This window comes from Poromitra crassiceps (genome assembly GCF_964638095.1).
Source record: "Poromitra crassiceps genome assembly, chromosome: 25".
NCBI lineage: Eukaryota > Metazoa > Chordata > Actinopteri > Beryciformes > Melamphaidae > Poromitra > Poromitra crassiceps.
The window spans coordinates 18360925-18433013 of record NC_139649.1 but is presented as its reverse complement, the minus strand read 5'-3'; the positions used below and the strand labels follow the sequence as shown (position 1 = coordinate 18433013).

At 45.7% G+C, this 72089-nt stretch overlaps 1 protein-coding gene across 1 annotated transcript; it reads right to left on the bottom strand.

Annotated features, from left to right (window-relative positions):
* Positions 1 to 19383: 19383 nt before the first annotated feature.
* On the bottom strand, positions 19384 to 70152 carry cntn3b (contactin 3b; the record flags this gene model as incomplete). Its single annotated transcript, XM_083660730.1, has 22 exons — positions 19384 to 19475; positions 20103 to 20268; positions 20380 to 20492; positions 21177 to 21363; positions 22959 to 23068; positions 23494 to 23728; positions 24671 to 24741; positions 25310 to 25459; positions 26749 to 26907; positions 27888 to 28005; positions 30123 to 30298; positions 32249 to 32376; positions 34857 to 35007; positions 35781 to 35910; positions 37522 to 37658; positions 38502 to 38686; positions 39870 to 39972; positions 42094 to 42297; positions 46077 to 46175; positions 51545 to 51720; positions 64612 to 64747; positions 70098 to 70152. 22 exons carry the CDS (start codon positions 70150 to 70152, stop codon positions 19384 to 19386), a joined length of 3081 nt encoding a protein of 1026 aa, XP_083516856.1.
* Positions 70153 to 72089: the final 1937 nt, after the last annotated feature.

Genomic DNA, 72089 nt, shown 5'->3' with positions numbered 1-72089 from the left:
GTGAAAATCATACAGAGAGCAGCCAGATGGAACTGGAACACAAGATTTGGTTTACTACTCTATAATTGCCATAGTCACACTTTAGCAACATTTAGAGTCATTCAGTGTCATGGAACAGTTGAGTTTCAAAAATGTTGTGATCTTAATTTCTGGGTGAATCTGTGTGCGGGAGAATTTATTTTGTATGTATGTATGTATGTATGTATGTATGTATACTATGTATGTGTGTATGTATGCATGCATGCATGTATGCATTTATGTATGCATGTATGTATGTATGTATGTTGTATGTATGTATGTATGTATGTATGTATGTATGTATGTATGTATGTATGCATTTATGTATGTATGTATGTATGTATGTATGTATGTATGTATGTATGTATGCATTTATTTATGTATTTATGTATTTATGTATTCATTTATTTATTTGTTTATTTATTTTTGAACAGCAAAATGCATCAGTCTGGTGCCTTCTGACATGGACATACAGTACATGGAGCAGCATAGAAAACACTTGAACAGAAAGCACATGCTGATGCATTGTGTGCTGTCTGATGTCTTTCTCCTCACTCCTCCCCCTCTGCTTGTTTTTCTCTCCTCTCGTCTCTGTTTGTCTCTGTCCTCTCCTCCTCTCTCTTGATAAACAGAGACACAGCTATCAATGGTTATATACAACTTTAGTGCTATATACACTGCATGTATTCATCATTCCTTATCTCTGTCTTTACTCTGTAAGAAAACTAAATCCAATCCAAACGGTAGCATTTGATCAAAAGGTTGTGCCTGTATGTATTTCACCAATTTATAATCTTATGACAACCTAATAGCAAGCTGCTTTTGTTTGTTTGGTAGATATGGAGACACTGGAGGTAGATATTGACCTGACCTGAATGACATGAATCTGCTGAATGACTTGGTGAGGCAGAGTTGGTATGAAGGCTCCGTGTCCTCTGTCCTCTGTGTCTGTTCAGTACAGCAGGGACCATTGCTCCACACCACCACTGGTCTTCCCTGAAATACAACTTGTAGAGGAAATTGAGAAGGGGCACAGTAGCCACAGATATAAGCTACTCCACCAAAGGAATCTTCTTCATTTTTTATTTACAAGGTCCAGGGGGGAAGAAAGACGCCAGTTAGTCCAGGAGCAGGTCTGAGCAGGCGTGGAGGAAGCCCGCTCCAGTAGGATAGTAGGGATGTAGCAGCAGGGGGTGTGGACTCGATGAGAGCAGGCAGTGGACCAGAGGTCTGTGGAAGGGTGAGCCACACCGGATAAGCTTCCTGATTCAGTCAGTCTGTGACGTCCTCTCCAGCCAATCCAACCTCATCCGCTGGGGCCTGGCAGATACTCCAGCATGCGCACTGTGCCAGAGAAGAGGGTCACTGGAGCACATCTTAAGCTGTTGCCCAAAAGCCCTGCGAAAGGGGCGCTCCCACTGCCACCACCACCAGGTGCTGAGGGTCATTGCAGAGGTCATCAGCACAGGGATCTCCTTCAGTAGGCAACCTGCAAGCCACTCCATGGAGTTGACTGTTCCATGGGAAGACCAGATGGAGGAGGCTTTTGAGAGGAAGAGGGCCAAGTATGAGATGCTGGCAGGCAAATGCCGAAGCAGGGGATGGAGGACCCGATGCAAACCCATCGAGGTCGGGTGAAGACTACGCTTTGCAGGCTAGTCGCTCTTCAGGGCACTCAGATGCTGTGGACCACACAAGCTACTTAGACACAAGCTGGGGCAAGATCATCCCAACTGCATCGCCTAGGCATGATCACCCTCGGCTGGGTCGCCTGGGCCTGATCACCCCCGGCTGGGTCACCTGAGCCTGATCACCCCTGGCTGGGTCGCCTAGGCATGATCATCCCTGGCTGGGTCGCCTGTGTGTCGAGGGTGTCTGATGTTATAAGACACGAAACACCCGATGACACAAGATTACATCACTGAATGCTTTAATTTCCCAATCCCAACAATAGCAAAGGGGTTGGTTTTGCTTCGCTCAACCAAAACCAGCCAAAATTGCCTTAGCTTATATATTTCCTGATCAATAAATAGTAGGAAAAAAAATAAGAATAAATCAAATGTTAAGCCAAAGGAAGCGCTTTCTGACCAAAGTCACCGATGAGCAGTGAGCTAGACTGTGCTTTCATGCAGCCATGAGTTCCTCATTAGATGGTAGTTCCTCTGCAGTGTGCTGTGAGTAAACTGGGGGTCTTGTTCATGGGGATGTGTTCATATGTAAGTCATTCATGTTATCCCCAAGAGTCACACATCCCTGCTGCCTCTTCTGCACCATGGAGCCAGTTAAAGAATAGCACCCGTCCTTGAAGTAATATTGTATGGCTGGTGTCTCCAGCCCATGGTCACCACCATGCCAGTTTACTCTGGTGTCTCCAGCCCATGGTCACCACGCCAGTTCACTCTGGTGTCTCCAGCCCATGGCCACCACCATGCCAGTTCTGAAAGGTGTGCCGAGAGACATGATACAACGTCCTGCATGAAGCCTACTCTCCTGCAATGTCTATTATACATACTGCACCAATCAATTATTAATCCTGATTAAAGCTACGCTATGCAAATTCGCACATTGGCAGCTCCAACTAGCACAGAGAAGTGTCTGTTTGAACAGTCTGACGTCAATATCCAGACATCGAGTCAGGTGGCCTCAGCAAACTGCACATTATGTGAGAGAAGAATTTCATCCATAGGGGAAATTTACAGGGTCTCAATTAGGGGAGACTGTGATTTAAGCTGATACGGCAGTTTTTTGTGTGCATACAAATCTTGCCTAGTGCAGCTTGGTGGATGGACTGAATAGTAAGCCTCATACTGAGTGTACTGTGTAGATCATTAGATGTTGCACAGTATCATATTTCAGCCTGGTCTTTATTTATTTATACATGTGTACATTATCGGAGTAGAGGACAATCTATGCAGGATCGGCCCTTGCTGATGTGGTCAGGGGAAGGGGAGTAACCTAATGTAATTCATACTGCTGATTTGGTGCCTGGATGTTCTAAACAGGGAAGCTTGAGTCTAGTCAGGTGGAAAGATATCATTATTTTAGGGAGAGCACATTCCAAGAAATGCATTCACTCGATGCTAGTAGCCTACTGCATTGGTCCTATACCTGCACGGTGCGACACATCAGGTGCTCTTGGATCCAATAGTTCGCATCCAACGGCTGTGATGTAAGAGTAAACACTGAAGACCTGGGGCCGGTTGCACAAATGACCTTAAAAGATCTTCCTTAGAAACCGAGTTAACACGTTGACTGCCACTGACGTATATATACGTAAAAAAAAATCCAGCGGTTCACTGCCATTGACGTATTAACACCTTAAGTGCCATAGCCGAAATAATTCGTCTTACATAATCCAACGCTTAAGTGCCAGAGCCGAGTTTACTCGTCTTACATAAACATTTTTTTTTTTTTGACGCTGGGACATCAATCAACAACTTTTACATCTTCGAGATCACTATTGGAGCAAGATAATGTGTATAATCTATTTTACCGACCCACTAAGTGTTGACAGTGCTCCCCCAGACGACCGAAATCAAAGAAAAAACTGCCGCGGGACCAAGCCGTTCAAGGAAATGCCGTGGCGATTTTACAGTAATCCATTCAAGACTTGTCTTGCCTGAGAGCGGCCGCGCACCGGCAGCAGCACACAGAGAGCGGAGAGCGATTTGCAAAATAGATCATAGGTGAAACACACTTTGAAACACCTCAGAAAGGCCATAATCAACATCTGCCCATCGCCCACGCATTCCCCGGCCCATCTTGACTCGCACAAGGAGCGTCCGCACGCAGGCAAGCAGGCAGGCAGGCACACAGGCAGGCAGCAGCAAAAGCGCTTCTGACACGCCCGCTGTACAGCCAGGAGGAAGGAGGAGAAGACACACGGAGGGAGGAGTTTGAATGAGAGGGGTGTTTCCTGTTGTTATGGAGGAAATTACTGTTCAAAACTATTGTTTAGAATGTCTGACGGTCTTACTGATGCCAAAAATGAATGGTTAAAGTGACTGTTTCACAAAAAGCCATTTATCTCTGAATAAATTTCCAGACGCTGAAACCATGCTGTACTCAACGGCTAATATCTACATAACTACTAACTCTGCAAACTAATGATGGTCTCGACCTAGTTTCAAGATGAAGACCAGACACGCTGCCTCACGCCACACGTAATCTAGAAACATAGCGACCTCAGCTGTAATCCTAGCGCGACAACAAGTGCAGTAATCACAGAGTGACGCCGTTAACATCGTCAGTGCAGTAGTGACGCACTTGCCTAGGTGACGGCGTTAATGTCGTCAGTACCGAGGCTATGACGTGGCAGTATTTATAGCCACGCCGAGCGCACCACAGCCCTTGTTCCCTGCCCTCTAGCCGCTGCACTAAGCTGATCCAACTCCTTCTCTGGAAGCCGCGTTTCACTGATCTGTTCGCCACCTTGCCGATCGTTGCGGCTGCCGACAAACGCTTTGCTAATCTCACGCGTTACTTTCATTGCTGCCGTGCTGAGTTTGAATGCCAAATCTAGCCAGGTACGAAGTTCAGTAGGATTCTTATGCTCGTTCATTGCACTTACTGTCTCCGGAGGAAGGATCTCTCATCGCAGCTGAGCTCCCGCTTGGCTAGTAGCTCCTCCATTGATAAAACCGGGCAGGCATCCTCAAAGCGTTTAGCCAATATCTCCGCATCCTGACTGGGGGCAGCCACGAAGAGCTGTTAAGTCGTGCAAAACTTTCCATCTCCAAGCACAAGTTTTCAAGGAAGAACTGCAGTTGGCTCCCCTGCTGAAGAGCAGGACTCCCAGCGTGGACGTTGCGCCGGACGAGGACCGGTCTGTTCTTGCCGCGCCGATCGTCCAGTGGGAGGCACGTCCGCCTCCGGGTTTTGGAGGCTCCGTCTCCCACAGGGAACGGCCTCAGGCCATGGCTGCTGGCTATGCTACTGCTAGCAAGCTATTGCTAATCACTACGGCAGCCGGAGTGTGCCCCTGAGTGATGTCACTTCACCGATAAGGACGCTGGGAAATGTAGTCCCATCGCTGAGTTTCTTCATTAAAGCCAAGCCAGGGCTGTCGGCTACTGCTGCTAGCAGCTAACGTTAGCTAGCATCAACGTCAGGCGTGCGGGGGCCCTCCTGAGTGACGTCACCTCACCGACAAGGACGCTGGGAAATGGAGTTGCCTGCGTTGTCCTAAAGTTGAGTATTCAATCAAGCATATATCATCATTTCACGTAGCCTGGTGGATAAGCTACTATGTTGGCATGCCGATCTGTTGCTAACAGATTGATTTCGGCAATATCACCGATGTTTACTGGCAGGTATTCATCACCACGACGCTGGCATGATGTAGCCTAACTCTCATTCCGCTATATTATCTCGTGGCTCTAGCTGAGCCCCGGTGCACTCTGGTGGCGTTCTATTGTAACTACATCAATGCAAATCACTCAGTGGGTGGTGCACAGCTCAATTTCAGCGATTAAGTTGGAAATGCTTGATCTTAACCATCACGTTCAGGAATATGCTTTATCAATATACTTATTGGAAGTGCTTGATTTTCATAAATTGTTTTTCAAATGAAACTTTGAAAATAACTTCTGCCTATAAAAGGATAGATAGATGGATAAAGTGCCTCGTTACGTATTCGGGAAATTAGTAAGCATTAAATAATTCTGATCAAACCATTTAATCAAAGTAATATGAAGCAGCTGGTAAAATATAAAGTAAGGACTTGCATCATTGCTGCGGGCATAAGGGACAAGCTTTATTTTCACATTGAATTTACAGTAACAATTAAGATGTGTCGATATAGTCTTGAGTCCGTAAAATTTGGTTGGTACTTTTATATTACTATTAAAAAAAAAAAAAAAATGCATGAACCTTTGGTGAGAAATATTTGAGGATTATCGAGTTCACTAATCTCTCAGCTTCAGGGGGCTGATTTTATTTGACATAATTAAATATTCCATTGCCGTCCCAACCAGTGACAACATACTAATTTCTTATTCACTTTATTTTAAACAGACAGGGACGCTAAAGGCTCAACTGTTATCTCTCAAACTAATACTTGATCTGTCTATCCTCTAAGATCCATACCGCGTGAGATCCTGACGTGGGGCAGGACTAACTCTGTTCCTGACTTGAGTTCGAAGGGAAGGCGACCTCCCGCCGCCGTCTCCGCTGCAAATGATGAGGACTCCCTCGTCAGCTGCTCTCTTCACTCCTGCACTGGCACGTCTACCCCTGCAGCTGAGACGTCTCAGCATCTATTCTCAAAGCAATGGGACATTGGTCTTCTGCACCATTCAAATGTCATATTCGGTCAATGACATCTCGGCTCAACAGGCCATGAGCACTAAACCTAAGGAGACAGCCATTATGCTAATTGCTGCATTGGACAGTGGTTGGCTGTGTTCATCGCACTGACGCATTCCGAAACCTCCATCCGGCAGCCGACCCGTCTCCAATGCCGCTTCCCCCGTTCTCGGCCCTCACCCTCTCATGAGTCCGGACCCACGTCCTAGGCCCCCGGCACTCCCTCACGATCCCGCCTCACCCAGCTACTCCACGCCGCTCAGTCCTACATCAGGGGGGGGGCTGGCCAGCTCCACAGCCAGAGCCTACGACGGCGCCTTCATCTCACCCCACCATCTCATGACAAGAACCTGGTTCACTCTTCACCTCAAGCGGACCCTCCAGATGTGCGACCTCCCAGCGGAGCACTATTCCGGCCACTCCTTCAGGATCGGCGCGGCCACATCAGCCACACACAGCAAGGGGTGTCCTCCGCCTCAAAAGTTCTGGTCCTCGCAACACAACACGGCTGAGGGGGCTAGAAATTAAATTCATTGTCTCCGACTACAAGCTGAATGCTTAGTCTCGCTGTCGACGAAACCGGAAATCAAACCCAGTGCCACTGTCTAGGCCGAAATCAAGTCATGTCTCTGATTAAGCTGAATGCGGAGTCAGGCCGGTGACGAAGCCGGAACCAAATCCATCGTCTTCAAACGGACGTTCCAAAAACGCAACCTCCTTAAGCAGCATGGCAAAGGCAAACCTGCGCAGTAGCACCCTTTCATCGCATTTCATTGGTGCTGGTCGCCCCAAAATTATAGTGCCAGCAGTAAAGCCGCCGCAAGTCGCTCGTTGCGCAGGGGCGAGTCTAAAGTCACAGTCCAGCAGTAGCAATGCCCCGGAGTAAGTCGGCGGAGCGCGGAACAAGTGTTCCCTTCCAGCGCTCTCCCCGAAGTTATAACGCAAGGGGGCGCTAAAGTCATATACATAAAGTCACATTCCAGACTCGGGTCCACATAAAATACGTACACAAACACAGACAGCACAATAAGAAAGAATTAAAATAAAATAAAACCTCACAACAAATAGATCTAAAACACATACAAGCAGCTATTGCAGTGCTTCCAGAAGTGCATCATAAATTTGCTCACTTCGCGCAGGCACCCGCTAGTGCCATAATAACTCCATTCTCCGACTGGCTAGTCGACGCATAAAACTGTAAATAAACCGTCCCAGAACAGCACGGAAAGCGAGCACATTACTGCGGGGGTTTTGCTAAGTCACCGCGCCGGATTGGTCGATCACCCAGCGCCTGCGTAGCGCTGCGGCCACGCCCGGGGGGCGTCGTAAGTCGCCGTGGCGGTGCCGCTGGTCCTCGTCAGCCCACGCGGCCTACGTCCGACCAGAGCAGGCCGCCATATTGTCTGCCCAAAGATCTCTCCTCCCCTAGGCGTCACATGGTAAGCACATGGCATCCATTCCCGCATTCCTCGCAATAGCCGTTACTTCGCATTTCATTGGTGGTGGACTCCCCGAATCGGCGTCGATCGAATTGATTAAGCGTTTCAGGTGCCGAGCAGCCCGCAAGTGTTCCGGGCGTCGAGCAGCCCGTAGTCTCCCCACTAATTCAGACCCCAGTGGACTACTCGAAGTGTTCTAGGTGCTGAGCAGCCTGCAAGTGTTCCCGGTGCCGAGCAGCCTGTAGTCAGGGGGGGGGGCTCAATCCGAATCAGTGTCGATCTAATTGATTAAGCGCTCCAGGTGTCGAGCAGCCTGCAAGTGCTCGGCGTTGAACAGCCCGCAACAAATCACTAATTCTGACCACGGTAGACTACTCGAAGTGTTCTAGGTGCCGAGCAGCCTGCAAGTGTTCTAGGTGCCGAGCAGCCTGTAGTCACACCACTAATTCAGACCCCAGCAGACTACTCAAGTGTTCTAGGTGCCGAGCAGCCTGCAAGTGTTCCGGGTGCCGAGCAGCCCGTAGTCTCCCCACTAATCCAGACCCCTGGACTACTCAAAGTGTTCTGGGGTGCCGAGCAGCCTGCAAGTGTTCCAGGTGCCGAGCAGCCTGTAGTCAGGGGGGGGGCTCAATCCAAATCTCAGCAGCCTGTAGTCACACCACTAATTCAGACCCCAGCAGACTACTCAAGTGTTCTAGGTGCCGAGCAGCCTGCAAGTGTTCCGGGTGCCGAGCAGCCCGTAGTCTCCCCACTAATCCAGACCCCTGGACTACTCAAAGTGTTCTGGGGTGCCGAGCAGCCTGCAAGTGTTCCAGGTGCCGAGCAGCCTGTAGTCGGGGGGGGGCTCAATCCAAATCTCAGCAGCCCGTAGTCACACCACTAATTCAGACCCCAGCAGACTACTCAAGTGTTCTAGGTGCCGAGCAGCCTGCAAGTGTTCCGGGTGCCGAGCAGCCCGTAGTCTCCCCACTAATCAAGACCCCTGGACTACTCAAAGTGTTCTAGGGTGCCGAGCAGCCTGCAAGTGTTCCAGGTGCCGAGCAGCCTGTAGTCAGGGGGGGGGCTCAATCCAAATCTCAAAACCGAGGGGGCTCAACCCAAATCTCAACACTGAGGCAGCTTCACTAATTCAGACCTCAATAGACGACTCGAAGTGTTCTAGGTGCCGAGCAGCCTGCAAGTGTTCCAGGTGCCGAGCAGCCTGTAGTCACATAACTAATCCAGCAAGACCTCAGCAGACGACTCGAAGTGTTCTGGGTGCCGAGCAGCCCGCAAGTGTTCTAGGTGCCGAGCAGCCTGTAGTCAGTCAGTTTGGGGGGGGGTTCAACGCCGAACTATGCCAACGCCGAATTATGCCGTAAGTCGCCGTGCTGCCGAGCCAACCGGCCGGCGACAAGCGCCGCCTTCCGCCCAGCGCCCGCTGCATCGCGAGGCGAGCAGACCGATTGGCCCTTCAGGTTTCTCTCTTTTGGGGGGTTCTCCGAGCAGATGCCCTCCCGCCTCAAGAAGAGAGGCATCTTGCCACGGAGTCACTACGCCAAAGAATCAGTTGCCATGCTGCCACGCCATCAGAATTAATGCCATACCGCTTCAGGCCATGAATCCTATCGCCATGCCATACTTTAATAAAGCTTGCTGTTTAACCTTACCCTCTGGTCTCTCATGATTGAAATGATGGTCTCGACCTAGTTTCAAGATGAAGACCAGACACGCTGCCTCACGCCACACGTAATCTAGAAACATAGCGACCTCAGCTGTAATCCTAGCGCGACAACAAGTGCAGTAATCACAGAGTGACGCCGTTAACATCGTCAGTGCAGTAGTGACGCACTTGCCTAGGTGACGGCGTTAATGTCGTCAGTACCGAGGCTATGACGTGGCAGTATTTATAGCCACGCCGAGCGCACCACAGCCCTTGTTCCCTGCCCTCTAGCCGCTGCACTAAGCTGATCCAACTCCTTCTCTGGAAGCCGCGTTTCACCCCACCCACCTCCCCAGTCCACCACCAATGTATTGACTCCCGAAGAATCCCCTACGGGGGGGGGTTCTCCGAGCAGATGCCCTCCCGCCTCAAGAAGAGAGGCATCTTGCCACGGAGTCACTACGCCAAAGAATCAGTTGCCATGCTGCCACGCCATCAGAATTAATGCCATACCGCTTCAGGCCATGAATCCTATCGCCATGCCATACTTTAATAAAGCTTGCTGTTTAACCTTACCCTCTGGTCTCTCATGATTGAAACTCTTTTAGACAGAGAAAGCACACATTCTATTAGTTATTTTTAGATGATTGGTGTTCATGAATTCTTAACAGAAAAGAATCCTCGGCTGTTGCTAAAATGAGCCAGAATCGTCAAAAACACCCCTGGCACAACTTACCTACAGGAATGAAAACATGGCTGGCATTCAATGTGTTAATACGTCAAAAAAAAAATAGATTTTTTTTTTTTGACGGTGCTACGTGGATCAATGCCCCCCGCGTCTCCTATGGAGATATTGGAAGTATTGAATGTGTATAATCTATTTTACCGACCAGCTAGGTGGCGACGGTGCCCTCCCGACAGAGAGAAAGTCAACCAAAAGCAGCCGCCTCCCGCAGCTGCTTCCTCCATTCTCAAGGAAATGGCTTGCCGATTTTACAGTCATCAGTCACCAGACTCGCCGCTCTCGGGCCGCGCCAGCAGCAGCACACGGGGGATTGCAAATTTGCATAAGCCTAGAGTCGCACGGGGCTTCATCGGGGCTCTCAAACCCAAGAGACGAGTGAGACCTATCCACACTCGCTGCCAGGGAGGGAGGCTGCTCAAACACGCTGCCAGGGAGGGAGGCTGCTCGAACTCGCTGCAGCAGCAGCAGCAGCAGACCACTCGCTTGTGACAAACGCAGGCTGAAAGCCACTAGACACGCCCACGGAGGGAGGAGTTGAAGGAGAGGGCGTTCGGAACTATATTGTTTGGATGTCTGATCTCTCACTGATGCCAAAAATAAATGGTTAAAGTGACTGTTCTGCCTGTTTGATTGAATTTCACAAAACTGCGATTATCTCAGCTTCCTGTCTCAGACGCTCAAACCATGCTGTACTCAACGGCTAATATCTACATAACTACTAACTCTACAAACTAACTCTTTTAGACAGAGAAAGCACACATTCTATTAGTACTTTTCTGAACTTTGTGTTCACAAACTCCAAGCAGAAAAGAATCCTCGGCTCTTTTAAAATGAGCCAGAATCCTCAAAAAACGGCCTGGCAGAAGCTACCTACAGCAAAAAAAAAACGGCTGGCAGTCAATGTGTTAAGGTGAATTTGGCAATGTGGACTGTTTCTCTGTCTGTCTGTTTCAAGAATGTTGGCCAGCCACAGCTATGCCGCTTTACGTGCGATCGAGCTGAAACAATTTCAGGGGGTGTAAAGAGCACCCGTGTGGGTGGCCTGATGGAGCCGGATTTTTTGATTAAGGCTGAGGCTATAGTTCAGTGATGATGTCATCAGTGATGATTTCATCAGTGTGAGGCTATAAGTGAGTAATCGGGAGGAACCAGACAGAGACGATGGCTTTCACCTCTGGGCTGTGCGGGTGACCTGACGGAGCCAGATGTTTTTATTTTAGTGATGGCCCTAATTACGATGTCATAGAGCAGGCAAGGCCATGATGCGCAGTGCTCATCAGTGATGTCATAAGAGCAAGTGAGCTGCAGGGCGGGCGAAGGCCAGCGGCAACACTCGCTTCTGAAATGATATATGCAGTCCACGTATGAGTGGAGAAATACTGATACTGAATGAAAAGGAACAAAGTAAATGCTTGATCTGTCTCTGAAGTGTTTGTTATTGAACAACTTGTGTTCACCTTCTCGACTCGTTCCACATTAAAGATGGCTTCTGAAGCCTTGGCCGGGTCCGTGTCGTCGTGTCTTGGGCTTTCCCGAGTGATAGATGGAGCTCGCCTCTGATCGCTTCTTCTCCTATTGTTCTCCGGCCACCCAGGGCCACGTCGCCCCTCATTAATAAAGTGCAGTGATTAATTTGCACGCCTCCCTCCCGTGTCCCTTCCCTTGTCATCTGTTGAAAAGGCGCCCTCCTAATTAGCCAACACTGATGGAGCATTCGTAATGCCCAGGGACAAAGCCAAGGAGCGCCGTTACTGTGGAGAGAAGACGTCCATGGATCCTGGCTGTTGACACAATCCTTCAGCTTCACACCTGAAGTCCACTATTCCTTCAGATGTTGTAGTTGTCATAGACTGTGTTGCATAGTTGATCGCTCTATATGCTGACAACAATGTGTTATTGTAGGTCGCTTTGGATAAAAGCGTCTGCCAAATGACGTAATGTAATGTAATGTAAAGTAATGTAATGTAAAGTCTGCTGATCTTGTTTTTAGGATTTCTCTTTAGATTGTAATAACCCATTTGACTCAACAGTCCCACGTCCTGTGCTGCTGCTGCTGCGATTAAATAATGATCAGGTGTCATGGCGGCACGCGGTAGATGCTGTAGCGCGTGATAAACTGCTGCATTTTAAAGTGAAACAAAACAGGCCTTTGTAGAGTCTGTGGGGAAAAAGTTGTCCCACTTTACCCTGTTTGCCACTAATGTCTGTGCCGTCACGTTGGACACGGCCTGATGAGGCTGATTTCTGCTTCATTAGCCAAACACTCTGTGTTGCTCACCCCCTTAATTATGCATAATTTGGAGCAGCAAGTACCGTCTTGTGATAAGAACCATAGACATATATAAGGCTAGATGGCTTAAGGCGGAGTCACCAGCGTCGTTGAAGCGCCGCCATCTTGCTACGGCAGGCTTTCTGGTACGTTCTCTGGTAGCTGTTGGAGGGTGCACAGACAAAAATACTCATAACTTGCTGAAATCTTGACGGATTTACAAACGGTTTGGTTTATTACAAGCATATTCCGTTCCCGAGATATGGCAACAACAAAACAAAAAACACAAAAAACACTATATTTTTGATGGGCTCCAAATTACACCAAAATTATACCGAAGCATCTATGCCATGAGAGGGATTCAGGCACAAAGTTTCATGCAGTTTCATCCATTTCCCTAGGAGTTATGATCATCTGATGTGATAATACTAACCCAACAACAGATGCTCATAGCTCCTAGCAAAATGGATGAAACTGCATGAAACTAGGTGCGTGAATTCATCTCATGATGATGATGCTTCAGTTTAAGTTTGGTGTAATTTGGAGCCAAAAATAATAATAAAATGTTAGCGTTTTTTTAACCCATAGATATATATAAAGCTGTGGTGCCGTAGCAAGATGGCCACCATGCGACGACGTCGCTCTCCATTGACCGGCAGCGCGGGTAAGCCATCTAGCCTTATATATGTCTATGATAAGAACGACCGGATCCCAAAGCAAGTTCAAAATCATCAGGAATTTACAGTACATATTAGTGTGGGGAAATATAAGCAGCAGCACACCGTGGCCTGGTTTTAATCAATGTTCACTTTGTCAGTGTATCCTCTCTTCTTTTGACACCAGCGTACAAGAGGTGAATTAAACCAAAAATATGTTCATCTCTATCTGGACAGTGAGTGATCGTTGTGATATTACGACTTTTACTCGTGCCACTAAATCACTGCCAATGCTGCGCTTTACGTGAAAAGGTCAGGAGAATTGTCCACGAAACCTGTTACATAAGCAAGCATGGATTTACTCTGTTATTCATGAGCATTTCATGAAACTGTAATGAATGTGCCCTGCACGCATTCTTGTTGTAAATGCTAATGCTATTTCTGTTGCGACTACTTCCACTTGAAATCCTGAGCGCTGAGCACGTTATGAAACTGAGTTGATAATCCATACTGTGTGTACTGCACAGTCAGTTATCAAAATATAATAATAAAAAAGTCTCTCTTTTTTCCACACACACACACACACACACACGCATACACGCACGCACGCGCACACACATACACATACACACACACACACACACACACACACACACACACACACACACACACACACACACACACAAACAATCAAATGATGATGATGCATGTTTAACAGAGTTAATCGCTCAGTGGATGCAAACAAGGAGCAAGGAGGTCAATAAAGGGTAAAAGAAAATTGTGCAACCTTGCATGAAGCACGTTCACAAGTTCAAATCACACGGCTCATGCATTAAACGTACTGCAGGTCAGACATAAAGACATATCCTCCCTCCACAGATACAGTAGCCTGCCGTTGTGCCTGTGTGCGGCTAATGATGGGTAAAATGCTCTACAATGCTGTTCAGTACTTTGATGAAATGGAAGATTATAATATAGTGAAACACTCCTTTGCTCTACAAACTGCTATGACACAATGTAATCCGTTTTGGATCCCACTGACTAAAACGGCTTGCGTTCCATCGATGTCTGGATCCAGGGCTTAAAGCAAAAACACATTGTGAGCTGGAAATGTTCTTGATTGATGTGTCCGGTCTTTAGTATCCGGTTTCCAGTTACTACAAGTTAGAATAAAACATGGACATACCAAACAATGTATGCCAAGAAGAGACTTGCCGGATCCAGCTTTGTATCTGAAATGTAATGGAGGAAAGCGGGCAGTTGAGTTGGGCAGATGGGGTAGTGAGTCTAGTGACAGCCCATCATGACCAAACCTTCTACAAAGTTTCATAGTGTTATGTGAAAAGGTGCCTTTTTGTGTTTTCCATTCCTGATGGCCTGCCTGCCTGCATGAGTTGATTTTGGCTCATAAAAAAAGAAGAAGAAGCTCGCATTCCATTGGTAGATGTAAAATATTGCTTTACTTTGCTGAATATGATTGGATAAAATCCATAAAAAAAATATATATATATATATATATATATTTAAATATATACACAGTTTGTGAATCTAAAACACACGGGCAAAACGCGGCCCCTGGACCATCTCAATCCGGTCCCCAACGTCCTTAAGGAAAACAAAACAACCCCCAAAAAGTCAATAAAAGACAGCATTATGTTAATAAATCTAATCCGCTACAGCCATCTGATTTGTATCACTATGATATCAGGGGATTAACAGGAGAAATTACCAATCACAGCCGGAGAGAGGCCTAAATATACTAGACTCCCATGAAAATAGGGAGTCTTTGGCAGGTATGAGTCCAATGTGTGGCCGTTCGCTTACTATGTAAGTCACTATGGCCCTCTGGCAAAACATGTTGCCCACCCCTAATCTAAAGCATCCATATGCCTGAGGTCTTTAAACCCTGTGTGAATCCCATGAGCAGAGCGTTCTGAACGCTGCTCCTTGCCTCGCCTGGAAGGAAACACGTTCGGCTCAATTGAGCATTGCTGTGATGTAGCCATGCATGCTAAAAACACTGCATTATATAGTATTTAAACATTAGAATTCACTCTCTTAAAGTCAATGCAAGTTATTGTTTTGAATTAGTTAACAGCATTGTCTAAATACGGATGCTGACGACTAGTGTTGTCATAGTGCGGTCTAAACACTTTTTGGCATCTTGTTTCAGTCGTGTGCCTGTGTTGACTTGTCTTGATCTCTATCGGATGTTGAATTGACTTTTGACTGCATGAAAATAAAAAAATGTAATTCGACGTTTGGTTTCATTTCTCCCCAGCGCCACAAAGATTTCACCTGTAAAAAGCTGTATGTAATTAGGCCTCAAACTTCTATGCATTGATTAGTCAGTTCCTATGCATTGATCAGTTGGATGTTGAAGGGTGTATTGCAAAGCTCCTGCAGAAACACTGTTCATCCTTAAGCATTATTGTTACATTAGGAAAAACATGCAGGCAGTTATTTTGAATTGACAGACAGACAGTCATGAATTGATTTGCTCTGGTCTTGTTTTGACTATGTCTCGACCCGCTTTGCACCGGTCCTGACTCAAACTCCACTGGACCTGGTCTTGGAATTGACTAATGTCCTCTTGACTACAAGCCTGCGAACAACCATCAAAACATCAAGTGGCAAAGGCGAAGCTCAGCCTATGCTGAATGGAAGATGAGGGCAGGTGGCATGTGAACAGACTGCTTTGCCGGAATAAACATTTTTATTAAGTTATACTTTTAGAAAAGTCAACACAAATTCACAAAACAATGATTAACATGCACAAGTTTAGTATACAAGACAAAACTGTTACTTTTCAATATGAAAATGCCATTCTACATGTCAGTATCTCACAGAGATCATTGATTAATACACCAGTATTAAGGTTGAGGAACACACTATATAAAAGCAATAGGTTGTAATCGCTGGCCATGTTTAAAAAATATATGCAAGCTATTTACATTGCACCAAGTAGGCCTACACTCCTTTTTAGCAACAACTACCGTACAGTATCCATAGTATAAACCAATTCAAACAAGTAGACTTTGTGGATATAAATAGACTTGTGTGTTGCTGTGTTGTGATTAATACATTAAACCTTCTGTTAGCCTGCCGGTTACCATCTTGTCTTTCACTTTCTAGCTTGTACTCAGCGGCATCAATCAAAGCACAGGAACGGAAAATTATATCGCTTTTTTTCCTTTCTTCTGTGAGCATGGTAACAAGGAACACGGAGAACTATGTAAATAATAGGAGAGCTTTGATTAACTGCCACACAACTAAGCACTGCAAACTAATTACTTGTAAGCTGGCAAATTCAGTGATGTTTTTAGCTTATTTGAATAGTATTAAAATAAAACGTATGTTACACCATGTATGTTCGAATGTACTTTTTCTCAATAGCGCTCGCATCTCTTGGAGAAACAAGTTAATAGGTCTACAGTGTTGCCTCTAATTTGTGAAACAGAGATACTTCTATCGGCAGAGCATTGCATCCCTACAGTGGTGGCGTGGGAGATTTAAAGACCCCCTGAAGTCAACAATATGTTCTTCTTCTTGTTCCTACGATTGGATGATTGGGCTTCATTGTGCAGAATGATGTATGTGCAGAGTTTGACACTAGAAGGCTGTTTTCACAAGTTTGGAAGCCAATCCCTGTCCAATATTCAACTTCCAGTGATGGCAAAAACCATATCAGACCCAACGTTGTTATTATTATTATTCAAAGTAGAGTATTTTAAATACATCTTAAACATGACTTTAGGGGGTCTTTAACTTCGAATAACATTAAACAGGCAGTCAGGTTTCAGGGCCAATGACCAATTCACCATCTACACTGCTCGTTAAAAATGTTGTAAAAGCCCAGTTCCAAAGTTGTAATGGAGCAAATGCAGTCTGCCTTCTAACAAACAAACAAACAAACAAACTAGCAAACAAACATAGAAAACAGCATATGAAATGATCTGATAGGGACTGGAGTATCAGAGGACATCTCAAACGCCCGGGTACACGACAAACCAAGCGCAATAAGGAACGCGGCCATCGGTCAATCAAGCGGCCGAACAGTGACAGGTGTAATAATGGGACGGGAAAATCAATATCCCATTGACTGGTCTGCAGCAGCCTAATCAACGAGCACGGAGCTTTATGAAGCTGGCCCGGGAGCAGATAGGGCCGCCCGATTATGTCGGTGCTTGGACTTTTATGAGGCCTCTGGGGTACGCACACCTGTTCTCACGGCTAAGCGAGGACATCCAGTCACCTTGCATCAACTCCCTGTGCTTTCATTCGACTTTGGGGGCCGGGAGGGAGGGGAGCGCAAAATGACAGCCTCCGAGCTAACGGTCGTACAAGACCCCCCGTTCCCCCCCCTTCCCCCTTCCCCCTTCCACCCCCTCTCCCCTGCCCCCTTCATGTTTGGCAACGGCACATTAACGTGTAGCAGTGCGGTTGACTGTTACCCACGAAGATCCCGCGAACATTGTCGGGTCTCCGGTAATCGCACCTCGGCTCTTAGTTGGGCGACTTTTGATAGAGCCATCATCAGATCATCATCATCATCAGAGATAGAACAGAGGAGAAGGGCCACCCTCAGCAGAGAAGCAGCAATGTTTCTCTGAGTACCGTCCAATATGACAGCCGAACCTCTCGCTCCATTTCCAGTCAGGGCTCTTGCGCTGGCATCATTAATTCAGATGCCTTAATAGCCCATAAATTATGCTACGGATGGAATCAAACATTTAGAATGCCACAGAGCATAAATATTAGGACCCAAATTTCCCGCCGTATATCTCAATCCGTTGCGGCTTTCCTAAAGCTTTCAACCCGTTCTTGTTGCAGGTGCCCCACCATACTTGTCCCTATGAAAATTTAATCAACATACACTTTCCATTAATGGGCTCCCTTCGTCTAATTTCGTCTAAGAGAAGCAAAGCAAACAATGACTGTTCTGAAACATCAATATCTCTTCTAGGACATTTGGAAAGAAAAGAAGAAGAGAAAACAACAACAACGCTAGTTCTAGTGAAGGCACTAGTATCCTGTAGTCCTTGGTGCACTGGGCCAACTGGTCATCGGGGGTGTCGTATTGTTGTAATATGATATACGTATCTAGAACACAGGTCGTCTAAATGTAGAGGAGGAACAGTACACATGGGATCTGCCTGACATAGTAACACCACACTACTCTATTCTCTGCAATCCTAACATTTCTCTAGACTGAGAAAGCAGAGTATGATAGGCATTTATTATTTAGAGGAGCATGAGATAGAGAACAAAATGCCAAGACCTCTCACTGCACTGCAGAGAGGGTGTTCAGCTGAAGAGCGCGCGGCTCGGTAAGAGGGCTAATATTATTTCAATATGGAGAGATAAGTGGGTCTGAGGCACAGTTGATCAGTTTGCTATGCATCCCCCGTCCATTTGACAAAGCCAGCTAAAAACATTAAGCATGCAATGGGAATGTTTTTCTTTTCTTGTTTTGCAGCAGGTGGGGGGGAAAAAAAGAAGCAAAAAAAATATAATAATATAATAATATATAATATATATATTATATATTATATATTATATAATATTATATATATATATTATATATATCATATTCTTTTTGTCTATGATTCAACAGTACATCTTGCAAAGTGGGGGTATTAGATCATCCAGATATTCTGTGGATGGAATTGCCTTTAGCAATGGTGTTCATCTATTGGCCTCCTGAAAAACAATCTGCCATGAATTGAGGCTAACCTTTCTGTAGAGAGCTTGACCTTGAGAAGATAATCTTCTGAATACACACCTGCTTTGCAAAACATGCTCTAACCTTGACAGGAAAAAAAGAAAAATCACCCATAAAACTGAATTTGACAATTTCAAGAAGCCAATGTCACCTACTTTGGTATGTATAATGTAAAAAGGGATTTAAGGCATGAGTATCTTCAAGGATCCTCATCGAACATACTGTAGCTCATGTGGACATCGTAACTTCCAAACGGAAGTATATTCATGGGCCAAAACTCAAAAACACTATAAATGTACTGTACCTAGAGCATGGTGGCACTTATGACGCTGAAAGAAATACTGGAAGATATCATGCACACAAATCATCGTGTCTCTATCTGACCGTCTTCAAAATAAGCGGGCATGGTCCCTTTAAGAGTTGGAGCGAGCCAAGTCCATTCTGGTCCCCTTCCGTCCCCGTGTGCCCACTGAAGTCTGGGCCTTGTGCCAGTGCAGCGGAGGGTTAACGCAGGACAGGCTGACTGAAGGGACAGCGGGGGGGGATGAGAGAGAGAGGGCGCTCCAAGGGCTCTGATTAGACATCACCAGGAGGAGCGGAGCAGCGCGCTGATGAGGACCGCGGAGAGGCACCACGGGCCGGGGCGGCCCGCTCCCGAGCCCCGCGCTCCCATGCCTGAAACCACAAGCAAGCAGAGAGGAGAGAGAGATGTCGTGAAGTCGAAGAACCCAAAATATCCACCACCCATCAACACGAGGAAAAAAAGCGGCGCACTTCGCCGAGCCATCCTCGAAATCTCCTGACAAGTCGTCATAAATCAAACGGCAACTGTGGATTTCCCCCATATCTACATTATTAATGGCTTCCAACAGGAGAGGCCATTAAAGTACACTGAGAAGATAAGGGTTGTATCACATCAAAGAGCAGTTTGGCACAGCAGGGGGATGGGAGCGCGGGGCTGCTTTATATGCTGCAGTGCTGTGCAGCCAGTCAACAAGGAATAATAACCCCATGGCAGAGATGGATGACATCGTGCACGCATTTCTAAAAAGGTTGCTTTTCTCACACAGCCAAAATAAGTCTATTACACACGGTCGGGGAGGGATGCAATGGAGCCAAATTAAATGTTCCCTTTCAAATTATTGAATCATCGCTAAAGCTTTATGAATGGTCAGAGAGAGACGATATGGAGAGAGGGAGAGGGCGGGGAGATGGAGAGAGAGAGAGAGAGAGAGGGAGGGAGGGGAGATGGAGAGAGAGAGAGAGAGAGAGGGATGGGAGAGAGAGGAGGAGCAAACTCACTTAATTTATGAATGTGGATGGGTTCACTGCCCACACCTTCGCCCCCTTCGCTCTGGGCCTTGATCTTGATGAGATAGTTGTCGTTGGCAGACAGGCTGAGCTCCACGGTGGTTTTGTTGGTCAAGATAGTGTTGATGTCGTTGTAGCGATGTCTCTTCAGCAGCACCTGGACCAGAGGAGGCCGAGAGCAACAAAAAAAAAAGCATGAACTGATGCAAAAACGTCTTGTTTTTTTTTTTAGGAAAGGATCAGAGCGTCACCGTGATGTGGGACCTACCAAATATCCCGTGACCTTTGACTCCGTCTCCATGGCTACGACAGGATCCCAGTGTAGGGTGAGGGTGGAGCCAATCATGGTCCATTCTACGTTGAGCGGTGGCTGACCTGGTGCTACAACAGAGCCAGAGGTAACGATATCAGCAGACATTTCTCAAGTACAGTGTTTTTTTTTTAATCAATTGATCAATTACCCCCGATCGACCAATGGAGGCACTAGTGCATTGACCCGAACACATACCCTTAATCCAGCGTCCCACCTGCAGACATGGCCAATTGTGCCTGTATGGACGCCCGACCAAGCCGGAGGTAACACGGGACTGAAACCTGCGACCCTCATGTTGGTAGGCAGGGAATCTATCGCTGCATTACCCGGACGCCCAAGTACAGGGTATTTTATATTTAGTGTTGTTCTAATAGTAGGCACGCATACACTTCTCCCTGTAGCTGCACTAGGCAAAAGTGTTATGTATAAATGCAACTGTCTTATTAGTTGGGGCTGCAACAGAGAGGAACGTCCCGTCCCATTAGATGCAGCAGATTCACTTTCTTTGCCCAAATGAAATTGGGCTGTTGGGTATTGGCAACATTGGAAAATCTGCTCGCCCCACGGGAACGAATGAATTGAAAGTCAAATTGTATTTTATGAGCACAACCAACACGGCTGAAGAAACGTCACGGCGAGCGTGTTGAGGACTGAAGGATGTCATCCGAATGATGTTAATACCCTGAGGGATGCATGGTGTCAATACCCTGAGGTGTGTATGATGTCAATACCCCGTGGTATGCACTACTCACGTGGCTTCTTTGTGGTGGTGTTGATGGGTGCCGACTGAGGCCCGGAGCCGGCGGTGTTGAAAGCAGCCACAGCCAGGTAGTACGGCGTGTTGCCGTTCAGCCCCGTCACGTTCACCAGCGTGTAGTTTCCAGATATTCTCACTTTGCCGACGGTGTCGGGCTTGGTGTCGTCTTCCCAGTACACTACCTGTTAAACCGAGGAGTCACACCCGCCGCCGCCCGGAGGCGTGGAAACCACAGACACAGACAGTATGAGAAACACAAGATCCTGTAAGTGATGCCTTCCACCGCATCATTGAAATGCATATTCCATCGGCCCAATCTGAAATGCTGTTTGTATTACGGAAAGGGGAAGGTGGGGTTGGGTGGAGCTGATGAATAATGAATCTTTCAATTGCTGATGCACATCCTCTCCACCCCATCCTGTTCATATAAACAGGTCATTAGTGGGCCATACCATAACCAAGCCCAGAGGGGAACCCGATGATATATGGCCTGTGTCTGTGGTACGCTATCACTTCTTACCTTTGTGTCTCGGCAGGCTGAGCGCTCAAAGTACGGTGGTTACGGTTAAACGCGTGCCTTTCAAACATATACCGCGCTAACATTGCAACGCTACAGCAAAGGCAGGAGAGTGGATTCGCCCCAAACAAGATGCGCAGCGTTTAATTGCGTTCCTTCAGGGCATAAACTTCCAATTAAGGGTGCAGGTGAAGACGTATTTGATGAAGCAAATGAAGTAATCAAATGCCGGCTTTGGGACGTATTCAATATTCATGTGTCTGGTATTAAGTGACATGAGAGTTAAGTCGATAAATAATTAAATAGAAATGTGAAGTTCACCCTTGGGATACTCCTGAGATTCCATGTACTCGATGCATCTGCAATAAATTATTTTCAGATTTGTTATCAATTATTATCCTGATGAGGATGGACTATTGCGTGACTAAAATTCTATTTAAAGTAATGGGGAGTAAGCGTCTTTGAGTCCTTGAAAAGCGCTATAGAAAACCCATGTTTATTATTATTATTATTATTAATAAGTGATTTCGTTATTTTGAAACTGGATTGTATTGGCAATTGCGAGAACATCCAATTGGAGGAGATCTGTGCTGATGGCCACCTATCGAGATTTGGCGGGTTAAATCCACTCCAGGGGTTAAATCCACTCCGGGGGTTAAATCCACTCCGGGGGTTAAATCCACTCCGGGTGGTTAAATCCACTCCGGGTGGTTAAATCCACTCCGGGGGTTAAATCCACTCCGGGGGTTAAATCCACTCCGGGGGTTGTGGTTGGAGAAATGAGCCCCGTTCCAAAAGGACAATGTGGCCAGCGCTATGGCAACCGGGGGAGCTTTGTGCCGAGGTAGGAGCTTGGAGGCAGGCAGAGGTGACAGATATTGAAAGAGCGCTGGGAGAAAATGCAAATCACTCTTTGCATTCTTAAAAGGACGAGGGATTTCCGCCCCCCCCCCCCCACCCTTCTATGGGCCGGCTGTTGGTGCACTGAAGTGTTGAGGTCATTTCATGATATTATTACTCATAAGACAAAATCTCTGCAGGGAGACATGTGAAGATATAGTAGTATATTATAACAAAAAAAGAAGGGGAAAAAATAAAATCTAATTTTAAAGAACAACGAAAGAGTGATTATGAGCTGATAAACAAACCGTAGAGAATAGAGCCAAGTTATTTGAAGAAAAGGGAAGGAAAAACAGAGAGAGAGACAAAAAGAAGATGATGTCGCTCTTTATTTTGCCCGTGCGGTTAATCACAACGTACCTCGTATCCCAGGACTCTTTCGGGGGTGGCGGGAGGAGCTTCCCAGGTCACTTCAATCTCAGCTGCAGACACACTTCGAGCCTGAACCCTCTTAGGAGCCACAGTGGGGACTGCAGAAGAATGAGAAGAATCCCACAGACTCATCCAACACCATCACACACACTAATAGCACTGAGAAGAAGCTCACAGAATAGACCTGTAGTTTCACCGAAAACCTATTTCCACCACTCTCTCCTTTAATGGGATCTGTGACTGACATAAGGGAAGACTATCTGCCCGGCAAATTCAATTAACAGGAGACCTCCCTGACAGCGCAGTGTGGTAAGTGTCTACTAGGATTTCCTGTAATCTACCGCTGCAATAACTAATATCAAGTTGACACCACCCAGCTTGATCGGAGAGGGAAAGAGTGGCGCTGGAGGGGGTTGGGGAGGTGAAGGAACTTATTTCATACTCTTCAAGGTTGTACTTGTAAGGGGAAGAGAGGATGTCTTATTTAAGCGTGACTCTCTCCATGTTGCCTACGTTACCGTACCTTCCTCCGCCGAGTACACCGTGCCGATGGAGCTGAAGGGCCCCTCCCCTCGGTTGTTGTACGCCCCCACCTTCACGTCGAACGGCGCGAAGGGCGGGATGGTGTCGTTGCGGAAGGCGTAGCGCGACACCCCGGGCGTGGAGATGACCGCGCGCGTCCAGGTGACGCCGCCCACCGGCCGGAAGGCGATGATGTAGCCGAAGCCCTCGCCGTTCTGCAGTTCCTCCGACACAGGCTGGGAGCGAAACACAAAACTATAGTGATATTAAAACGCATACAGACCAGGACACAGACCGGCCCCGTCTCTGCGCCACAACACGTTTAGCCAAACAAGCCTTTTACAAGGAGGCCGTGATTAGACACATCCGCTCCATCATCACCAGTGTTGGGCAAGTTACTTTCAAAATGTAATACTACATATTACTAGTTACTTTCATTTGAAAGTAATAAGTTACTCTACAATATTACATTCTATGTAGAGTAACTCGTTACTTATTTCACTACTTTTGCATTACTTTTACCAAAACAACAGCAGCAGCAGAATGACATCGCCGCCCCGGAACCATCCCGAAAAATAATTTCAACCGCCTTTAAGTCAGAGTAAACAATCCAAAATTCTAAATGTTATTCTTTTCCTTTGTTATTGTCATCTATAGTGGTTATTTGCATAAAAACACAGTTTGATTAGGAAATGATTGTAAATTTTTTAAATATGTGCTTTGATTTAATAAAATGTAACTCAATTTGTAACTTGAGTTACTTGACAAAGTAACTGGTATAATATTACTGAAATCCTATAAGTAATAAGTTATATTACTGAGTTACTGCTAAAAGTAATATATTACATGTAATATGTTACTTTTGTAATGAGTTACCCCCAACACTGATCATCAACCACCACTGTCCCCGCCCAAGAACCGCTCCGGAGCCACCTTTCGCCTTATCGTTTCCTCCTGCATGGCTATGTAATTGTGGATGAAGTGTGGACGTCGGAGGAGGAAACGCTCTGTATCGCTGACTACAATCCCATTTTGGAGGGGAGGAATGGAGGCTAAGCCAGAGGGGAGGTGTCTCGCTCTAACGCGGCTCATAAAATTGCTCCCATTCAATTCTGCACAATTAAGCGTTAGCATTAGTGTGCGATGGAGAGAACAGTAAAATGTGACAGATGACTTACCTCCCATGTTATCACTAATTCAGACTTTGTGCCGCCTCCACCTCCGACATCAGTGGGAGCCGTATCGGGAACTGAGAGGTAAAGAAGCCCAGAGGGGAGCAATTAGAACACAGTTTACAAAGCTCGGCGACAAGCCTACACTGCACGCCGCGTAGCCTTATGACAAGGATGCATGCAGCGAATATTGTTTTCTATTTTACAGCCCACAAATCTCACACCGTGTGCAAATACACCAACGTCTCAGAGTGCGGCGACTTTATACTGATATCGCCCAAAAATGTCACCATGCGTTCATCACAGCAAGCCGAGATCTGCGTGGTAGCATATTTTTTTTGCAAATGGCATTCAACTAAACCCACTCGATTCCCGTTCGCACTCGACTCTCTGGGCGTAGCAGTGCGATGGCACCGCACCGCGCGGGTACTGCTAAGTGGAGGAGCGCTCGTGCACATCCTCATGTGGCGCATCCTTAAATTAATGGAGCATCACATTGAATCTGACAAATCAGCAAATGGTTCAAGCAGCTTTTAATGTCAGATGCCTAGTGGCCTTGTATGGGAGTGTGTGTGTTTGTGTAGGGGGGTGTGTGTGTGTGTTTTCTTTTATCGTGGGGGGGGGGGGGGGGGGGTTTCCACGTACTGGCATCCTCCGTCCTGGTCTTGGCTGAGGCGGGGCTGGGCTCTCCCATGCCGACAATGTTGCGGGCCACCACCCTGAACTCATACTCCACCCAGGCATTCAGAGCCACCACTGTGGCTGTCAGCATGTTACCGTTGACCATCTCAGGCACTGCAAAAGTGGAAACGAGACGCTTAGAAAGTGCGCTTGTCACAAAACAGGAGCTGCATCGTCAGAAGAGAGCACCACGTGCACCGCCATCGCAAAGAACACGACTCAAATCTCCACGTACGATTTGTCTCATCGCAGGGTTATCAAACGTGACACGGTGCTGTTGTGTTTTGGGGTAGCAATTTGGCAACCGTGAAATTGCACAAAATCAAGATAAAAGCTTTTTTATTTGTTTTTCTTTATTTTGTTTATATGCAAGCTTAAATGTTGAAGATGGCACTCAATATATAACGAACAGTTTTAGGATCACTAAATATTTACAGTGTACTGTCATTTGTTAGCACACTAAGCTTGTTCAGGGGGAAACCGACTTTCTCTGAATGTTGCTTTTAGGAGTACAAACATTCAAATAAGCATATCTCAAGCATTTGAAAGCTTACAATCTGCACTTTCATAATAATAATAATAATAATGCTGTAGTAATAATAATAATAATAATAATAATAATAATAATAATAATAATAATAATAATAATGAAGAAGACGACCTCGGCCTACTTGTTACCCAAAACACCTGTCCCTGTCAATGTTGCCTGATGAATATGGAATGCTTTTGTTATTTTTATAGCTGCACTAGGCAACATTTGTATGCAAAGACACACCCATCCTATCAACCCACACCCGTCCTACCAGCCTAATTAACAATGTGGGGCTGCTGTAGAGGAGAGTTACATCACCCTAATGAGACACTGCACAGTCACCTTAATTGCCCCAAATTAAATTCTGCGATGGACCCTTCTCCACCCACCATCTTTCCCTGGTGAGTCCAGAGAAAGCTGGACTCACCAATGATAGCTCGTTCCCTCTCTTGTCCTTTTGGTTTCCTGTGGTAAACAGTAAAGCACTGGTTCTCAACTGCTCTAGCCTCACGACCCACATTTTTCCTTAGTCATTAAGTCATGACCCAATTTTGTGAGTGCATTTTACTGATGTCACATTGTGTGACTTCTGTGTATTGAAGTGCGTAGATTTCAACCAGTTGCCTCACTGCTATTTGGGATCACCAAAGTTGCCCTGCGTATCATGCATGCTTTTACTGCTCGGCAATTGAGGACAGTGCTACAGGCGAGACATTTCTGCCATGTAGGCTTGTTCTCTGGCCAAAAAAGCAAATAACAAAGCAGAATTATACAAGAGACTAATTATATAGAGGTCCAAAACCACCAAACGTCTCCTCTAATGGCCCGTTGCTACTGACGCTCATGCTTACTCCAGCAGGTGAGGTTCTACCTGTGTCAACAGCTTGCCAGCCCACGGTGAAGGGAGTTCTGCCCTGGATGATGTAGCCGGTGATGGGGCTACCGTTGTCCCTGCCGGGGCTCCAGGAGAGCTGGGCGGTGCTGTCTGTGATCTCCACCACCGCTACCTTGTCCGGAGGACCAGGGGGACCTAACTCAAGCAGACAATAAGCAGAGTGAGCTCCCTTGTCTCACGTCACGCCTCGTCCTCTGTCTCCGTCCGTCCGTCCCTAGACGCCTTCGCCCTAATCAGACTCTACTTCGGCCCCTCGGTACGCTTGGAGGCCATCGCACCTCCTATAATGAAGGCCTAAGTCCTTGGTCTGTGCGTGCAGGGACCTTTGCTTCTCCGCGTGATGCGTGGGGCTAAGGGGTGATTACTGAACACAGGAGCTAGTAGCTACACTGGAACGGAGGAGATATTGGATGGGGAAGAAGGTGGAATGGGGCTCGAGGGGAAGGGGCACCAGAGGAAAGAGAAAGAGAGGAAGTGTTTATGACTGTTACATGTACTGTAGTGGCATCAGCGCGTTGTTGTTTATGACTGTTACATGTACTGTTAGTGGCATCACCGCGTTGTTGTCGACTGTTCCATTATTCAGATGCCTTCCATGGTATTTTGCTGATGTGTAAATGAGCCAATTATAGCCATTTTCTGTGATAAACATTGCCTTCCCTAAACACCTGGGACAGCCATTACAGTTTGTTAAGGGCATGAATACCAATGTAAATCACCAGAGATAAGCCACCGTGGCGTGCTAGATACACCAAGCACATATCAACTGAGCTGCCGCTGCTGTGGCTGAAGTCACACATGTACCCAATGTCTTCTATGTGTGCCATGTTTAAATGTCAGCAGCGCGGATATGACGAAAACAGAACCTGACATAACTGTCACGAAGGTGGCATCCGTTATTCTTTACCGCGCCATTATATTTACAGGATGCCTCAGGGCCTTTTTCACACCGAACATGTAGATGTAGATCTCTCCATGTCAAACTTCCCAAGCAAACCTTCAGCAGTTTGACTACTGCTTTAACGCCACATTATAATATCTGAATATACAATATTCATGCACTAGCGAATGTGAATGTATGAGTGCATAGGCATAAAGTCACTTGGCTCCCTTACCTTTGACAACCAAAATAGCAGAGGTAGACAGGCTCTCCACCTCGGTGTCAATGACGCAGACATACTTCCCTCCGTGGTTCAGCTGGATGTTACGAATCATCAGATCCCCTGATATAGTCTGGTAGGGCAAAACATCAGAGATAAATTAGGTCAAAACAAACAATGGAACAGCTTCCTCGACGACCAGTATTTTCTGCTTTCGGCTGTTGCATATATAAAATTTCTAACACTTTGATACGCCGCCCCCAAACCACTGATGTTTGTGTCACTTGAAAGCCAACAGATACAGCCAGATGTGCTCTGAACAAACACGGCTATTGGCTGTCCTTCAGGCACCCCCCACCTCCCCCCCACCGAAATGCTACCAGCTCCGCATAGGATCCGCAACACAAACATACCCCTCGTTAATTGGCAAGACGATCCTAATTATTCTGTAATTACATAAGCCAAAGCGAGATAGGAGCATAATATCCCAGTCTAAAGAGCAAATATTATTCTACGTGAGCTGTATGCACTCGGATGCCATGGGGGGAAAGAAAGCAGAAAATCACAACAAATAATAAGATGTTGTTAACTTTCTCATCTGCATACTGTATACAGGGTGTGTGTGTGCGCGCCACAGTTATGTGTGGCTTCACGGAGGAGAATTTCAAAATGACTCTTACACTGTATGAGGGAGCAGGTAATTTATGCTGGTGCAATAACGCACATGCCAACCCAGAGCCTATCATTCTCCTGAAACAGTGGTATTGTCTCATCTTCACTCTGCATGGGAAGCCACATACTGAAAGTTACCTCTGGAAGGGGCCTGTCACAAAGCATGTCCGCCTGCCAAACGGAGTGTGTTGGTTTGGAGACGAGTCACCTGGGGGCGAGGAAGACTCACTGCAGTCGTGGCAGATTTCATCATCCCCCAGCGGCCGCTGACCGTAGCTCGGCTCTATAGAAAGTGGCCATAACGGCTCTCTAAGGCCCTGACACAGTAAAGCTGAATGGCACTTACAGTGGACAGTATGTGCATGTGGCCATGGGCTAGTGGCTGCGTCTCTCTCTCTCTCTCTCTTCCCTTTCCTCTCCTTTATATGCTCAGGTCAGCCCGTACCGTACCTGCATCTCTCTCCAAACGGCAGCCACCAGCTGGCCGCGCAGAGCGCTAGCGGTCGAGTGCAAGGCGCCCTGCCTTGGCAGGCAGGAAGTGATGAGGCAGATTTGCTTTAATTATGTTAATTCATTCATCAGAAGCTGTTGAGCAAGGGGCTGGTAATCTCTCTGGGCAGGGGAAACAGATTCTGCGAAAACTACATCTCATTATATGCCTATCCACGTTTTTCAATGTCATTTGTAATCGCCATTTGCAACCATGCAGCTATGAACCTAGCATGACCACATGGTGAGGGGAGTTCAGTTATGATGTTAAGCAAATGGCTCTAAAAACACAGAAAGGCTGTGTAAAGTCATTTGGCACAGACAAGCTCCGAACAATTGACCGTGCCCTTCATCACGAGGAACAAATATTCAAACAAAGAGTCGTGACTTATCGTTATTTCAAGGCATAAGGATTTCAAATGAACATTTACTTGTGCCAGGCGTGTGCCCTTGGTTAATGCCTGCCAACTCATTACTTGATTATTTCGGGGCACAAGACTCATAAATAGGTATGCAAATCCAATTATAGCGTAGGGAAACAATAAGAAAATGTTCTCCCTCGAGGTGAGCAAATTAGAAGTTGAAGGGATGAAAAGTATAAAGAGTTTATTATTAACGTGGCGCCTTGTCTCCGCCTCAAACGGCATTTCACCAATAGCTTTTCAGACATGTAACACATGGCAGATCTCACAGCCAATTAGGGAAGTATCCCGATTACTGACCTCTAGTGCCATTTATTGAGGCTCCTAGTTCTAGGAAGGTTCCTAATAGAGGATGGGTCAAATGCAGAGGATTAATTTCCCCATGGGGATAAATAAAGGATAACTTAACTTTGACAGGATATGAATGGAGGAATGTATCTTAATACATATCTATCTCTATCTTTCTGATATTCCATAACACCAGTGACCAGACGAGGAAACTTTTCAACCGGGCACGTCTTGGCATATCTTTTTCAGCCGGGGTCTTCTTGGTGTTCTGAGACGCCCTAAGCGGGGCAGTGGAGCGTATCGCACAGTATGTCCCAATTAATTCCAGAATAGCCGGAGAGAGGAAGTTGGGAGTTTAATATAAATCGAGATGACTCACCCCGCCCACTCTCTCGAAGTGATCGCCGTCCCGCTGGAAGTCGACGAGCTGGCCGTTGAAGGCCCAGGAGAAGGAGACATCCAGAGCTGGATCGCAGGCGATCTGGCAGGGCAGCACGATGCTCTCGCCAACAATAATCTCCATGTTAGTCGGCCTCAGGGTGATTCTGGTGGGCTCTGGTCCAGACAACAACACGACAGCGTGCGCATGTTAATGTCTCTCTCTGGAACCTTTAACACCGGCGTGGCCGCCATCTCGCTCCCGTTCGTGACTAAAGCGAGCTCCCACACGCGCGCGTGCCTTTCCCCATTTTTTAATAAGCACTTCCATTCCGACCGAGGGCGTTCATTAACAACACTTAATGACATCTCGGGGGTTTTCCACTTTGTGTTTCCCACGGTCAATTGGGGAGAAAATGTTCAACAGGATTACGGAGAGACGGGGTGCGCGTCCCCCCGCCCGTCGGTGGCTGTGTGGCGAATGGGAGGCGGCGGAGTGATGCTAGGCCCAGGCGAGGGAAGGTCACGCTAATTAAATTCCAGGACATTAAATGGTTCCGCTGTCGGTGTATGAGAGGAAGAGAAGCTAATGAGAAAAATAAAGTGCAGTAGCCACGCACACACACGCAGCAGATGCAACGAGAGGACTGCATTAACTTATGTTGCCATTTCTGTAAATGGTGACCCTTTCGTTAAATTATGGATAATGTTTTGTCGCTTGCTTTTAAGCGCTATTCAGTATAATTAAATTACATTACGTCATTTAGCGGTTGCTTTTGTCCAAAGATAATATATACGACGAGTTACTTTGATTTGAAAATCAACATTGCATAGCGTTACACACGCTCGAGAGGCAGAAGCGCGGGGTCACGATGAATGGTTGACCTTTAAGCTTTGAAGAGCCGGGAAGCTATAAAGGCTAATTCATTTGCTGAGGAAGAGGAGCAGGATGTTGCTGAGGGAGAGGAGCAGGATGTTGCTGAGGGAGAGGAACAGGATGTTGCTGAGGGAGAGGAGCAGGATGTTGCTGAGGAAGAGGAGCAGGATGTTGCTGAGGGAGAGGAGCAGGATGTTACTGAGGGAGAGGAGCAGGATGATGCTGAGGGAGAGGAGCAGGATGTTACTGCTGAGGAAGAGGAGCAGGATGTTGCTGAGGGAGAGGAACAGGATGTTGCTGAGGGAGAGGAACAGGATGTTGCTGAGGAAGAGGAGCAGGATGTTACTGAGGGAGAGGAGCAGGATGTTACTGAGGAAGAGGAGCAGGATGTTACTGAGGGAGAGGAGCAGGATGTTACTGCTGAGGGAGAGGAGCAGGATGTTGCTGAGGGAGAGGAGCAGGATGTTGCTGAGGGAGAGGAGCAGGATGTTGTTACTGAGGGAGAGGAGCAGGATGTTGCTGAGGGAGAGGAGCAGGATGTTGCTGAGGGAGAGGAGCAGGATGTTGCTGAGGGAGAGGAGCAGGATGTTGCTCAGGGAGAGGAGCAGGATGTTGCTGAGGGAGAGGAGCAGGATGTTACTGAGGGAGAGGAACAGGATGTTGCTGAGGGAGAGGAGCAGGATGTTGCTGAGGGAGAGGAGCAGGATGTTGCTCAGGGAGAGGAGCAGGATGTTGCTGAGGGAGAGGAGCAGGATGTTGCTGAGGAAGAGGAGCAGGATGTTGCTGAGGGAGAGGAGCAGGATGTTGCTGAGGGAGAGGAGCAGGATGTTACTGAGGGAGAGGAGCAGGATGTTACTGAGGGAGAGGAGCAGGATGTTGCTGAGGGAGAGGAGCAGGATGTTGTTGAGGGAGAGGAGCAGGATGTTGCTGAGGGAGAGGAGCAGGATGTTGTTGAGGGAGAGGAGCAGGATGTTGCTGAGGGAGAGGAGCAGGATGTTGCTGAGGGAGAGGAGCAGGATGTTGCTCAGGGAGAGGAGCAGGATGTTGCTGAGGGAGAGGAGCAGGATGTTGCTGAGGGAGAGGAGCAGGATGTTGCTGAGGAAGAGGAGCAGGATGTTGCTGAGGGAGAGGAGCAGGATGTTGCTGAGGGAGAGGAGCAGGATGATGTTGAGGGAGAGGAGCAGGATGTTGCTGAGGGAGAGGAGCAGGATGTTGCTGAGGGAGAGGAGCAGGATGTTGTTCAGGCTCACCCGTGATGATGAGCGTCCCGGTTGTGCTCGCTGTACCAAACTGATTCGTAGCGATGCAGGTGTAGCTGGCTGCATCCCGCCGGGTTACGTTGGCAATCTTTAGCGTCCCGTTGGGAAGCAGCGTAATCCTGAGGGAGGCAGAGAAGCGTTTCACTGTTGTTGACTGAGGTGGAGTGGGTACAGTTACGCTAGACTGAAGTGCATGCAAGGGAAGCAATCACGGCCAGGCAGACAGACAGGCAGGCAGACAAAAACAATTAGAACAATCATTAGAACAATTAGATAGAACAAGCCACCAAGTATGCAAGTGTGTTTATTAGAAATAATGTAATCTAATTTTAATGGGATGTAATCACTAATGTGATCGATTATCAAGTGCTCATACATAATTGCAATTCTATGTCAATTTCTTGTCATAAAAAATTTCAGAATATTTCCCAACCACTAATAGTCCACCTTGAAGAAACATGTGGGCTTCACATTCAGCTGATGCACTCTACAAGAAGGGGCAAAGCCGTCTCTACTTCCTGAGACGGCTGAGGTCCTTCAACGTCTGCCGGACCATGCTGAGGATGTTCTACGAGTCTGTAGTGGCTAGTGCCTTCCTGTATGCTATTGTGTGCTGGGGCAGCAGGCTGAAGGCAGCGGATGCCAACAGACTCAACAAACTGATCCGTAAGGCCAGGGACATTGTGGGGCTGGATCTGGGCTCTCTGACTGCGGTGTCAGAGAAGAGAACGTTGTCCAGGCTACGCTCCATCATGAACAATGACTCGCACCCACTCCACGACGCGCTAGTCAAACATAGGAGCACGTTCAGTGAGAGACTGATTCCACCTAGATGCAAAACGGAGAGGCACAGGAAATCATTCCTGCCTGTGGCCATTGGTCTATTTAATGCCTCTCTTAAAAGAGCACCTCGGAGACGCTCAGTCTCCCTGAGACTGAGCCAGCCGATAGGTTAACTGTGCCTGGCTGAGCCACGTAACGTAACGTCTCACGTAACGTATAGGGCAAGCCGACTTAATATAAATCACGTGCAATATGTGCAATATGTGCAATATGTCACAGGCAATAATGATAATTGACACGGAATGTATACTATACTTACTCCACGTATTGGTATTTTGCTACTTAGACATTCTACTTATTTTGTGCTTTTGCTTCTATCGCATTACTAGTTATTCTATGCTATGTTGTGTTTTTCTGCTTATTGCTTAATATTGCATTACTACGGTCTATTTTTATTTTATTTTTTATTTTATTTATGCTATGTGTGTTCTGTGAGCGAGCTACTGTAACTTGTCCCAATTTCCCCCCGGGGATCATTAAAGTCTTTCTGATTCTGATTCTGATTCTGATTACCCTGTGTGCATAAATGTCAGTCAGCTTGGGAATTTGCATTTCCACTAGTTTCTATAGCTGTAGATGGAGCCGCTCATCTGAATCCCACAAAGGAGCCTCAGCACTGTATTGACAGGATGCTGGCTCGTGTTGTTCTGTTTCAGATCTCCCTTTGAATAAGCAGCATCGGAGCGATTCAAACAGCACAGAGTTACACATTTCTTCACTGCGTCTGGATGCCTGTGTCTGGGTTGTTCCTATTCAGTCGCTCCCTCGTGTGTGTGTGTGTGTGTGTGTGTGTGTGTGTGTGTGTGCGTGTGTGTGTGTGTGTGTGTGTGTGTGCGTGTGTGTGTGTGTGTGTGTGCGCGCGTGCGTGTGCGTGTGTGTGTGCGTGCGCGCGTGTGTGTGCGCGTGTGAGCGTGCACTGAAAATGTTCGATGTGCCCTGGCTTGCAGGAGAGTTTAGTCACCATATTGGCTTTTTGGCGTCCCTCCGATCGGGGTGATGGAAAAGTCAGGTGACAGATTGAGCAAATTTGTCATGTCTTGCCGGCAATCGCTTTGGGACTTTTCCACCTATAACATGGTCTTTGACTTTAATGCCTGCATTCTGTCTCTATTTCATTGGAAAACAGACACAGAGAAGAACAGCACACCAAATTAAGCACCATTTTATGTCACTTTACATAATGAAGTGTTGCTTAAAAGGTCTGCTCAAGGTCTGAATCGGGGTCATATGTGCGCAATTTCGCTCCGGTTTAGTGAGCCACCTCTGCTCTTCGATCGCAAACATGGCTTTCTCTACAGTATCGAGGCTGTGCGGCGTCAGTGATTGCCTGCATCACATTCTGAGCGTATATCATGTTAAAGCAGCACCCAGCTACCTCTGACTATTGCTGACCACATGTGCTTTAGCTTTACTTTTAAATTCCGCCCTATGAATGTCCTTTGACAGACAGACATTATTCAATCAACAGCCACTCCATATGGTAATCTTGCATCTCCTTAAATGTTTTATGCATAGTGTGTTGATACTTCCAGGCAGCGTCTTCCTTCCTAACCACGCTATTTGCACATGAGGTTAGGGATGCTGTAGGTTAGCAACGTGCACTCTTCCTAGTGGCTGCTTTGCTTTCATTCTCTCATTAGCCTTTCCTCCTATGCGTCGGCACAAATACCGATATATGCTAATCACGCACGTCCACACGCGGCGAATGCGAATGAAAGCTGCGAGAGGAAGATTCACTCCCGACTTTTATCCTCACCTCTCGGTCCTCTGCAGGATCTCGTTGCCTTTCTTCCACAGGCTAATTGCTGGGGGCGAGGCCTGGGGCCTGCACTCCAGAGTGACTTCGCTGCCTGAGCGAGCCTTTAGCAAGGCCCTCAACGGACTCTTGGAGAAACTCGGAGGTGAAGCTGTGTGGGAGGCGGCGGAGACAAACACAAGAGATTTAAAAATGCATCAGCAACTTGAACTTTTACAGATCGTCTGAGCCGCGCGGAGCGGGGGGGGGACTCCCTCGGTGCTCGCTCGAAATCTCAGCTGACTCTCAAAGCACAAATGCCTACTAGGCTAGGAACACGCACGCACGCACGCACGCACGCACACAAGCACGCACGCACGCACGCACGCACGCACGCACGCACGCACACACACACACACACACACACACACACACACACACACACACACACACACACACACACACACACACACACACACACACACACACACACACACACAACCCAGTCTCCGACCCGCAGGCTCCGATGAGTGTCCACACTAGACTTTGTCTGCCATCATGGCCTCTTGTCAGCCATCATGCGGACCCCCGAGTGTCATCACATATCAAGACAGAATTGGATTTCTCATCGAGCCAGTCAGACAGAAGTCATCAAACCCCGGCAAATAAATCAATACACCATCTACATGAGAAAGCCCTCGCAATGCCACAGCGAAATGCGTTTGTAGTACCCAAATCAATATGAAGAAACGATTGAAAGTAAAATGAGACACTCCATCAGATTCATATTTTTGCCGGCAGAGCCCGTATAGTGACATCAAATGAGTGTGCAGACTGATTGCTGAGGAGAGCTATAGCAGGGCTGGTGGTGGTTTCTATCGAAAGGAGATGATCAAACGCACAGACAGATAAGGAGGATAAAGGCGAGGAGGGAGGCAGTCTTACCTAACACCATTAGTTCAGCGCCGGAATAAATAGTGCCGTGTTTGTTTTCAGCCACACACTGATACATCCCGGCGTCTGACAGGTTTAACGCGGCGATGGAGAGGGCGCCATTTTCGATTTGTATCCGTCCCTGCAGAGGAGAGAGAGAGAGAGAGAGAGAGAGGGAGTTCTGCATATATACACTGTGAGGCCAGTCCATTATGTCCAGAGGCACAGGGGCAATTACTGCTACACCACGAAGGGGCGAGGACAGCCGGAGAGGAGAGATAGAAAGAAGGCCGTTATAGCCTTGTGTCATTCCATCGAAGTTCAGATTGCGGTGGGGGAATTCAGGATGAGGAGGCAGTGGCAAAACATAAAAATAAAAAAAGCTGACGAGCAACATAGATGCAAAGAAAAAAAAGTAATGTTGACAATAGCAGCACATTAATTAGTCATTTATTTGCTGTGGGTACTCAGTTGGAAAAGCCATGAGGACAGGTCTGCTGATGTCTTAGGAGGGAATTTGAACCCAATCAGCTGTTCAGAGATCCTGAACGCAGCATACCACAACAATCAGCTGTTCAGAGATCCTGAACGCAGCATACCACAACAACGGGATGCTAATTTGATGTGTCAGTGTGGGAGTGGTTTTGCAGGTTGTTCATCAGCACTGTGTGGATGCAGAGCCGTGTAAGAAGAGTCGCGACATCTCCATTCACTCCAATGGACCAGTTTTTTTACTCTCAAGAGTTCCAGGAAGTAAGGTCCTGGATTAAGCAGCACCGTCGAGTTGCAGCAAAATGGACAGTTTTCTGTTGTACTCTGAAAGTTTAGTTTTTTTCTTGAATCAAATTGTACATGATCTAGCTTTATTTTAGCATGCAAAAGTAGCGCAAGACCCATTCCTGGCTGTTCATTGGCTAATGAGTCTCGCATTTTGGTCCTCCGCTGACGCCACTCTCTCTCTAGAGGACACTATGTGGATGCACATGTTAGGTCAGTTAGGCCCTAACAGGGTATAAACCTGTCCACCATGCATATACCATGAAACACTGCAAGCCAAATTTTTAACATCTATTTTGGATTTTATAGCCTGTCGTATAGTAACAGCCAAGTCAGCATTGACATTTACTCTCTCTCGCTCTCTCTCTCTCTCTCTCTCTCTCTTTAATAATTAATAACTCTAAAGCTAACAGAGAGGAGCATGATCAACAAATCAGAGAGCTGTGTACCCAGGGAAACTTACAGTAGCCCCTTGTTTGCCTACAGTACATAATGGCAAGTGCAAAAATAACTTGATTCCAGTCATTCAAAGCTTACCAGTTCTCTTTAATCTGATTTCAAAGACTACAGGAACAATTTCTCAAAAACGATGCTATATCCAGTTATAGCGCCATTGCTGGGGTCGATGTTAAGCTCAGAATAAATTTTATTGATTTATTTCCTATTTCTTATCAATGACTGTTCCATAATTAAGCGGTTAGCCCATCAAAACAATGCAACGTTTTTAAAAGGCAATACCAAAGCAGCTAAAAATACATAAAAAATCTGTAGCTGCAGGCTAAGACATAGATGCAATTGAAGCCTCTCACACCGCCCACAATCAGTCAAGAAGGAGCGACCCATCAGCTAAGTTGCTATGTGAGCACAGGGAAACGGGGATAAACAGGGATAAAGAGAAACGCTTTAGTTGTACTCGGCAAGTACCCATACTCTGTACTGTATCAACATTATGAACAGTCTAAACAGGTCTCCATACCTCAGCCATGACATTCTCTCCATTCTTCAGCCAGCTGTAGGATGGCTTGGGCTTCCCATTGGCCTTACACTCCCAGAAGAGGTTCTCCTCGATGGACAGAGCGCCGTCAGTCACTGTCTGCAGCCAGTGAGGTTTTGCTGTGAAGAAATGAAAGGATCACCTTTACAAAGACAATTGCATTTTAAATACGCGAGCGCCGGGTTCCTACTAGTGAGATCGGGAATCATACAGCCAGACAGCAAGGTCACGGAAGTTCAAACTCAACAACTGTATTATCGGCGTAATGAGAAATATGGCTTGAATCAACGGTATTCTCACCAAAGACGGAAAATCTGAATAGTGACTGGAAATGAATTATTGAGAGCCTCTATAATTAGCTGTTTTCCCCTTTACTGTCTTTAATGAATATCACGTCATTTTACACCAACATATAGACAGCTATAGGTTTTCTGTCTGTCATCTGACATTGGAGCTGATGGTCAAATGCATGTTTCCTTTACAAATGTGGCTATCTGTTACAGAAACACATGAGAGAGAGAGAGAGAGTGAGAGAGAGAGAGAGAGGCTCTATCTGTTACAGAAACACATGAGAGAGAGAGAGAGAGAGAGAGAGAGAGAGAGAGAGAGAGAGAGAGAGAGAGAGAGAGAGGCTCTATCTGTTACAGAAACACATGAGAGAGAGAGAGAGAGAGAGAGAGAGAGAGAGTGAGAGAGAGAGAGAGAGAGAGAGAGAGAGATGCTCTATCTGTTACAGAAACACATGAGAGAGAGAGAGAGAGAGAGAGAGAGAGAGAGTGAGAGAGAGAGAGAGAGAGAGAGAGGCTCTATCTGTTACAGAAACACATGAGAGAGAGAGAGAGAGTGAGAGAGAGAGAGAGTGAGAGAGAGAGAGAGACAGCGAGAGAGAGAGAGAGTGAGAGAGAGAGAGAGAGACAGTCTCTATGGATTCTCTCTCATGCAATTTGAAGTGGTTCACTGACCATGGAAAGAGATGCGACCCCGTGCCGTGTTCTTGCCTCGGCTGTTCTCCGCCACACACTCGTAGGTCCCCGTGTCTTCCTGCTGGAAATTAGGGATTTCAAGGACGGCGTTGGAGTTCTTCATTTTGACTTTGCTGGGGAAGGGGACGCCGCTGGTTCTCCTCCAGCTGATTTCTGGGACAGGGCTGCAAAAGAGGGACGAAAAGTCCCCATGATGACAACTGTCAATTGCAGTGATCGAAAAAAGTGACACCCAGGTGTTGAAGTAAGCGGCGCAGGTTTTGCGCAGGTTGGACCCTTCTCCCCCGCCCCCATCTCCCCTCTCTCTGGCACTTTGCGTGTGCATGAATGTGTGTGTGTGTGTGTGTGTGTGTGGGGGTGTGTGTGTGCGTGCGTGATGTGCGTGTTTCTGTGTGTGTGTCTGTGTGCATGTTTCACGGCTTTGAGCCGCTTTCTGTCTCCATTCACTCTCTCTCTCTCTCTCTCTCTCTCTCTCTCTCTCTCTCTCTCTCTCTCTCTCTCTCTCTCTCTCTCTCTCTCTCTCTCTCTCTCTCTCTCTCTCTCTCTCTCTCTCTCTCTCTCTCTCTCTCTCTCTCTCTCTCTCTCTCTCTCTCTCTGTCGACTGGGGAGCCGGGGGAGGGGCAACAAGGCTACAGATCTCGAGCACACATGTCACTTAGGGTTCTTTCTCACTGGGAACGATTGCTTTTGTTTTCCGTTCTCGGGAATGGAACGGAACACTTGCAGAGCACACTTGCTTCATCAACTACGCCTGCAGTGTATCCTCGCCCGTGTGTCGTCTACGTGGTTCGGTACGGTTGGCGTTCACATTCGCAAGTGTTCTGTCCCCGGGCATGGCCCAAAGCGTTCCCCACACCACCTTTTCAAGTGGACCCTGTCACGGTTCGCTGTTCCACCCCCGGGCACAGAACGCAACGTTCACGCTCGTCAAACTAACCGGACCTGCTGGGGTCAGTTTGAGGGACAAGTGTGCTCGGAAACGGTCCCGGGGTCCCCAGTGAGAAAGCACCCTCATAGAAACGGCTGCACCTCTTAAAAATGTGATAAAGCATGCAGAGGAGTCTACGAAGCAAAGGCCTTTTAAATGATTGTTCCCCACAAATCTGGGCTATAGCATCCACTTCCACTTGTTCAGATTTCACAAAGAACTTTGATTTCTGTTAGCATGTTTTTTTTGTAGTCCTTGTTCTCCACTGGATTGATGATACTATGATTAGTAACGCTACTTCACGTTCATGCCTCTAACAGGTTGCACGCACCCTCCCGTCCTCAAAGCATCTTGAGTAGCACACTAATTCATGCAGAACGGTGCCAGCTGGTGTCACATTCACACTGAGGCCCACTTACTTTCCCAGAGCAAAGCATTCCAGTTTCACCAGCGATCCCTTCGCAGCTGGAACCGAATCGGGGAAGTGAACTTCTATTTTGGGTTCATATTCGCCCATTACTCCTACAAAAGAGAGACAATGGAGGAAGAGCCTTTTGCATCAGTGATTAATGGCATGTATTCCTCACACCCTGGATCAAAGACAAAGCAATAACACGGGGAGCCAGCAAACACAACACAGAGGTCTGCGTGTGCGTGTGTGCATGTGTGTGTGCGTGTCTGTGTGTGTGTGTGCATGTGTGTGTGCGTGTCTGTGTGTGTGTGTGTGTGTGTGTGCGCGTCTGTGTGTGTGCATGTGTGTGTGCGTGTCTGTGTGTGTGTGTGTGCGTGTCTGTGTGTGTGTGTGTGTGTGTGTGTGCGTGTGTGTGTGCGTGTCTGTGTGTGTGTGTGTGTGTGCGCGAGAGTGCGTTATAGGGCTGCTGCACAATAATCGTTTCAGCATCGTCATCGCAATGTGTGCAGCCAGGCGCAATAGTCCCATCGCAGGACGTGCACACAGGCAAATTAACGGAACCGACTCTGCAGTGGAGAACTGGCACTTTCTTCGGGCAGCTACAGCAGCGAACATCACGATGCACGGCCGCTCGGTGGTGTTCCAAGCTCGACTTCTCCTGCTAACTCAGGTAACTTTACTCACTTAGCATCCTGCAGCAGCTCACTCTGGCTGCAGCTAAAAACACACTCACTTCCTACTATGACACCCGCGCAGGTTACCCCCTACTAGGCAAGGGTTGATAGAGCTATTCAAGTCGTTTAGTGAAAAATTCAACAACAAAAATCCATATCAAAATATATATCGCAGAAACAAAATACATTGCAATGTCAGTTTGCCCCCCCCCCCCCCCAATATTATGGAGTCCTAGCATGCGTGTGCCAAGCAGAAGTGACCAGTGAAAGGCTGGTAAAAGAGAGAGAGAATGGGAAGTGGTTTAAGATATTCAGAGAAAACACCAGGGAAAAGGTGTGCTTTGCTAGAGAGATTGATCACCTGTGGCAAAGTGACTTGGTTTCAGACTGGATTTCATATTCACATCACTACAACAGGGCAAAGACTTCTCCTCTCAAAGCCACTAGCCTACTATGCCCTTTACTATAACCAATTACAACCCGCCGGTCTGACAGTAATAGCTGCTATGGGGGCGTGCACATGTCTGTTCAGATTAAAGGTCACTAAAGACTTTGACAAGTTGTGCTAAGTGATGACATGACATCTACACTCACATCTCTGCCCCCTCTAACACAACCCATGGCTCAGTGATTTGGATGCTTCAAGTGCGTAGAAACCAAATTCAGAGATTTGTTTCTAAACAGTAACACATTATGCGGAACACTCGTAAACGGACAAATTGTTGCTAATAATCTGTAAAAATGTGTTAGGTAAGTAAATCTGCGGTCCATTCTCCTGCTCTTTGTCCGATTGATAGAACACAAGTGATTCTGCCTGCACTCAGTTCATGAAAGATTGAACATTCATTCAAACAGCCGGTGTCTGTCGAGTCTTTACAAGAAATCCTCTGTCACTCAAGAAGTGATGCCGTTTACTTTTCCAACAGTTTGTTTGGAATCAATAGAAGAAGAACTGGGCAGTTGGTGTGAGCAGTGAGAGCCACCATGACGGCTGGACCAGGCAATAAGAAAAACTCTATAGTGAATTCAAGGACAAAGACCTCTGTCACGGTCGTGCTTGCGTACGATTGGTACTTGATGGCTGTCAATCAGAAGGAGGCGAAGCTGAGGAAGCGACGCGATAGGGATGTCCTTATAGAGGTTTCCGTGGCAGTGTCAGCCCTTCCCCGTATCATGTGATTCATACAGAAGACGGGTGTGGCCGTTTGTATGTTCCTTAGTTTGATATGATGTAACGTTGCCTGTTTGTAGGCGTCTTGTATTGTAAAGTATTATGTTTATAAATGAGCAGCAGTAGTGCTCATCAGTATTGCCAAGCACTACCAACACACCAGACCGGGCTGTCCAGATGAACAAAGAGTTCAGCCGAGCCACTCGAGTCTGCTAACCAGGTGAGCTATCGCCTCTGTTTAATGTGACAGCCACTTACAGTATGTGTCATCGGTTCCAGTGTTTGCTAGAAATTCCTGGACAACTAAGCCTGATGATAACTTTATTGTTAGAGTCTAGAAGCACCGGTCATGACACGTCCCAGTATACTGGACACGGTGTTCTTACCGTCATTTCTGAGGACCAGCGGTGTGGGAGAGCTGAGGACCTTCTCCCTAGTGACAGTGTTGTTGACCACACAGGTGTAGTTCCCCACGTCCGACGTCTCCACCTTGGCGATGTACAGACTGCCCGTCTCTTGGGAGACAAACCGACGAGTGTCTTGCTGGACAAAGTATGGATATTCGTTGAAGATCCACGCAAAGGTCAGCTCTAGGATGGAGAGAAACACAATTAAATGCAGTGCAGTGGTGGTCCACGTCCATTCCTCTTTCTATGCACGACCAATTCCACACGTATTACATACAGTGCATCAGCCCCTCTATAGCTACGGCTGGGGAATGGCTGAGCAGAATGAAAGGCAGCCCGCTGCGGGCATATCATACTTTATCACACAATTTCCCTTCCCTTATCTCAGTTTTCTTCGGAGGAGATACCGAGACATGGCAAATTTAATAGCTATCGGTGCAAAGCAAAGAGCGGACCTGAGGAAAGGGAGCGAAACAAAATGGATTACAGCGCCTCACTGGCCTTCCCCTGACACATGGCCTCCATTCCCCGGGTCCCTGAGTGACTTGGTACATGGATGGATGGATGGTGGACGGATGAATAGATGGGAGGGTGGACGGCGGTATAGGGACAGGTGGGTGTGGGGGGGGGGGGAGGTCCTCAAGACTCCTGACTCATTTATGCCACGCCCCTTCTCAAGCAGCAGGTCTAATTTAAGACAGGAGAGGCCTGCCACGATGCATTACCGTGTCACTCCGAAGAAGAGAGCACGCCGCGCAGAATTACAGACGTGAGGAGATGCTCTGTGTAATCTACCACTTTGGAGGTGAGGCACCTTCCAAGTCAGAAGGTGTACAATAACTGTCATTCACACATCCGGTCGCGTGAGGAAGCGAGCCGCCTCTGGAGCTTTGGATGGGGATTGAGAGTCTTGGGAGGAGGTGGGTGCAGCCATGCAGATCCAAACTCCTTCTGATTAGCAGGCAGGAGCGAGTGTATCCCCGACTCGGAGCTGTGTGGCCGTAATGTGCAGCGATAGCATTTGTCAAGCAAAATGTAAGTCGAGGGGGGCGGACGGCAAAGTAGCGTGCAACAGCCTCGCTTAATGTCGAACACGGTGGCAATTTATGCAACAGGAAACGCTTCTAATGTGCCACGGCTGTGACACACGAAAGGAAACGTCTCGTAATAATTGAGCCCAGAGTAAACAAATATTTATGATGGAGCACACAAGTAATGCAATCATTTTAGCTCGCGACGATATTTCATTTGTGGCCATGTCTATGTAATGTGATAAGTAATGTGCTGGTGTGCAGGGCAAAGTCTACTGCAGGATTCAGAGGCAGCGAGGCGGAGTTAGAGAGCTGCAGGGATGCCTTATAGTTGTTAGATAATGGATGACGAAGGTTCATTGGAGTTCAAGGTTATTTACAACAGCCATGCATCAAAATGCAAAAGGAGGCGAGAGAGAGAGAGAGAGAGCATGTTGAACTCGTGCGTTACTTTCATTCACTTCTGAGAATGTGTGAGAAAACACGGTCGCTCGCGACGCTAACAGCAGCCAAACACGTATTATGGCAGAATGGAAAGCTGTCAAACTCTATTTCACACTAGGCCCTCTGACCCACTATCCCATAGAGCAGCTGCACAATGCGCTGCACTACAAACTGTACTGTTGTAAAGAGATTTGGCCATCTCACTGTTCAAGCTTCTGCATAGAGGCCCGCGCTGACAAGCTTGGCAGCAGCCATTGTCCGTGTTCTCAGTTTTCTGTATACACACACACACACAGAGAGAGGCGGGGCCAAGCAGAGAGAACACGCCAGCAGCGCACATATACACCTTTTGTCTCCAACTTGTAGACTCCCGTTCAAACTGAACTGTGCTGAACTGAAATGTAAAGATCTATTTTTGGATTTGTGTTGGCCTGTCATGACGACAGCTATCTTAGCTGTCTACAGATTGTATATGGTGAAGAAACGATATAACTTTGTGATGCTAATAAACATGAGCAGGAAATACCTGCTGCAATGCAAGTAACAAATATTTGAATGGGCTCTATGTATGTTGAGTGTTGTGTATGTTATAAAACAAATATGAGTGACCCTTTAAATGACAGGCCATTAACTGCAAATAACTCATTAATATCAAAGTAAAATAGATGTAATAACTAGTTATAGCATTAAAATGACCGGTAATTACTGAGTAATATACAAGTTAAAAAAGTGCTTTTTACCAGGCTCTAGGGTTTCTGTTGTTATGTAAATTACTATAGAGTATGTTTGTACACCTATGCGAGTACTGTATAGTCAGCACTGGTCTTTTCTAAAATATATAATGTGTTGCAACAAATGTGCCCTGGAGGTTCACAAGATTTATTATTATTATTATTATTATTATTTATTTTTAAGGAGTGCAACCAGGATTTCTTGGTCATGTGATATGATACCCGCCCTTTTCACAACCAAACAGTAAAACATGGCCTTTATATAGAGTACTTCATTTAAACCAATTAATTGGCAGTGCTATGCAATAGACGGCTAATGAGAAAAAACATTGATTGTTTGTGCACAGGTGTGGTCACTTGTCTTTCTGTAATGAGCATCACTCTGGGAAAGAGAATCAATGCAGCCATCGGGTTTCTTCCTTTTTCTAACAAATGTATCCTTCACCGCGGCACCTTTCTAATTTTTCAAAAGTGTGTGTTAGTACCACTTATCTAATACAATTACTGGTTTTTCATTTGGATGTTGCTCAGTAATTACTAGTCAGTCTAATGCTTTAATTAGTGATTACATCTATCTTACCTGGATATTACTTACCGGTAGTTATTTGTGGCATATGTCATTTAAAGAGTTACCCAAATATTAGGGGTGGGAATCATCGGAGGCCCCACGATGCGATATTATAACGATACTTAAGTCACACTACGATATTATTGCAATTTTAAAAGATCGATACTTGGCGTCCGTGTATCGATACAATATTGCCGCGCAAAATAAAATGGCCCGTTTTCCTCCTGTCTCTCTTTTAGTCATAGTCATAGTCATGTCTTTGTTTTATATGTGCTCTTAATGTTTGCTTTCATACATGTTGTTATACATGTTTTGCTTTTGTGTTTGAATGTTTCCTTATGTGCTGCTTTGCGTTTCTGTCTGTCTTTTTGGCTTTTGATTCTGTGATCTGTGTGCAACTGTATGCTTTGACAGATGTGCTTTTAATATTTGATTGTGTGTCTGGTTCAAACTGTATTGCTGCTATCTTGGCCAGGGCTCCCTCGAAAAAGAGATCTTGTCATCTCAATGGGACTCACCTGGTTAAATAAAGGTTGAATAAATAATAATAAATTAAAATATTGTGATACTTTGCTGTATCGACCCCCCCCCCCATCAAATGTGCAGTGCAACCACCAAATTATTATTCCAAAAAGTATTAAGTAAGATAGAGATAGATATAATATGTTCAAGTAAGACTGTGTCACGCACAAAGCAAAAATCCAAAACGTTTCTCCACGTGTTACTTCTCTTTGTTGTAGTAGAGTGCAATTGAGGCCTGCATTCCTTTATGTTGCGCATTCCAATTAGAAATGGATTACCTCATGTAGGATTCAGACCACATTGCCTTAGCAGTGGGTTAAGACTCCAATTTGAGGAACATATTGCTCGACTAAGCCAAAGAATCAAAATGAAAAATGAAGGGGGGGAAAAACAACCAAGCAGGGATTTGCTTCGTAGCGTTCTGTATGAAATAAGGGAATGATGACTAAAAGCATGTATACACATAAATGGCTATAAAAACAAGATTAGCTTTGCGAGTAAGGAGGTAATCCTTTATCAAAGGTTGCCAAGGGAAACAGATTGGAGGCAATTCTTCAGGCAGAGTATGAATCATGCATTCATAAGAGATGGTGTGAGTGCATGATTTCAACTCAGTTAAACTCGGATCACATGGTGGTATTATGTAAAAGCATGTGGTGAACTTACCTCCAGAATGCATAGGCGGCCCACATAACAAAACCACTCCTTGGCCCTCACGCACGTTGACAGCACTCCTCACTGTTTGGCTTTTGAAGTTATCAAGGTCTGAAGAATCAAATGAGATCTTGCATCAGACAGAAAGATCAAAGAATGTACGATCACGAACGTCACAGCATCGAATAACAGACAACTAAAATGAAATAATACAAATAAAAGATTCTCATGAATTTTTTGACAAGTAGATTTTTTTAAAGGATTTTTTTTTAAGTACTATTCACCTTATGTTCCAACACAGGGGTCAGCCAATTACTTCCTATTGTGTTTACACTTCTTGTGACAGTACAGTACTTATATAATATTGTGTGTTATATTAACATAACACACATAAAACACAAACTTAACCTTATATTAACAGGTGTTACAATCTGTAAAATATAATGTCATATATTCCAATACCACTCAATGTGAAATTGCAGCCAGTGAGTCAGACTAGGTTTGACCAGGTAAAACAGACGGCGTTTTGAACAGATAGTCGTAACACAACTGGGCCAAGTGGGCGGGGCTACATAAGGTGAATAGAGTTCAAAATCTATAGGGGACATGATGACTTTTTTAAACTTGTTTTTCACATTACATTTGAAGCTGTGGGACTTTAATAGGGCATCATTGATTGCCTCGGGCCTGCAGCTCCTGAAAGCCTGCAATGCTTTCAAAGCCAGTTGATGAAATAGATGCCCCCACTTGGTGATGTTCAGCCTGCAACACCACACGTTTGTGCAAGGAAGAGATTAGGCCGAAACGGGATCCAATGAAGAGGTGGTTGGGGGGGAGGGGGGGGGTTTCCCTGGCCTCAACAAACACAGGGGAAGCGCGCGTGACAAATTACAGTTAGCCGTGCCAGGAGCAATAAGCAACATCATTATTAAATGTGGTGTATTCTTGCACTTAAAAGCATTAGCTACCCCATCAATACTCTCAGTGCAATTTATCCCCTGCAAAAAATGAATGAGGAGTTGCTGGCAGACAAAATCTACACCTGGGATGATAAACCACCCCTGGCTTCATGACTGATTGGAGAAGGGAGGGGGTGTCTGCAGTCAGCTCTGTAGCCTGTCTGCAGCCTCTGGCGAGCAGCCTGGAGTGAGCAGCCTGGAGTGAGCAGCCTTCCAAACACAAACAAACAGCAACAAAAGAAAGTCAGTGTGACCGATAAGAGAAATTAGGAGGGGGGAAGATTGCGGGAGAGAGAAGTGGGCCAGGGTGCGTGGGCGGGTAAGATTAATGAGCGGCTCTCCGATGACCGCGGCGGACTCAAACACGCGGTCAAGTCGCGGCGGGGCACAGAGGAGGCCACAGGAGGAGACGGACGACTTGAAACGCTGGACAGAGGCGAGTTCGCTTCTGATCCCCGCAGGCCACCCGGGGTAAATACACAGTCCACCTCCTGGAGACATCTAGGATTCTGAAGGCGCCGGCGGGGGGGAGGAGCCAGCCAGCCTCGTGCCCCGCGGCTGAGAGGAAGCATTATTAAAACAGCCGTTCATCATTAGCACAGCGCTGCTTTTTAGAAGCAGCAGGGGGGCGAATCAGAGAGCGGCTAATAATGACTTAGGGAAGGAGGAGAGGGTGACTCCTTCGCCCCGGATTTCGCCGAGTGCTGGGGAGGAGTGGGGGAGTCGCTCCAGGGGACACAGTTCTCTCATCTCTGGGCAGAAGAATAATGGGTTTCACCGGGCTGAACTGACCACACACTCAAACTGTGAGAGCCGCAGGCCCGGGCCCAGCTGCAGCAAGCTGCCTCTCTAAGCACAATCACTGGAACGTACAAGAATGGCTGGCCCACCATTACAGCGTGAGGACGATCGGTCTGGTCAAAGCACTTGTGTTTTTTTGACGCGTGGGTTTTCATTAGGGATGTTCGATATTGGCTTTTTTACCGATATCCGATAATGTCCAACTCTTAATTTCCGATACCGATATCAACCGATACCGATATAAGCGGGCTTTTTTTCCACCAAAATTTCACGTAACAAGTTACATAATGTAGCTTAATGTAGCTGAAGAGTTTAATATATAATATGCATGTTGTGTTAAAGTTGTAAGTGTTAGAGAAGCGAGCTTGTGACCAGAAGGTCGTCGGTTCAATCCCCGGGACCGGCAGGATAAATCTGGGTGGGGAAAGTGAAAAGGCAGCGCTTGCCCCTCCCTCATTACCACCACTGAGGTGCCCTTGAGCAAGGCCCTTAACCCCAACCGCTCCAGTGGAGCTGATCAGAGGCCAACAGATCAGACTGTGGTTGTACTGGTCAGCTTCCAGGTATGAATGTGTGTGTGAATGTGAACAGGGCACTCCTCTCAGTGAGACTGCCCCTGTATTAAAAAAGCAAAAAGAAAAAGAAAAAAGAAATCGGCATGAAAACCGATACCGATATTTTCCGATATCGATTTTTTTATGCTAATATCGGCCGATAATATCGGTAGGCCGATAATATCGGACATCCCTAGTTTTCATCATAGACTGTAGACTGACATAGCTACCGTGACATCATCCATTGGCTTTTGGACTCCTGTTTTGAAGCCACGAGGTTGGCATTTGTACCGTCGCCATCTTGGTTAGTTGGAGCCAGAAGTGAGGTCAATTTGGAGAGTCACAGCGCGGCCTGCTATTGGTCCGTGATCGGCGAGCTGCGCGATCACCGGACATATAACTGCATTTGTTTGTTTGTGTCCTGTTTTGGTGCTGGAGACAGCAATGTTCACGTCATTGAACTTCACCAGTTGCATGAGCCAAGACTAAGATCATATTAAACACATTTGATTTTGTCGGCACATCAAGACGATGAGAAGACAGTTAAAGTTAGTTAAAACAGTTAAAACAGCTCGGACTGAGTTTTATCACCACCTTACACCAAACGATTGAGATGATGGGAGTGCGTCGGAAACATGATTTCATCCTGACTTTAGTCGTTTGTCTCTGTGACAGTGAAATCATGATTTCATCCTGACTTTAGTCGTTTGTCTCTGTGACAGTGAAATCATGATTTCATCCTGACTTTAGTCGTTTGTTTCTGCGACAGTGAAATCATGATTTCATCCTGACTTTAGTCATTTGTCTCTGCGACAGTGAAATCATGCTTTCATCCTGACTTTAGTCAGTCTCTGTGACAGTGAAATCATGCTTTCATCCTGACTTTAGTCATTTGTCTCTGTGACAGTGAAATCATGCTTTCATCCTGACTTTAGTCATTTGTCTCTGTGACAGTGAAATCATGATTTCATCCTGACTTTAGTCATTTGTCTCTGCGACAGTGAAATCATGCTTTCATCCTGACTTTAGTCATTTGTCTCTGTGACAGTGAAATCATGCTTTCATCCTGACTTTAGTCATTTGTCTCTGCGACAGTGAAATCATGCTTTCATCCTGACTTTAGTCAGTCTCTGTGACAGTGAAATCATGATTTCATCCTGACTTTAGTCATTTGTCTCTGTGACAGTGAAATCATGCTTTCATCCTGACTTTAGTCGTTTGTCTCTGCGACAGTGAAATCATGCTTTCATCCTGACTTTAGTTATTTGTCTCTGTGACAGTGAAATCATGCTTTCATCCTGACTTTAGTCGTTTGTCTCTGCGACAGCGAAATCATGCTTTCATCCTGACTTTAGTCAGTCTCTGTGACAGTGAAATCATGCTTTCATCCTGACTTTTGTCAGTCTCTGTGACAGTGAAATCATGATTTCATCCTGACTTTAGTCATTTGTCTCTGCGACATTGAAATCATGCTTTCATCCTGACTTTAGTCAGTCTCTGTGACAGTGAAATCATGCTTTCATCCTGACTTTAGTCAGTCTCTGTGACAGTGAAATCATGATTTCATCCTGACTTTAGTCATTTGTCTCTGCGACAGTGAAATCATGCTTTCATCCTGACTTTAGTCAGTCTCTGTGACAGTGAAATCATGCTTTCATCCTGACTTTAGTCATTTGTCTCTGCGACAGTGAAATCATGATTTCATCCTGACTTTAGTCATTTGTCTCTGCGACAGTGAAATCATGCTTTCATCCTGACTTTAGTCAGTCTCTGTGACAGTGAAATCATGATTTCATCCTGACTTTAGTCATTTGTCTCTGCGACAGTGAAATCATGCTTTCATCCTGACTTTAGTCAGTCTCTGTGACAGTGAAATCATGCTTTCATCCTGACTTTAGTCATTTGTCTCTGCGACAGTGAAATCATGATTTCATCCTGACTTTAGTCATTTGTCTCTGCGACAGTGAAATCATGCTTTCATCCTGACTTTAGTCGTTTGTCTCTGCGACAGTGAAATGGCTTGCAAAGTCTGTTGGCGTACGGTCAGGTCAGCATTACTTGTCCCAGAGGTGCCACACTGCAGTGCAGCTCTATCCTTCTGAATGTGTATAGGATATTTGAAGGCAGTATGCGATGGAATCGTTAATTAATGTATCATTAATGATGTATTTTGATGGCGAGGTGCGCAGGTTAGGAATTAATTCCAAGTGTTTATTCTTGAACAGAAAATCCGCTGCGGACACCTGTTAACTTACAGCAGCTGCGGTTGACTGTTGGAGGCAGGGAAGAAGGCGAGGAGGCATTTCTATCTCAGGGCGATGGCCTCATTACAGGGAGAAAACAGTGAAGTATCGGCCATTCTGATCTGCTAGACCTCGCTCACTGTGCATTAGGAAAGACAATAAATGTCAAGCAGCTCTGCTCTTCACCCAGGCCCCACAAGTGAGATTCATTACCGGGCTATAGGCATAATGGCAGCCCATCTCCTGAGAGGAAGTGAAAGGCTCTCTATCTGTGGGACATGATCAATAGCCGGCGGTCCTCCTGATCAGGAGGGGGGAGAGAGGTGCCTCGACACCACCGCCTGTCTGGAAGGTAGGACCCCACTCCACAGCAGCATCACATTCCACTCCCACCCGCCTTTCAGCTAGGCTGGCAGACCGGCACAGACAGCCCCCCGTCACTGTCTGATCCATTCGGCATTTGCCATATATACATATGCAACAAACTGGCTGCTGCTGATTAGAAAGACGCTAACACTTCTGAATCATTATTTGGGTTGGTCTGCTTCAAGTGGGGATCACAGAGGGGCTGGGCGTATATCGCTTGGCAAATTATACGAGTCAATTCGGACTAGAGCGTATAGATGCTGTCAGAGTTGAAACCGCTAACGAGAATCAATGGAGTTCAGAGGCAGTCAGAAGCTGCCTCACCCTCTGTGTTTGTTGCATCTGATTTCATTCGATTACCATTTCCCTCTCGGAAAGCTGTTCCCAGCAGGCAATGAGGAATGAGGAATGCTAAATGGAAAAACAAGAAAAAAGGTCGACCATAATACGTGCATGTCAGAGTTCACAGAAGAGCACCACCACAACATGATTGCACCCATCGCACGTGTTGAAGGTTCATGCCAGAAACATGTTAGTTAGTTGCGGGGATCACTTACATGCAAATTGGAGGCAGGCTCTGCGGCTGAGGATGGAGCCCCACACGTTGAAGGCCGAGCACTGGTAAATCCCTGCGTCTTGGTCCCTGTCCAGGCTGCTAATGATCAGGCTGCCCCCAGACATGTGACGCCGGTAGTCGTTCCCCAGATCAATGAGCGTTCCGTTTAGTGACCATCTGGAAAGACGCAAACACAATCACCAGCCGGGGCCTCTGGAGATCTGCACTCACAACGTTTATCGCCGGCGGGGATCGATCTGATCGGCCCGCCCACGTCATGCAGAGAACACAAAGGTGAGTAATGAGAGCAGGGATCTATATTATTAACCAACGTCGTCATGCATGCAGAGAGATCACAGTATAATGTCAGGAATATCCCCCACGGCAAGGTAGCAACAGAGAGTCATTGAGCAGGTATGTGTTGTTGACTAGGGAAGCTAAAGCTCACAGAGGGCTTTAAATCAACGAAAGAATCTATATATTGTCTTAATTTTAATTTGTGCAAAATTCTAAATAATCGATAAATAAATTAGCCATGTTGTATGATAACTAAGGATTATTTCCTACTTATTTTATTTTAATTAGGGTGTGCCCCCCCCCCCCCACACACACACACACAAACTCATTGCCTTCATAACACCTTTACTGTATATACGAGGAATCAGCGTGACGTCACAACAACAAATCACAGCAAAACACCCGGAACCGCGGCAGTTAACTAGTATGAGTTGTGCCAAACAAACGTTAATATCTCAAACACTATACATGACATCGTTTATATTTTGACATCCTGAGTGAGAGCAGAAGTAGCTCAAGAGTTTGATGTATAATATACGCATGTCGTGTTAAAGTTGTGTGAAATGTCGCAGTTTTTTTTAAATGTACACCGCACAGCTAGGGCTGGAGTGAGCACTCAAAGTTGGCTCTATAGGTTCCCACTGCCGTTTCCACCCGGAAACGCGGTTTGTTTACCAAAATGTAGCCTCAACGCGAGACTCTTCAGTCATTCTTCCTTCAGAGTCTCGGATGCGTGGTCCCCACAGCCACTGCAACGCCGGCTAAGTGGCTGCATGCGATATACATGCTATCAATCACAATAAAACTGTACCTACCTCCGAGCCAATGTTGTTATCCAAGAGTGCCCTGGCACTCCCAAATAGTGCGTAGTTTCCAATACCGAGCACTTTTTCACATGGCGGAGCCGATGCTCAAAATTGTAAGCTGCACTACACCCTCCTAACCACTGAGCACCGAACCGATACATCCGGCGCTGTGGAGCACCTAAAAACTTGAAACGTGAAAAAGGGCTTGGTTTTGTTAAGTACGCACTATTTGGGAGTGCCAGGGCACCGGCATCTTGGATAACAACATTGCCTCGGAGGTAGGTACAGTTTTATTGTGATTGATAGCGTGTATATCGCGTGCAGCCACTTAGCCCCTGTTCACACAGCACGCCGAAGCAACGCTCAACCTACGCTGTACCTACGCTGTACCCACAAGTTTCATTTCGGCGTCCTTGTTAACAGGCAAAGCCGTTCACACCACCCGCGCACGTGCCACGCCGACGCCGTGCCGAAGCCACGCTCAACGCCACGCCGAAGTGATCACTCAGGCCTGACGCCGAATTTCCAAGCTTGACGCTGAAGCCGTGAAGCCGTGAGGCATGAAGTCAATGGGGGTTGTTGTGGGCGGGTAGGCGCTGAGAGGAAGAGAGGAAAAGAGAAGGCGTCTTGTGTGAACAGTAACGCTACGTTCACACAGACACAGGGAACCTACGCCTTGCCTTGCCTCAACCCACACCTACGCCTGCAGACCTTGAGCTGGGCGTGAACCGATCACACCGCACGCCTTTGCACGCTGAACCAAGCGCCTCTCCTCTCTCCCGACTGTATTTTTTCACGTGTGGTCCCGAATTATCATGGATAGGGTAGGTAAAATAAATCTGATATATTTAATGTTCTATTGATGCTGGATATGTATAACCAGGTCTGACTATAGTCGGACATTTTAGAGAGGTAATCTTGCAAGAATATGTGCTGGCACAACAACATTGTCCATCTTGCTTCTTCGGTCGCTATTCTCTCTCATGAAGATTTGTTTGCAGACAGGGAGAAAGCCCCACGTGATAGCCACCCGTCAATCTCTCTCTCTCTCTCTCTCTCTCTGCTCAACACTGTTGTAGTAACTCCATTTTATTTTGAAATTCAGTTGACTTTGCCATTTCCCACGGATATTGTCGTGATTTTCTTTCATGGCTTGACAGAAGAAGCCTGCCTGCACGCGCCTAGTCGGCTTGAAATTAGAACTCACGCCTAAACGATAAAATCGGCAAGGCACAGGCAAGGCGTGGGTACACGCAGGGTTCACGCTCAGGCAGCCGGTGTGCATAGCCTCGTTGACTAAAACGGACGTCGGACGCCTATTTAAAAGCGTGGGTAAAGGCAAGGCATAGGCAAGGCTTGGGTCCCCGGTGTGAACCCAGCCTAATGCGTACGTTCAGCTTGTGCCTGCTTCAAGCTTCAGTTCTGCTTACGTTCGGCGTCCTGCGTGAATGAGGGCTTAGCCGGCGTTGCAGTGGCTGAGGGGACCACGCATCCGAGACTCTGAAGCGAGAATGACTGAAGAGTCTTGCGTCGAGGCTAACCAAAATGCTGCACGGCTGATCTCTCGTATTGCATTGCATCTAACAATCAATTTCTGCTCCCTTTAATGAACGGTCATGAGACACTCAATCAAACGACTTCATAAAAAACTTAAGGAAGTGACAGCTATCAATTGCAGCTCTCAATATTGATAGAAACCCACTGAATAATGGTTTATGCTGAGCAATCAAACGCTGCTCATTAGGTAATTCACCGCGAGCACCATTGCCTGGCAGTAAGTGCGGTGCGTCTATATAAAGTGACTATCACTCGGTTCACCTCGAGGTAGATTTACAACGTCTCCCGGCAGCAGATTTGATGGCGTTTCAGGGAGAGCGATATCCTACAGGAGCGCGGGATGATGGGATTTCATCTCTGCTGAACGAACAGCCATCACAGTGAATTAGCTGGAGATGTGATGGACACCTTTACATCCCTCTCTCTCTCTCCCTGAATGTGAGCGTGAGTGGAGTGTGATTGGAATGACATGTGTGAGTCTGTTTGAGCTTGGCGTGGCTCGACGACTGTGAAATGACAATAATAATTAGCGGGGGGGGGGGGGGGGGGGGCGAAAAAAAATCAATATTATTTCGCCCCCCAAGGCAAACTAACAAGCCGTCAGGATGGTGCTTCACGTAGAGTCTTAAAAGCGGGCGTGACTCCAGCTCAGTTTCCTGCCTGACAGACGACAAAAGATGATCATAGTCTTTCATGTTGTCGCCTGCATTATTCATCTTAACAGCCTGGTGCGCCATTCACTTCATCTGACTGATTCTGTCACCGCTCCAGGCACTCAATTACTTTTCAAATGTTTCAAGACGCACGGCAAAAAGTTCACGCTTCTGAGAAATATACGAACACGTATATAATACATTATAATATGAACATTTAAAATAAAACAATACTATCGTATCGGGATTCCCTTTGAGTCTGCATTTCAACTCCATTTCTCCATCGCAAGGCGCTGACGTACTGTAATCCTCTGGGTGTGTGCAGATCTTGGAGAGGGGACTGAATGGGAAAAGGATGGAAGCTGGCTGCGTGTGTTGGTAGCCACGCTGCAGCGTGATTGAAATTAATGATTGGAATGAATGGCAGAGGATGATGGCGTGCAGCCGGAGCGGATCACACACACAGCTCTGTCTGGAGCAGACAGCTGGCTGGGTGTGAGGGTGTCTGTACGCCGCGCTGACACCAGCAGTGAAGCCGAGCCGCCTACTCCTGCAGCAGGCACACCTGAGAAGGGCCCAGAGACACCTGTCACCGACACCCCGCATTCTGCCTTTGCTGTGAACTCCAGCGAAGGCATGGGTGTGTGTGAGAGGTGAAGATGAGGAAAAGCCAAAGTGCGAAAGAATCAAGGGCAGCGAAGCAAAAGCCAAAGTCATTCTTACCATAAGGAGCGGATTTCGTTACACAATTTGAGATCATTTTTACCGTGTAGATTGTCTCAGCCACAGCCATGTCTGAGCTATTCAAAAGGATTATTCCTGTATGTAGTGTAGGAGGAGCAGTTGTGCAATCCACATCATGATTGACCAGTTATGAACAACATATTAAATGCGCACTCGGCAACTTCGCACATTGCCGGCAACAGAGGTAACCGTAACTGAAATCATGTCGCAGCAGTAAACTGTACACAGCATGCTTTACCAACATGGCAATTATTTTTTTCCAATCAATTACAAATCAATTACCCCGAATTTAGACCACATTAAGGCCACACCCCCATTACATTTGATGAGATTTTGTCAATCCCAAATCTGAGAACATATCTTCATTGTTAGATATGATTTTGTCAAGAAGTCCATGATCATGACTTTCTGTATCGTACTGGAGGTCGAGACATACAGTAACAGTGAAGCTATGATCAAAACAGTCATTCTTCTTCGATCATTCTCTAATTGTGTTTATTTAAAAGAAATAATGCTGAAGTTGAACAATGCATCAGTTTTGTGGGAAACCTGCTGGAACAACCTTCAAGAACCCCTGGTGGTCCCCGGACCCCGTGTTGAGAACCACTGGTTTAGGAGATTTCACTGTTCAGTTTGAACATTTCCCACCAGTGACACAATACACAACAGCAAGATTTCATTCGGGGAAACAGGATAAATGGCATCTCAAGCTCATCTGTTGCAGCCGCACTGCAAGAGATCTATTTTTACATACTGTACAAATCTGGCCGGTGAGCACAGCCAACTCCAGGACAGCCAAAGCACTTGCTAGTGACTCAAGCTATTAATGTAATGTTTTTACTATCTTTATATACAGAAAAAAAAATCTGATCTCGTGCCACTTCTCAAAATGGCTACTACTGTATGCCAGTGGATTCAACATTGATGTTAGCTATGCGCTAGTCGCAATGTTAATTGTTCTTATACAAAGATCAGATCTAATAGACCTCAGGATGGTCAGACACTCTCCAGGCTTTGGAGACGACCTCCCACTCACCCCCATAAAATGGCAGCTTTCATTGATTTCATTCATTAATTATCATCATATACGATATTAAAGAAATCAGCCTACCATAGACTGTAAAGAAAAAGATATATCAGAGGTTGCATTAGACTTTGACAGTTAGACTGTCATTTTGACAGGCAGGGTTGTAAAAAATCTGTCATAATCTATTACCCGTGTTAAAATGACAGAGAGCCTTCAGTTAGAATCCGGTAAAAGGCAGACAATATTCTAACATGACCACTCCTTGTTCGGTACCCTATCTACATCCATTTGGAATTTGGGCAATTACAACTTACAAAATAACAACAACTACAATATAATAACAACAATGATTTCGATTTTTGTTCATTTAAAAAAGAGGGCTGGATTAACAGTTTCGTCCAACTTGTTGCATACCATTTACTGTAGTGAGCACAACTCAACTCGACACAACACAAAGATGTCTGCATGTCAAAAATATAACCATCTCCTTTCAATAACTCCTCACAGAATTGAGAGAAACAGGGAGACTGCGACAGACGTCTCTTTAGTAGAAGTGCAGAAACTAGTATATAGAATCTAACACACGTCAGAGTTGGGGGCGGTAACAGGGGGACAGAGAGTCCAGAGAACATGTCCTGTTTGCCGCGGTGTGCTGCAGGCGGAGGCTGATCTGGGGATGCTCTGAATGAACTCTGCCTGACCTTGAGATTCACATCAATTTTGCATGAGGTCTGCTCATCAAATACAGAGTGGGGCTTCTGCTGCAGCGCTGTCTCACCTGGCTTTGCTTCAGGCCAGACACCCACAGACACTAGGGACTACACACACACAAGCACACACACACACACACACACACACACACACACACACACACACACACACACACACACACGTATACATACCCACCGACACGCACACGCAGAGCTGAGAGCTTATAATAGAAATTCAACTGCTGACCAGGGCACTCTCTACAATTAAGTTGAGTTCTTATTGCTGTCGCTTTGTATTAAATTGATATTTCATTTGGTTTTCAACCCGAACGTGAGACAATAAATAATGCAAACCCTATATCACTCACGTGTGTGTGTGTGTGTGTGTGTGTGCGTGTGTGCGTGCGCGCACGTGCGTGCGTGCATGTGTTTGTCTCAGGCTGTGGGAGCTGAAAATAAATATTAACAGATATCGGCAACACACACACATGCACAGATACTGTAGAGTGTACACCCTTGTGCACAAACAGGCACACAAACACCCACACACCATAAAATATATATAAAATATGAAATATGGACATCCTGACAGCTTCTCAAAAGTGAAGCCAAAACATCTCGATCGCCCCCTGATGGCTGGTCCCAGTATAGGTCATAAGTCCTGCCCCCTCCATTTTAGCGGACAGGACATGAGCCAAACTAAAAAAATCTAAGTACACATTAAATAATATTTTCCCCAGAGATGTTTTTTGTCATTTTAGGTAGTTCTTATTACACTGATGTACTGTATGTTCAAGTGCACATTTTTAAACGAAAAAAGGGCTCGCAACACAATTTTTTTGATAGCTCCCGTGGCGGACATTTATTGAGACAACAAACAGTTTCGGCCTGATTTGGGCCTTCGTCAGTGTCAAGTGAAAAATACATTAACAAGGAAGTGCTTAAATAGCATTTTCATGGGTCTTTGTCTCCGCCTAGTGGTGTGGAGGCAGACCCAGGTCTGCCACCATTTTCCTTTTCCTTAGAATGTGATTTATGCTTTGTGAAACTGTTCTGAAGATTGTACCTGGGTCTGCCTCCACACCACTAGGCGGAGACAAAGACCCATGAAAATGCTATTTAAGCACTTCCTTGTTAATGTATTTTTCACTTGACACTGACGAAGGCCCGAATCAGGCCGAAACCGTTTGTCGTCTCAATAAATGTCCGCCACGGGAGCTATTAAAAAAATTGTGTTGCGAGCCCTTTTTTCGTTTATTTTCCTGTTTAGTAAGGTTGAGCTCAGCACCAACCAGTGGATGTGCGTAAGTCTCTCGATGCTCAAGTGCACATTTTTCTCACAAGTTTGTTTTTAGTTCGTTATTTGACAATATAAAAGGGCTGATTGACCGCATGTGACAGCCACGGTCACACAGCGTCACACAGCGCCACACACTGTCAGACGGCGGCACGGCTGAGGGCGCTCAGTCTGACTCTACTCTGCATACTCAGTCTGACTCTACTCTGCATACTCAGTCTGACTCTACTCTGCATACTCGCTGAAACGTGAGATTCTGGCTTCACTTTTGCATAGCAGATACGGGGGCGTATGGTTCATATAGTATACAGTGAAGGACCCACACCCACACGTACATTGGTCACAACAGGCCTGAAACATGCAGACACCTGCTTTAAGTGAATAGCCAGATGCCTAAAGTGTTTGAAACAATTTGCAGGATCTGTGCTGTTATCCGGCTCCATGCTGTTACTGTCTCGGTTAAATGAGAAAATAGCATCTGCTTTAGTAGGCCTATCCTCGGAGTGCTATTCATGCCCCTCGCTCTCACCCGGCACAAACCCCCACCGTCTCCCTGATGTCACATTAGGTGACAGGAGACAACAGCAGAGAACTGTTTATTCCTCCTCTCCAATCACTGCTGTGCTGTTGATTCTGTATTACACTCAATTCATAGAGAGCACAATGACAGGGTGTATTCATATAAAGCACCATTGCGAGCGCCTCTGGCACCCCACAGGTCTATTTGTCAACTGAAGTACTGCCAGAGTTCCTATATGCAGCCTGTCAGAGAGTTCAGAGTGAACCCTGGGTGAGGTGTAGGTTGGAGCAGAGGATCCAAAAACAACTAACTCACCACAGCCATTCAACTCAACTGCAACCCATAGGGTTTATTAGCGTAAACCTGTGACCGATCGGTGACAATGACAACCTGATATCACTTCTTCAGTTATCTCTGTTCAAATGGGAGTGGGATTTCCATACATGGCCAACACATCCTTTGAAGGAAAATTGCACCCTTGAGTGCTCTCACACTGTTAACCATATGGATTTGTAATGTTCAAAGCATTCCAGGGGTTATTTTGTGATCAAATGTTCAAATCTTTGGTGAACCCACTTTCCTTCAAACCTATAATATGAACTTGTTTTCAATCACAGATGAGTGTAGGCCAGGCTGGGTATAGATTGATTGATTGATTTTTTTATTAGAGTGTCATGCATTCTACAGTGCCCGGCCCCCATGGGCCTTCAAGACACACACATCAAATACAAAAATAAAGCAATAAGACAACACGACAATGGTACAAATAAAAAATAGCACAAATCTCAAGTCGACGACATACTGCTCAAAGAACAAGACAAATCATTCCATCACTTTTTAAACAGAATGTTCTCTGTCTTTGTTCCTATGCCTGACAAATAAAACGTGCAGTGGGGAAGGTCCTTTTGTAAAACACAACCCCAATTTCTCATAGTCATCCAAGTACAACAACAAAAAAGTCGGCATAAATAAAGGACAAGATAAAGCTAGCTAACCGCCTAGTTTGTGAACATTACATGTAATCACCACCCTGCCTATCATCAGTATATAAAAGGGAGCTAGGGCTCTGTCTGTCTGTCTGTCTGTTTCTCTGTCTGTCCCATTGATGACATCACTGATGATGTCATCAATGATTAGTGATGATGCCATCAGTGATGTCATACATAGGCATTGTAACATCATTGTGACATCAGTGATGAGAGTGACTGAGGGAGAGGGAGAGAGACCGAGGGAGAGCAGAGAAAGGGGGAGAGTCTGAGGGAGAGAGAGAGAGAGGGGGGAGAGAGACTGAGGGATAGAGAGAGAGAGGCGGGAGAGAGACTGAGAGGGAAACATTGCGCATGCCCCAGTAGGGCAGGCGAGGCCACGCGGTAGCCGAGCTGCAGGCGAGGCGGCCCAGCTGCGTATGCGAGCCTCGCCCACCAGCTACTACATGATAAACAATCATGTAGTAGCTGCCACCAGTACATATGATAATTATGCCTATGTTATTTGCACCTGTGCAAACAGAATGTTTAATTATGTTTTAAGGTGTCTACGCTGGAAAAGAAAAGGAAAAGTTTACCGTTATTGCTTGTTGTTCTCTTGTTTTACTGCATCTATATGCCCTGTTTTTGCACTGTTATACTGTTATTTTGCACTATGTTGTAACGGAGCCTACAGCACAAGAATTTCACACGTGATACTTGTACTACGGAGTGACAATGCAAATCTTGAATCTTGAATCTTGAAATCAAGCGTGAGATGCCTAGTTAACCAAAACACAACATGTCATGTGGGGGTGGGGGGACGGACGGGACTGAAAACTTGCATTTTCAGGTGATTTGCCAAACTCATTGTAGATTTATGATATGCCAGTTTCCTTTGGCATATTTGGCTCTCGACTTTTTTGGGGTCATCTTGACAAATCTGGACAATATTCCAGCTTGACTTTTTTTTTTACATCTTGTGAGCCTAATTAAGCCTGTCACATGCTGGCTGCATGGTCAAACTATCGCAGTTTCCGTGCTGGTAAGTAATGTTAGATGAGAGCTGTGAGGCACAAAAGTTTCCATGTCCTTGTCTGAGAATAAGTAATAATAATGTTGATGCATAAGGAGTAATGTTGGATTACTTAAAAAAAAAAAAAGCATTCTAATACTGATTTGGACGTTGATTACTATTGCAACTATTGAAGGTTTGGGCCCTAATGTCTTGTAGCTGCATTGCATTCTGGTCTATTGAAGCTACTGTATCTACATCTTCTAGTTCTACAATGACTCCTTATAGGATTTCAGTGTAAAATGGTGGCCCTAGACGGAAGACGACTCTGAGGGATTGACACCAAAACCTTTACTGCTGATGCTTAGACTTTCTGCTATCAACTCACTAATAATAAGACAGACAGACAGACAGACAGACAGACAGACAGACAGACAGACAGACAGAAAGAAAGACAGACAGAAAGACAGACAGACAGACAGACAGACAGACAGACAGACAGAAAGAAAGACAGACAGACAGACAGACAGACAGACAGAAAGAAAGAAAGAGACAGACAGACAGACAGACAGACAGACAGACAGACAGAAAGAAAGAGACAGACAGACAGACAGACAGAAAGAAAGAAAGAAAGAGACAGACAGACAGACAGACAGACAGACAGACAGACAGAAAGAAAGAAAGACAGACAGACAGACAGACAGACAGACAGACAGACAGACAGACAGACAGACAGAAAAACATGGGATAACAAAACGGACGCAGGAATGCAAGCCACATCACCAGTAACTCTTTTGACTGTTGTTGTTTTTGAACAATGTTAACGTAGAGTTTTCCTTTTGAACCACATGCTATATGGGTCACTGCGGGACGTCCTGGAGGGCTGAATCACCTCATCCTGACTGGACATGCATTATGCAGATAGGCCACTCGTGGCTTCCAGGCAGGTTAGCATCAACTGTGCTGACAAACTCACAACACTGACCAAACTGTCTGAAGTACAATTTGGAAAGTATAGTTCTACATACAAAGTATTCTACGGTCCAATCTTCCATAGAGATGTCTAGCCAAATGGATATATTTTTCTTAATATTGTAACTGGGGAGACTAATGCCTACCCCACACTACAGGATTTTCAAATCCTTGAAGATTATAAAAATCTTGAGACCCCACACACTACAGGACAGAGAGAGCAGATTTTTTTACATTTCAATCTTGGGACACACACAATCGCGTCTGTTCAAACGCAACCCCACACACTAGAAGATTATGCCGAAGATTCACCTTGGAAGCAGGGCTCGACGTTAACTTTTAAAATGCCTATTCAGTGTGCGCACCGGGTGTAGTAGTAGTAATAATGATAATAATAATAATAATAATAATACATTTGTGTCATTTCGTTTTCTAAACAAATCTTATTTAAAAAAAAATGTAAAATGTTTTTGAAGGATGTGCTGGTCGAGGTGTATGTTGTAGGCTTGTTGTAGGCTACATGCTTTGCAGTATAGCATTAGTTTTCCGTCCCGTTCAAAGACGCACGGGTATTTCACCTCAATGACAATTTCCTCGTCCTTTGTTTCTGTGTGGGGCTGCGAGCGGACACGGACCAGATTATTTTGCGAAAAACTGTAATGGAAACACAGCTACTACTGGCTCTCTGCTCAAGATGCAATCGCCTGTCGGGTTGTAAATATCTAACATGTTAGATATGCCCGATTCACAATCGGGAAGAGGCAGTCTTCCCGATTGTGAATCTTTGAACCCCACACACTACAGGATAATTTGGGAAGATTATCTGCCCGACGCGGCTCAAATCGGGAGCACCCCCGAGAAAATCGGGAGGGGGGAATCTTGGCCATAATCTTGCAAATTATCCTGTAGTGTAGGGTAGGCATAAGTATAAAAGTCTGAATGGTCTGAATGTTGTATGCTTTTGCCTGGCCTATGTAATTATACAAATCTTAGTCCTCTGCATGATCTGGTGCTATGCACAGTCTGCAGATGCTGGTGAAAGTCACAGCATGGCCACTTCCTAGGGGTGTGCATGGCAGTCATTTGAGCTTCTAATTTCAGTGTTAGTGAAATATATTCCTGAGCAAATTTTACACTTTGTATTTGATCATCGGGACAAAAAAAATTAATAAAAAAAAGTCCTCTCCTTGCCCAAAGGGAAATGAGTCAAATGCAATCAGTGTCAAGAAAAAGCCAACCCAAATACACCTGACAAATGATTCCTTCCTCAAAGTAAAACTAAGGACAAAGCACTAATTGTCTTTACAAGCATTACCATAAATGCCAATCCACTGCACTGAGCTTACAAATTGTCTTTTTAAACCCAGTTTCACATTATTAATCCATAATTGAGGGTAAAGACACGTTTATTTTGTGTTGTGTTATCAATAAACAACCCTTTTTTCCTTCTCTTTTGTTACAATGAGCAACTGAACCATCTAGTATATCACTTCACACTATTAGAAAATCAAATCAAAGACCTGTATCGTACGTGTGGAACAGATGTTCTCCTCTCACAGACGGATCTGTGGAGAAGAACTGCTGCCATCATTTAAGTTGGACCTCAGCTTGTTCACAGCTGGTGAAAAGGCTGCAGATACACATACTATATCAACAACAAGCACGTTTTCCTATCATGGCACTACTGTACCAACCAAGTGGACAAGGACAAAAAACCACACGAGCGATGGAAGTGGATGTCAAAAACGCTTTCACTTGCTTGGGAGTGGGAGCGATGGTTCAGACCCCAGCCTGGGATGGCTCGGGTTGCACAACAACAAGTATAACGATCCCCCCCCTGCTGCTGCTCTTAGGCCATGTTTTCGGATGATAGGAAATGTAAGCGTTTAACGGAATGTCCCTCACAAGGTTACCGCCTCGTCCTCCACCGCCGCTTGCTGTGCATCTGCACGATATGCTGCTGACCAAGCTAGGAAACACAATCCACCACAGAAACAGCGCCGGGCTGCCATTTCCAGGCCCGGCTCCTCCGCTGCTGCTGCTGCTGCTGCGAGGGGAACAGCCGGGGACATATCAAAGGATCTGCGGCGAAGATTAGTCTCTGCAATCTCCTTTCCCCCTTCTAATGATTTCTTATGCCGCGCGCCACATTACAGTAGAAGTCATCATCAGCTTCAATCATACAGCGGCTTAAATCTTATCATTAATAAAGTTAACCTCACGCTCGTATCTGGGGGCGTTAGCGTATTCATCAGGCTCCCCGGCTCTACCTCGACATCACACAGCTCAGACTGAAAATTGACTCTAAGCTTTTTCAATTAGAAATTGATGCTCAATTAAGCGGTTGCTCTTTGAAGCCTATCTCTTTTTTCTTTTCTTTTTTGGGTGGAAAGCAGCAATGAAGATTTACAAGCAATTAAGCAGCAGTGGAGTTTCGTGATGCGACGGGGACGAGAGCAGAGATCATCAGGTAGACGGCTTTCCGTGACTTGGTGGGTAATTTACCTGTACTGTGGGGAAGGGTTGCCCTCCGCCTCGCATCTAATGGTGGCTTCCTGGTCGGGGGAGTTGATTGGTAGAATGAGGTCACTGGGCTCCGTCTTCCATCTTGGCCCTTGAAATATGACATCCTCTGTACAGGCTGGAGAAAGGGGGGAAAGTGCATCATATAACAACCCGAAAAAGAAATAGTCTCTTTGACCTTTATACTGAAATAATTCACCAAAAAGCAGGCTGTTCATACCTACAAAACGTAATGCACTTAACAAATTTACCACGAGAGGGAGGGGGTTGTGGCCACATTTACCACTGGTACAGGGTTGTGGCACGAGGCGAAGCCGAGTGCTATAAACCCTGTTTATACCACTGTTGCTAGCCAATCAGAATCCAGTATTCACTCATGCTGTTGTAGAATATCATTTATAACCCGCATAATGTATGCGTAAGGTGCGGTAACCAGCAGGGGGCTATATAGGCACGATAGGTACCTGAAATAAAATGGTGGCCAGTAAGGATGTTGTGGCCGGGGTGGCGGATGGGCATATACGTTGCCCATGTACGATGCCATGTGTTCAAAGCACTTTTTTCAACCGTAAGCCACATTTAAAGAAGCTATTGTATCTGCGATTTTTGTTTTTGCCAACTAGATGTCACGTTGGAGTTGTAATGTCAAACGTAAACACAGTCTATAAAACACATTGGTTCACTGCTCACAACAATATAACTCGCCAGTCAGATATATAATAGTGGTTTGCGGGCATCTAGTAGGGCTGAATATCCCATTTAGCTCCTTTAATTTTTTTAACGAACATGTTTCTTATTAACCATGACCAAACCCTAACCATAACCTAACAAAGTCGTTACTTTACACTTGCTAACCTTAACCGTAAGAGTGCATTCACACCAAGGCAAGAAAGAGCTTCACTCGTGCGAGTTTGCTTTGACTTTGTAATAGAGTTCGTAGGAATAATCCTACGAATGGGAAATATATTTTTTCGTACATATCCTACAAACATTTCATGAGAATATGTTTAATTATGTTTAAATTATGTCGATGCTATTTGCACCTATGTGCAGTGAATGTCACTGTTTCTGGCTTGTTTTTATTGCTTTACTGTTATTGCTTGTTGTTTCTCTTGTTTTCCTGCACCTATATGCCCTGTTATTTTGCACTATGTTGTAACGGAGTCTACAGCACAAGAATTTCACACGTGATACTGTACTTGTACTACGGAGTGACAATACAAATCTTGAATCTTGTTGCCAAAAGCTACAGCCAGGGTCTGAACAAACAAAAAAGTGGATGGGGCAAACAGACATTCTCCAAACTGCATGGTTAGGTTTTTTTTGGTCTCCCTATAATGCATTGCTCCTTGCCTTGAGGGGATAATTCAACAGCAAAAAAAATCTACCTAATCATTGCGACTGAAATACTGCAACTCAACACCCACAGATCCTCAACACATATTAGTTTTATGATCAAGTATGGAACTGCTACTGCTGCTGCTCTGTCCCAAGAAAATCAACCTTAATGCAAGTGGCTGTGATCTGACATATTGGCCCAGTGTTTTTCTCGCCTTGAGAATAGTCAACACCATCGACCATTGTTTTGCTTTTGGTATCTTGTTTCACTGTATGCTGTTTAAACAATCCATAGGCTTCATCTGAAAATATCCTTTAGATACCTAGAAAACTCACTTGCTCCAGTGTGGCACACTAGGGGTGGGACAAAATGTTGAAATATACTTCCTCTTGCGATACATTATCAATACATTGGCGCCCATATCGTGATCAGTGTTGGGGGTAACTCATTACAAAAGTAACATATTACATGTAATATATTACTTTTAGCAGTAACTCAGTAATATAACTTATTACTTATAGAATTTCAGTAATATTATACCAGTTACTTTGTGAAGTAACTCAAGTTACAAGTTGAGTTACATTTTTATTAAATCAAAGCACATATTTAAAAAATATACAATAATTTCCTAATCAAACTGTGTTGTTTTTATGCAAATAACCACTATAGATGACAATAACAAAGGAAAAGAATAACATTTAGAATTTTGGATTGTTTACACTGACTTCAAGGAGGTTGAAATTATTTTTCAGGATGGTTCTCATTCTGCTGCTGCTGTTGTTTTGGTGAAAGTAATGCAAAAGTAGTGAAATAAGTAACCAGTTACTCTACACAGAAAGTAATATTGTAAAGTAACTTATTACTTTCAAATGAAAGTAACTAGTAATATGTAGTATATTACATTTTGAAAGTAACTTGCCGATCGTGCACTGATCGTGATACCATATTATCATGACATTTATCCTGAAATGTGTATTTTTTGCATTCTTTTTTGCATTCTTTCCCCCCCTGTGAACTTAATTTACACACATTGAAAAATATTTTACTGAGGCATCGTTTTGTATCGTTCATTTAAACATTTTAACTTCACACGTGGAAGCCATGAAAAAGTTGCAGTCAGTGTGTGTTAAAGAGGCACTTTGTTGTACATCATGTCAGTTCTGTGAATAAATACATCATTCCCGCTTTATGCCCTTTGAGGGGTATTTTTATATAATAAATAATTATTTCTTGCAATGTATCGGTTATCACAGAATCGCTGTATCGCGATACCATCGTTATCGACGGCCAAGTATCGTGACAGAATCATATTGTGAGTTACTCTATGATTCCCGACCCCGCGGCACACAGGGTCCATTTGCCCTGCTGGACTGTGCCAGGCCTCACTCAGTTGCTTCATCATTACGAAAAATCAGCACACTGTTGTTAATATGCAAGATGTGATTCATTTCGCCTCGGTAAAGCTCCCTGGTAAAAATGCAAGTAGATCAAACATATCGCAAATAAGTCATATTTTTCTCTGATTACTATGTAAATATTTAGCTGGCTAAGGAGTTTGGGAGAGGTTTATGCAGTTGCACGGACCACTTAAAAGATGATATGGAGCGGTAAACCAACATCTTGACGTATAACAAGTCAGCGAGTATGGCCAAGTTCTGGGTGTTTGCGATTGAACTGAGGCAGCCAATGTTGGTTGCTTGACAAGCACAAACAGTTGCGGCCATAAGTAATAAATTCACAGATGAATTACTGATTTCCTGTAATTGAGTGAATCAATTGTTAAAGCAGTGGTGGATTTTCAGAACATCTATATCATGCTAGTTAATTGAGGCCATAGCGATGCACTCATTTGCCAGCGAGGATGGAACACAGTCTGGTGCCAAATTAAAAGTCAACAGACGTCCATAGGAGGCTTAATTAATGTCCTACTGCTTACACACTGCAGCATGTGGCCATAGTAGACTTAATGAATGTCCTACTACTTACACACTATAGTATACTATGTACTGCAGTAGGCTTAATTAATGTCCTACTGCTTACACACTATAGTATACTATGTACTGTAGTAGGCTTAATTAATGTCCTACTGCTTACACACTGCAGCATGCCGCCATAGTAGACTTAATTAATGTCCTACTGCTTACACACTATAGTATACTATGTACTGTAGTAGACTTAATTAATGTCCTACTGCTTACACACTGAAGCAGTGCAGCATGTGGCCATAGTAGACTTAATTAATGTCCTACTGCTTACACACTGCAGCATGTGGCTAGCAACTCCACAAACGCTTTTAGGCAGAGTAATACATGAAAGAGTCAACACTTTTTGTTAGGGATGCACGATATATCAGCAATCATATTGGTATCGGCCGCTGTCATTTTTTTATATATCGGGATCGGTTATTGGTAATAACAGCAATGTTAGTATCGGTTATCGGTATCGGCTAAAATTCTGACATTTAGAGGAAACAAAATCTATGATTTATGGGCTTTTCCAAATGTTTTGGAAATAAAGAAAGACAACTTTTTCAAATTGACAGTGTTTACATGTGTTTTTCAGTACGTACAAAAATTGTGATTATCATAGAAACTTGTTTTTAAATAGATCATATCGACATCGGGAAGTATCGGTTATTGGCCGGGTTATTGGCCATAACAGCACTGTTAATAAAAGGTATTGGCCAAAATGTTCATATCGGTGCATCCCTACTTTTTGTCATTGCCGAAAGGTGAGGAACAAGATGTGAGCATGAATTGAAGAGGATCACTTAGAAGGTTATGAAATATGAGCACATTCATTCATTCACCTTGAACCAAACTGCAGTGAAGTGGGAGACATGTGACAGGAAGACACTGTCAGAAGTTAATGTATATTCCAATAAGATCATGTAAATGGTAAATGGACTGCATTAATATAGCGCTTTTATCCAAAGCGCTTTACAATGTGCCTACATTCACCCTACATTCACATCGTGTACAATGACCTAATAAATTGTATCATGACCTATTAATAAATGGGTACATAAATGGCACAAATACCTGACTTCAACATTAAATTCAATCACTTGGACTGTTGGTTAAGCATTAACACCCTAATGACTTGATGGAAATCAATGTGGTGAAAACGCCAGGCTAACGTCTAACGGCCCATCTCGAGTTTTGTGTGTAGCTGAGGCACTGTCCATACAGCTCCTGAGGAAGAGCCTCCTCTACCTGTTCTTCACGGGAAGCAAACCTGCACAAAGAGTGACCCGGCAGACGTCAAAGCTGTTTTATAGTGGTTTTCAAAGGCTTTTTGGATTAATCCAGTGACATTTTCAGGCACTATTTAAGTGCACTATCACAATGATGAATATGTATTGACGAGCACCCATAGGCAACGCCGAAGGACCTGGATGTTATAAATGTCGCTGTTGTCCGCCAGGAAGGTGAGTTCGCTCGGAAGTCGCTCCCTCGAGAGCCCGCGTGTGAATTACCCATGAGCCAATTTGAATAACATTCATTGGGATTTACAATGTCATTTGCGCAAGGGTCGGTTGACATTCTGCTATGTGTCTGCTATTTCTCCTGCTCGAATCCCAGGTGGCCACAAGGGGCAGAGCGAGCCACGGTGGCGAGAAGATTGTGCTCAAATGCAGAGCCAGTTTCATTCCAAGGATCCTGATAATGATCTGGACGTGTCAGAAGCAGGACTGCGATTGGTGTCCCAGAGGTCCCTGACGGTGTAGTGTATACAGTAGGAGGAGGGCGCTCTGGGGGAACTGCTGAAGGACACTGTCACTGAGCCATACTGTACGCAGGTAATGACTGCAACTTCATCAGGGTAACCTTGTTGGTCAAGAAGAAGAGCTTTGCTAAGGTTCTGATTCTGTCTCTTCCTCACCCAGCAGAATGAGACATACTATTTTATGTGGTTATAACTTATGAGATTTTTTTTCTTTTTTCAAAGTCCTCTAACTTGCACCTTAGGGACATGATGGACTTAGTCTGTGATATTTCTTCCATGTGAGATTATTATAAAACCAACCCTAATGTTATTCTGGAATCGATACACATTCAAAATGATGATATACACTAAGCCTAATAGCAAATGCAGTTTCAAATGAAATAGTGGTAAAACATCTTACCTGCGAGGCATCCAGTGATTGATAGCAGAACCATTCGTTTCCATAGTAGCATCATCTTTAGTCGCCGAGGGCAAATAAGACTTTCATCCAACTGCTGGCGAATGGAATGCTCTCCCTTGAATTCCCGAATTTTAATCTGAAGGGAAAGTAATTATGGTTCTAATTAAAATAGGACATTTTGCGCCAAATATGACAAGCATTCAACAACATGATTACAGCAGTGCTAAGTTACATAATTAGTTTTCATTATTTCTGAGTTATTGTGGGTGAAGTGAAAGTGAATCCGAAGAAGGAGCACTACAAATGCGGCAGGCAAAAAACCTACGGATACGAGGCAGGAATGAGAAACAGCTGCTAAATGAGTGTGTTTTCCTTTAGCGCGCATATTCCATCCTGCATAACAAGCTCAATTCTGCTTCTCAAAAGAGACGAGGAGTGAGGAAGAAAATGATTGTCCTCCAAAAGAGACTTCTCTCTCCCTATCTCACTATTAATAGGAGATGGCAGAGACAGTGTACTGTACTCTACTCTGCAGCAAAATGCCACTTCATACAACAAAGGCTTTTGGTGGCCAACTGAATCTTAGCGAGCTGATTGCCTCCATTTTAGTCTCCATCACACTCCCTTAGATCAACAGACGTTAGAGATGGGCACCATACAGTATACGAAAAAAAATATCACAACTTCACTGTGAGGATGACCACTTAATTCACAGACACACATTAGACTGGTCACTCCACGTATGACTAGTGAATCAGGAAAGAGCGCTTTTATCTTTTATGCTCCTGCTAGATGGAATAAGCTTCAGGACTGTCTCAAACTGGACCAACTGGTCTCTATAGAATCGTTCAAAGCGCGAGGATGCACTGCATAGGACTTGCACCTGTTTTAAACACGATTAAACACGATTTTAGACGGACAAGCCCGTCTTTATTGTCACACGGTTACACATCAACACATGCACGGAGGGCCACAAACACACACATGCTGACGGTGGCCGGTGAAATTTGTCCTCTGCATTTAACCCATCCTTGCTTTGTCCTTTCCTCCGGGGGGCAGGCCAGGAGCAGTGGTCGCTTTCTCGTACAGCGACCACTAATGGGGGGGGGGGGGGTTATATACGGAGGAACCCCCCTGGGGGAGCACGGGGAGAACATGCAAACTCCACACAGACAGAAAGGCCCTTACGACGAGATACCCCACCTGGGCAGTAGGCACTGAAGATATGGGGGGAACACAACCACAGCGCCCGCAGTGTCCCAGGCGAGAATCGAACTCAGGACCTTCTGACTGCGAGGCGACAGCTCTACCACTGACCCACCGTGCCCCGCATAAATTTACATAGCGCTCTTATTGGTTTGCTCCTGTGATTTCATATGTTTGTATTGTTTTCATTGTTTGAGTGTGATTGTATTGTTTCATATATGCACAGTCTATTCCTATTCTTGATTTGTATTGTTTTAATTTGTGGTATTTGTTGTAATCGGGGCATCCTTGAAAAAGAGAGCATGCTCTCAATGGTCCTCCCTGGATAAATAAAGGTTACATAAAATAAATAAAATAAATGAATGACAGCCACTTAGCCACTTCCCCCTGCTGTCCCAGACGTTGCTCCACCCCCTCTGCCCATCTGGGAAGAGTTGTAGACTAGCACATGCTTCCTCCGATACATGTGCAGTCACCAGCCACTTATTTTCACCTGACAGCGAGGAGTTTCACAGGAACCCTGCAGGATCCCCCCCAGTTCCCCTCCCCCCACCCAAACAGATGCCCCGACCGACCAGAGTAGGCACTAGTGCAGCGACCGGGACACATTCATCCGTCTTCCCACCCGCAGACACGGCCAATTGTGTATAGGTAACACACGGGGGCTCGAACCTGCAACCCTCGTGTTGCAGGGAATCTATACCCGGCACATACCCGGACCCCCATCTTCAACATGTCACATTTCATTATCACTCTCATCTTCCAGTGTGTCGGCGCTCTACACTC